The following is a 72089-nucleotide window of genomic DNA, read 5'->3' on the forward strand; positions in this document are numbered from 1 at the left end:
GTTAACACACACAGAGGTGTAACTCTGCTTTCCTACCCAGTGCTGCTTGTCTCTCGTTCCAAAGTTCTCCAAATGCTTAAAGCTATATTCAACAAAAGTAGCTGGCTCAAACATGATTTGAATACTGGCGAGGGAGAAGAATCTAAATCGAATTATTGTCAGGCAGGATTTGCTTTATCAGATTCAGCCATCGCACTGACAAAGTTTAGATCCAGGAGCTGAGATGGAGGGTTTTTTTTTTCACTGGGCGTTCGGACTCCATCCCATGCCCGTGCCCTCGCAGCCCTGCATTCCTCCGCGGCAGCTGGACCGAGCAGCTGGGAATGCAGGCGAATACTTTACCGGGGCCAAATCCTGCCCGCATGGCAGTCAAGGGGATTGACTGCCACAGACTTCAAGTAAATTCCGGATTTGGCATAAATAGATCATCTCTGAGAATTAGATTGCACGCAACTTTTGCAGTCCCGTCTCCTTTTTGTTTTGAAGCTGTTCTCTGTGCTGTGTTGTTCTCTGTCTTCATTTAACAGCCAGGACAGCGGGCCAAAAGAGAACAGCATAGGTATTTTGTTGTCTGCCATGTTACCTGATTTGTTTTTGGGTGATCACGTGAGATTATCGATAGAGATAAGCAGAGTGATACATTCTCCTAAACAGCGCATTACTTAATCTGTTTAGTAAATACCTAATGCCACCTTTCCTTTTTCCCTTCCAGTAGAAGACTATTTAATTGAGCAACGCTAAGCGTTAGTGAGTCCGTGAGACGCTTGTTTTCTTAAACCTGTAGGATGCTCACATGTATCCATGGGAACTTACTCCTATAAAACTCTTAAAAAATAGTTTGCTGCCTGAAGTCGTTTTGCAGCAGAGCAAAGCCTGTTCTCAGAGCAAGAGGCACTTCTCCCCTCCCATGCTCTGCTCTTGCGACGCACCGAGTCTCTTCTGCACCCCCGCAAGAATTGACATAGCACTCGATGCCCGATGGCGTTGGGTCTGGAGCATATGACAACCGTGATCAATCAGAATTAGAAAGGGGATGGTGCAGGAGTCCGGAATACAGATGTTTCCCATTTGTCTGTGTACACAAGATCCACGTTTTTCAGCAGTGTGGGTGACAAGCTACCAGAAGAAGTGGTGAATTTTCCATTTCTCCAGATGTCTAAGTAAGGACTGCAAGTGCCTTTTTGGAAGACGTATTTTAATCAAATAGAAATATGGAGCTCAGTGCAGAATTACTGTCAGAGTAAGTCCTCAGGGACATACTGCACACAAAACCAAGTCATCAAGGATCAAATTGTCTTTACAGACCTCAAAATCTGTTAATCCCCGTGTGTTTTTTCTTGTAATACCCTAAAAAGTATTGATATGAAAATGATTAATAATGTACTTCATGTGCAAAATTTCCCCTCTGGAGACATTTGTGCTAACGCACAAAAACATACCCAGCCATCTTAAAATATAGCTCCATTTGGCATTTTATTGTCTGTTTTGAATAGGGAATTTTTTCAGGTGCCCAGGGCCTAATTTCAGAATTTCCTAACTAAATTGTCTGCTTATTAGGAAGTAGGTAATAGCAGCCTAGATGATGAGGGCTGTTTGAGTAGCCAAGTTCAATGTCTTTTTCATAAACCCTGTGGTTTACTCGGTGAATAGCTGGTATTCCTTTGGCTGTGAAGGTCAGAGCATATCTGGTGGGCAGCTGATAGCTGTAGTCCTGGCAAACTGGAAGCAGCTCTCATCGCTCCCTTCAGCTGTGACAGGCCTCAAAATGAAGTGCTGGCCGGGCGAAAGGAGGGCAGCGAGCGAGCGTTTGGCCGTTAGGGACTGTCCCTGTGAGCTGTTGTCCTCCTGAAGCGCCGTCCTGGTGGAATTTTGTTGTTGTGAGTCGATTTTGCAGTTCAGGGTAGGGAACATGTGAGATGTCACCTCCTCAGCATCCCTCAGCCGAGTGTAGCGATGCCGTGGTGCGCAGATCCAGCCTTTGGATGGGATTGCTTTTAGCTGTACTAATTCTGCCTGGCCAGGTGAGCACCACTGATGTTCTCGTGTCCTGTCACCGTGTGGCCCCTGCTCTTCATCGGATTCCTACCCGGCAAGAAGTGAAAAGACTTAACTGATCACTTGGCAAAGCATCGGGAAAGCATTTAGCTTTTGCCAAGTTCAGATAGGTCTTGATACAGCATCCGCGTGAGAAAGGCAGAGATTGAGATGGCTCTGGAGAAGCCCAAGGGTGAGACTTGTTAGATCCCAAACACGTGCTGTCAGATGAGATCCATACATTCCTTTCTTAATCCTAAACTTGGAGACTCGAGGTTATCATCTGTTAGTTTAGAGCCTGTAAATGGAATGTGATGTTGTAGTGGAAGTGGATGACAAAGAGGTATCGAAAGCAATTGCAGCGTAATATCCCACGGGATGCCCAGAGACTGATTTGGCCGCGTTGCTTAACTCAGTAGCGTACGCCGTACAGAACCTTTTCTCGAGCTACTAACACGCTAATACATAATCTTTGCAGCTTGGCAATTGCATCTCATTGGAACAACGTTTACACTCTGCAGTAATATGCCTATGTCTTCATCTGTCTTTGAAATTGTTTCTGAACCGGAATCGCCACTCAGGTGCAAAGGGTTATTGAAAACCGTGGACCGTGCACAGCACAACCCGCTGATCGTATTGGGGCCGCTCCTGATCTGCAAAGCTGATCCACCGCTTCTGAAAGCTTGTCATTAATACTTACGCTTACATCTGTCTTATATGGCTGAACGTGCCCTTATATTTAAATTTAAATTTACAGGTATGCTTTCATTTAAAGTTAGAGCTCGCTTTCTCCACTCAGATGTTTAAGAAGCAAATGTCCTAGCATTGAAGGAATCACTGGGGAGAATCTGAACGCTCTCTAAGATGTCTAAAGAAGACTGTGTAACAGGTTTCTGGCAGCATTATTCCAGGAATGTAATTGAGTGGGTTTTTAAAATCCCTCCCAGATATAAAGAACATAGGAGGGACTTGCTTTTGTACCTCTTAATCACAGTGCTCACGAGCAAGTGCATTGCTCTCTCGTTCCTGCTGCCACGTGTGAAGAGCAGAGTCACCGGCAGCGTGAGGTCTGAGACGCCGCGTGGATTTGCACCCGTGGAGAACCTGCCCGGTGATGCTTGCTACCTTTGGAGGCACGCTGCAGGCTTTCTGTAGGAAATAGCACCTATCGGGGTTGCCGAGTCCAAGTCCGTATAGTCGCAAGCAACCACGTAATAGATTTGAGTCCGGAAAATCTGCTCCGCACCTCTTGTCCATCCAAAGCCATCAAAGCTTCAGAGTGCTGCAATAAGCCTGACACCTTCAGTACTGAAGATTATAGCTGGCAGAGCCTGCAGCGGGCCGTGAGAAAAGATGGGAGATCAAAGGCTTTGCCCTTGGTTTTTGCAGTAGAGTGTAAATTGTGTGCTATTATAGTGACTTGGAGCGGGATTTTTAGGATCTTCTCCTTGTGTTAGAGCATTTGAGAAGAGATCATTTTGGAAAAAATACATGTTAATAACCCCAAGTCCTTTCCTGTGGAAACTCCAACCACTGTTACCCTTCGATTTGAACTCTTTCTCCCCCACCTAAAAGACGCTGAAAATCATCCTCCTTCACCACGCACACGAATAGGAGGAGGCAGTACTGGTTCCCGCAGAGGTTCGCTGTTACTGTACGACACAGTGTCTGCGCGGCCCCATGCGCTGCGGTGATGGTGCCCAAGAGCTGGCAGAGATCTGGTATTGCCGGGGACCGCAGCAGGTCTGGTTTGGCAATCTGAGTTACCTTCCGTGTCACTGAAGAAGCTCTGGAAGTCACTTGCTCAGTGCAGTGTTGCTTTTGGTACTTGATTTGGTTTTGTTCAAGGTAGGAAGGCTTTTAGTCCTATTAAATGCCCCTTTCTACTGAGATGGAAAAATTATAGCGTTTCTGTCTGTGGATTTCTCCCCCCAAGAAGGACTGGCTCTTTTTACAGTCTAAACTCCGCTCAAAGGAGCATGGAAAAGCTACGGCAAGCTGTCATCACCACAACTCAACCTCTTGTTAATGAAAGGCTTCAGATACTGGAAATTCTCTTTTATTTCTTGGTTTCTGTAACATTTCTCTGTCCACACAGAGAAGTTGCCTTCAGGTGGATGGTCCGCATTTCAGCAGGGCGACCGCAAGAGGAGCTGATGGGGAGCAGCCGGCTGCGGCCAGGACGGCGCAGCCGGCGCGGGGGAGAGGAACGGTTAATAGGAAAACGGATGTTTCTTCATCGTGTTTTTATAAGAATTACATAAAAACTCCTGACAGGTGGGAGAAAAGGGTGGAAGCCCGAGGAATCTCCTTTTGCCGAAGAAACAATTCCCAGTCGAGCCTCGTGCTTGGTGTCTGGGTCAGAGCTCACCTGAGTCAGCGGGAGCTTTTCCCTGGACTTCAGTGGGCTTTGGAAGAAGCCAGTGGTTAAAAACCAAACAAGAACCCGTATCCCTTCCTCTGAGCGAAGGCTCAGACCTGAGCTGGGTCCAGCTTTGGGGATGTTTGAACCGAGCGCCGATCCTGCCTTGGAGGTTGGCGGCGCAGGGTCCTTTTTAGGCTGGATTATTTAAACCTCTTCCGGCAGCAGCCGCGCTCGGAGCATTGCACAGCAGTGCCGAGAGCTCTCGGGTAGCGCTTTGACTCCTGGCACAGCTCTCGGGGTGAGGGTGATAGCTGTGTGTGTGACTCAAACCCACCCGCCTCCACTTAGCGATATCTCTCCTCGTTACCTACCTCCTCCTATAGATTTCCTCCTCCTAAACCCCTCAGAGGTGCAGCCGGTGCGGGTGCGTATGTTACGCAGAAAAGGAGACTACGCGGCAGCCTGGCAGCACCTGGCAGGGGCTCTTCTTGCTGCCTGTTTTATCCGTAAGCTGACTTTTGCCTCCTGATTTTCATGCCTCTGAGGAAGCTGAGAACCATTTATTGTATTTTTATTCTAATGTTTCTCTGGCTTCATTATTTGAGGGTGAGTGTCAGAGTCTATCACTGTCAGATGTTGCTGCTGAAAGGGGATCTCAGCCAGTGAAAACTCCAGCTGGGTGGGTACTTACGTCGGCTTTAGTGAGAGCAATGAAATCCTCTTCGTTCCAGTTTTTCCATTGCCTTGGGATCAGACTTTGTCTCTCTTTAGGTCTGTGTTAAACGTGATTTTAAAAGCCTTGACCAAACGAAGCAGAGGATTTACTCCGTGTGCTCTACTTCCAGTCCTGAAATTATCTTCAAAACAGCGTTGCCCCCCTCACTTGCCCACCCAGGGCTGCTGCAGCGACGTGCTGTCTGAGCCCCCGGCGGCTGCTAGCCGGGCTCCCGGGGCACAGGGGCTTGTGCAGACCATGCCTGGAGATGCTGCACAGTGCCGTGGCTGTGTGGCACCCGCTGCTGCCGGCTCCTCGGCCACGCCGGCCCGGAGAGGTTTGTTCCCCAGCGACCCTCTCCCGCGTGTCACCGTGCCGGCTGGTGGATGATGAGGATAAACAGAAGCACCGGAGAGGAACAGTGATAAAGGAACCACGGGGAGTTGTTTGTTTCTTTATTGGAGGGGGGTTTGGACCCATTTTTTACTTTCATGGCAACTTGTAGACAATCAGAAAATGAGTGTTCAGAAACTCAAAGACTTAAGAACTAAGCACTAGGAGCATAGCTTTTTCCCTGCGGGCTGCAGATAGCCAGGTACATTGACAATTCTTTACTAATCAGCCTGGAACTAGACCAGCGTATTTATGTAAAAACACTAATACTTTTATTACTGAAGACAGCCCAGAGCTCAGGCCCCTACATTTTGTCTAGAAAATGGAATATTTAATTTTCTCTCAGTAATAGTATGTTTTTCTTGTCTCCTGGCAGTTTGCACGAAAGCTCTGAAGTACGTGACATACGGCAAAGAGAACATCAAAATCTGCTGTGCCATATGACCAGCTCACATCGCAGTGGGCATGTTCCCAGCTCCACAAAGCTTCACAGCCATAAAGCTCTTCCTTGCTTCCTGATGGGAATTTGTGCCTTTGCTTTAACTGTCTGCAATCATTCATACGGATTTGCTCTCAAAATATGCAATGTTAATGCTTCCTTTACATATAAAATGCACCTAGGATTGGTAAAGGGGGGGTCGGTAGTCCTGGGCACTGCTGATGTCCAGGCATCGCCAGACGAGACGCTTTATTGACGCACGCGTCCCCAGGCAGCGGGTTTGATGCGAAGAACGTATCTCCGAGGGTAAGTCGGTATTTCCAGAGAAGTTACATTCGCGCAGCCATGCCAAAAGAGGGTGAAACCCCTTTTCTTCCCATTTGGGTGACTGGTACAGTACCAGTGTGGGACCCATGAAGAGCTCTCCTACCTTCTGTCATCCTTCCCTCGGTAAATTTGCTACTGCGTGTGATGGTCAGGCATCAGGCATTGATGTGGTAATGACTGTCAGGATGACTCCAGCAGTGACGATACGGAGATGTGTGTCTGCATTGAACAAGCACAATCAGGTGGTTCTTTTGAGCAATAACTGACAGAAGCCACTTCGGTAACCTCTACGAGATAAAGAGCAAGGCACGACAGAAAAAGAGACCAGATGATACACGCACAATTGTTTATAAACCAAAGGCTTTATTCTTCGCCGTGAGTGATCAGCAAATCTTTGACTAAAAACTACTTCCATTAAAATGTAATGTTTTAAAAAGAGGGGATTTATTTTCGGTAGGATTTTCCTGCACTGGCCTCAACGGGAGAAATGAGAGATAAACATCACTCTCAGAGGCAGAGTCCGGGGAGGGAAAGCCTGGTCAGTGCAGCTGAATAGCTTCGGGCTTTTTGTTCCCGTCGGTGGGAAGCGGAGAGATCTGGATACAGGGCTGCGGGAGCGATGCTCGGGGGAGAGGAAGCTCTGCACGGGGAGTCACTGAATTCAGAGAAAACGCCGCATCTCGGGGTTGTTTTTGTCAGACTGACAAAGGCAGCCTCCTCGCTGTAGGACGCGCTGGGGTGCGCTGAGGCCTGTGGCTCCGGTGCGCTTCTCTTCTCAGCGAGCTGCAAGCTCACGCTTCAGGGCGGGAGGTTGAAAGGAGGTTGTGTGTCTTTGGCCTAAGGTACAGAAATTTGTTTCTGTAGGCTTTTGATTAGAGACACAGAGAGCATATTCATCCTCTTAAGAGACGTACCTGGACTTGGAAGCAGGATTGTTGCTTAGTCCTAGAAAGTGTTGCAGGAGAGTTCCTGTACCCTGAGCTCAGGTAGAAGTAGAAATACTTCTACGTTGGGAAGAAGGGGGCCAGAAGCATGTGCATGTGAGGTGTGGAACTTCGGAAAGAAAGGATGGGAGGTGGTATCAGAGTAAAGGATTGGACCTGACGGTTTTTCTTCACAGCCACAAATTAGGGGGTGGATTTTTTTGCTGAAGTGCAGAAAAGGGGCTGGGATTTCTTTGCCTTCCTCAGTGCTCAGAGGGAGGATGTGGGGGGACACTAGCAGTTTTACCTGTCAGTGTGAGGGGAGGGTTAACTGCTGAAAAAGAGCCTTACGTTGTGCCCCAAATAGCTTGGACGAGAGATAGGTAGAAGACAGGTATTCTCTGCTAAGGGGAATAATCAACTTTTCTCTCTCAGGGTCCAGGCTGGTGAGCTGTGGGCTGGAGCATCTTCCCGAAGTGGGAGAAATAGCAGAAGATGTGTTGTTCTTCACTTCCCAAAGAGCTCTCTCTTCCCTCCCCACTACCCCTTCCTAACCCGTTCAGAAACATCTCCCTGCTGGTAGCATGGAGTTGAAAGAAGGTAGGAGAGGATTTTAGAGACCTTTCTTAGCTATTGGTAGAGGGATGAATGCAAGCATTGCGTGCTATTACTTGATTCGCCTAGTCTTTATGCTGCCGGTGGCCCCAGGGTTGTCTCTGCACTGTCACTTTGAGTCAGGACACCACCAAAGGGAAGGAGACTACAATGGTGTTTGTCTCCCAGAGAAGTGCTGAGACGTTGGCTCAAGTTTGGCAGTTGTCCTAGCACGTCTTCTGAAGGTGCCACCTCTGCTCAGTCCTTGAGGTGTCATAGGCAGTGCTACTCAGCTGAGATTCAAACACGCATCTCCAGAACCGCACGTATCGATGGAGCATTTGAAAGAAGCAGCTGCTTTACAAATAGTGTAACAAAGGCGTATCTTAGCGAAGGGAAGAGCCTTGTCCAACCCCTGCAACGGTCCTCAGATAGGCAATTGCATTACTCCTAAAAAGGGTGCCAACGTAAAGGTCTTTCCAAGGTGCCTAACGTGCTTTTAAAAGACTATATCTTATTTTTTGAAGGACTTAGAGACATAGGATCATACATTTGCTTGAAAATCACTGGGATTTAGGCACTGAAACTGTTTTGAGGGTCCAAGCTGTAAAACAAACATAGAACGCAACCCTCCAGCGTCTCTGTGCAGCTCCCAGCTCCTTGTTCGGTGCTCAGGCTCATCAGACAACCTCCATGTGGGTGGAGGTTTATGTATGTAATGGCAGAAAGCGGCTGGAAAAGGAGCTGCCGATGACAGGGAAGGAAAGGGGTTGAACATTATTGTAATGATCTTGTCAGTCAGAAGTCCTGACTTGTGGTAGTTCCTTCTGCTCAGGCTAGTCAGCTGTGAAACCCCTTGTTATGTGCTGTCAAAGCTAGATCTCTGTGGGGATCCCACGTCTTAGTCTCCCATTGCCACTATGAAGACCCAGAGGGGAGAGAACAGAATGGCAGACCGCCGAAGGAAGCGTTTGTGCCAGGTGGGATGGATGGTCTGACCTGCCCTGGGCTGATCCCACCTTGGATCCTCATGGAATCAGCTGGAGGTACGGCACCAACCCGTTGGCTGTCTGGTGGTCTTACGTGGCCTTGCACGTGCCGGCCAGCAGGAGCAAAAATGCTTGCGGGGTCGTATAGCAGGGTTTGAGAATGGCAGTGGCATGTACATTTTGCTCTTGAGCACTAGAAAGCCTAAGAAATCTTGATTTAGACCGAAGTCCATTTTGAAAAGAGGATCTAAGCATTTTTTGAATGTTACTCTGTATGAGGTACGTGCTGTTTTCCTCTGTGAAGGGAAGCTGGCTGCACTGCGTTATGTATTAGGCTCTTGAAAGCATAGCTAGTGCTGTAATCATTAGAATTATATTTGCATTCACAACTAGTATGTATATAACTAGTATGGTAATGCATGCTAATTAAATACCAATTAATCATTTAAAAAATTAGATTTGAATCTATACAGCTATCACAGATGTAGTAAATACTCATTGCTTATGAAGAATAAATCAGGTGTGTTTTAATACGCAACCCTAGTCCTATATAAACACATAGTGCCAATTATTTAGATGTAATGTGTTCCTTATTCATATTACACAGCGACTGCTGACTGAGCGACAGTCATTGTAATGTATTTCACTTTTTACATTATTGCACATTAACGCTTCCAGCTCTTCACTCTGGGTCTGCTCGTGTTTCAACCATCAGAAAATGTGGAAATTCATTAAGTTTTGCCCTGCAAGGTAGAGGGTTAATGCTCTCATGATTAATCCAGCCAGGCAATCCAGATCGGCTGCTGAAAACCAGTTGTCTGTATAGTTTGAAGCTTTACGGCTCTGGCAGGGTATCTTACATCGCTTTATCTGCAGGCTTCAGAAACTCCGCCGAAGAGAATCAAAGTCCACCCAGAGCTGAGAGCATTTGATGCTTCTGGTTTAAGAAACAGTGAAAGCTGCTGCTGCCAGGGAGGGAAACAAGCTTTTGTGCACGCCGTCTCTGGCGCAAGTTTCTGCTGCGAAGCTCGGAGTTGTGTCGTGGGCGCGGGGGGACGCGTCCAAGCTAAAGGAGCTGAACGTGCAGGTCGCTGCCCGCTGTGAACTGCTGATGAGCAAACCGAGGGGCTTGCGGTGTGCAGGCAGGCAGGGCACTGAAGTGAAGGTGTCACTGGTCACCCTTACGGCGGGCGGGCTGAGGACAGCACGCGTGTCCTCCCGTCCCTGCGGACATCGGGGGTAGCAGAAGGCAGCAGCACGACGAAGTTGTGGAAGTGGAAAGGCAGAGAGGAGTGTAGCCACAGGTGGAGGTGAGATGGCTGAGGTGGCTCAGCACTCCCCGTGAGAGCTGGGTTTTGGCTTGTGGAGGTCTTTTCCGGACTTTTGCCAGGCCGGATGTTTGCTTTTCATTGCGTTTTGCCTTGGAAGCCATTTCCTCCATGAAGGAACAGGCTAATTAAAGAGTTGCTTTGGCCGGGCAGGATTCGCCCAGGACACCCCGCGGTGCGGGAGGTCCATCCCTGTGCCTGCACCCGCGCGCGGCGCTCCGCTGTGCCGGGCACCCCTGTCGTACGCGCCGGCAAGGTTTTGCCTGCGTCGAGGCTGGGACAGGACTAGCGCTGAGACACCCGCCCGGGAATTTCCCCAAATCACCCCACCTCGCTCCCCAGGAGCATCCGTGGTGTCGGGCTCTGGGTGCTCCTCTGCCACCCCCGACAGAGAGGAGGGCGAAGCCGGCTGAGGAAGACCAGGGCACGCGGAGGAAGAGCGGGAGGAACGAGGGAGGAAGATAAGGTGCTGTGCAGTTCGGAATGGGGCAGCGAGGTCCGGGGTTGCATTAGTGCCTCACCCCAGCAGCTCCCAGAAGGTGTCCGGGGCTGCGGAGGCACGTTTGCCCCCAGCGCCTGGCTCCTAGTCCAGGGCTCCAGAATCCCTGCCTCTGGCACTTGGCCATAAACAGCTGCAAAACCCGCTGGAGAGGAGCCTCCCCCATCGCTCCCCTTGGCTGGCCGATGCGTGCGAGGAAGACAGCCGATCACCTTCTTCAGAGACGTGGTTAACCCCGGGCTCCAACCAGAGCTTCCCTGGCTGGGCAGGGCAGGGGCTGGAGGTCCCGCTGGGGGATTGCCTAGTTATTCTTTCTTCCATTTTTTCTTCTTTTTTTTTTTTTAAGTTAAGAAATAATGTAGCAAAAATCTGTTTTGCACGAATTCTGTGAGTTCCCAGGTCAAAAGTTAGGTAGTGACAGAATTAAGGGTTTTCCTGTTGTGTATATGGACATTTCTTTACTACTTCTTTCATGTAGTTTCAGTAGTTACTAAGCCCTGATGCATTTGCTCTCACCAGCCATGTTCCCAAACTCCATACAACCCAGAATAGGACTAAAACCTATTAGGAATATGTACCTTTGTGCTTTGCTAAACTATCACCTTTTTGAAGTGCCTGTAACTTTCTCTAGTTACTTGTTGCACCATGTAAGGGTTCCAGCATCAGGATAGTTTGTTCATCCTCACTTTTAGGAATCAGGCTCCCTGAATTTTTAGGATCTTTACCTTTAATTTTTGGAGCTAGCAATACCTTAAGTGAATGATTTCAGCTCATTTGGTTTTATTCAGAAAATGATCAACCCAAATAATCTTCAGTGAGAAGTAATGAAACTAAGTTCAAGCACTTCTCAAAATGTTTTCCTAAGGTGCTTGTCAGAGCTCAAGCCGTGCTGCATTTATAGGACAATTTAGATCTGAAGCTCACTTGAGACTTCATCAACAAGGTAAGAGACTGCTAGTAATTACTCTAATTTTTCAAGTCAAGACATTTGTTTGGAAGAATGGCTCCGTTTCCTTTAAAATTACCGCAGCTCTCCTTTTTTTTCCCTAATAACTAGGAATATGAAGGCTAGCTATTCAGTTTGGTGTTATTTGCTCTCCTGAGCATGTTATTTCTCGACAGAGAAATACAAATTTTCCACTCCTAACAGCAAGATTTATTGCTGCATATTAACAAGAAAAAATGCCGTCTTACTAAAAGTTCGATTTAGATAGCCCCGAACAAAACCCGGTCTGGATGGCAGCTGCAGCAGCTGCAGCAAGTGTGATGTTCACCTAAGTAATACAAATGTAAAACCGATGGGGGTATTAAAATAGTTGACTGCTGTAGAAGCCAAACATAATTCTGCATCCTCAGTAGGTTTTTGGCTTAGAAACCTTTGGCTGGCGGTTTGCATTCTGCCAGGCTCAGAAAACGTAGTGATTATGTAGTAAGCAAGTTATATTTTTATAGGTATCAAACAGGCAGGTCTCCTCCTGCCAGCAGCGTCCTTCTCCCTCCCATCGAAGCGCAATTCCGGCGAGCGCCCGCGTCGGGTTCTGCCAGCTCGTAACGCGCATTAATCGCTGCAGATTATTTGAAGGCAGCCTCCGCGTGGGTATGTGAGGAGGACTGACGTGGAACCTTTAACCTTTGTGAAGCCAGCCGATGTTAACCCTGAGTTAATTACTGTCCCGTGGCGCTCGGCTGCAAACCGACTCCCAGGGAACAGCCAAGCACAATATAAACCCACCGAAGTCGAAGCTGGTGGAGCTGCCCTGGGATTGAATTCGTCACATCACAACTTGAAGCAAATTTGTAAGGGAGGATAGGGAATGTACTTACGCTGCTTCTTTTCAAAAGTTAAATGGATGATTTTAAGGGTCATCACAGATTCTCTCATTAGGCTGAATTCACTTGAGGGTGGTTTTTCTATTCGGAAGAACATCATGTGGAATAGAAAGCGCTCAGCCACAAAACAAGCTATAAAAGGTTAATGATTTTAAGGCAAAGTGAGATATAAGCACTGATAATGTTACAAGCCGTGTTATTCCATTTTCTGTGGCAACTCACATCTGTTTCCTTCATTTCAGTGCAAGCTTGTGTCTCGTAAAAGAGCTCTGAGTTGGGGAATGGAGCACTTGACTGTACTTTTCTGCCGGACATTTTAAAGGGCTGCAACCTGGTACTAGCATTTAGGTATTTAAGCTTTTGCCTTCTAGCTTTGTTTTAGGAATGATGAACAACTTCACTGATTCCTAGGTGGAATTAATGGGTACTTCTCATAAATGAAACAAAAGCCCCACAACAAAATCCTGATTCTGTCAGGTCTGATTTCAGAGGTCTGGGTTCAAAACACCTCCCGCTGCCTTTTAAGTCATTGTGTCTCAATGGAGGTGATGATAGCCTGGACAAGGAGAAGAGTAGGTTGTTACAGCACTCTCCAGGCCTGATGAGCTGAGGGAGGGGAAAAAAAAAGAAAAGAAGAAACCGCATTAATTCTGCCCAGCGGTGCCTTTCACGGGGATTTTTATTATGTGCGGTTTGCATTGAGGGAACCGAGGCAGAAGAAAGACCCAAGTTTGGGATGGTGAATGCAGCTCCTGTCACTCCATATGAAACGAGTCCTGTGCTGAGCATTTCTCGTGCTGCCCGCTGAGGTGAGTTATTTCGGGATAGGTGGTTCCGTCAAGAGGACTCTGACGCTTGTCCAAGGCTCCCCACAAAAGATGGTGCGGTGGAGCTGCGGGGTTGGACCACGGATGAGCCAGGGACCGGGGCTGGGGCTGCTCTGGTGTCGGTGGCTTTTTCCGAAGCAGGGAGCACCGTGAGCAGGAAGGAAGAGTTTGCTGAGAAAAAATTTGACACAGTGGAACAAAGTGTTCCCCTTAGATGTGTTCTACAGCCAGAATAGCAGCGGTGTTTCTGCCAAGTAAGGGGCCTGCCGCAGGAACAGTCTGGCAAGGGGAAAAGATATAGCCAAATTTGTGCTAAGCAGCCTGATAGTGGGTGGTTGGATTATGCAATCTCACTGATATGAAAAATGCATTATCTCTTGCGGAGTGCTCTGAATGAAATGGAATGGTAAAGCAGAAAACTCTTTTTTACACCCCCCCCCCCCTCAAGTTTGTACTTTTAAACACCTCCATTCAAATTCTTGAAACTTGAGAAGAAAGACCGGGAGGACAGAGCTTGTAATGAAACCCTCATCAGGAACCTGAGGGCAGGGCTGGAAAATGAGCTATTGCAATGTCAGAAATTCTTGGATTTGTTGAAACTTGGTCCTGGAAGGGATGAGCCAGAAAGAAATCCTAAGAAAAAGAGGAAAAATACGATATCCTTTCACTTCAGCGTGCTCTTTTGTAAGTGTAGTCATTTCTGGGAGAAGTATCAAGATTTACAGCTATTCTCAATGCTGCCATGTGGGATGAATGAGCTCCCATGAATGGAAGAATCATCATCATGTAGAAATCAATGTGTGGTTTTGCCTTGGAAAGAGTGATGATAGTTCAACAGTTGTGCTCGACTGCTTCTGCTGTTTTGCTGTGTACAAACAAGAATTGCCTTGCTTGCAGATAAGGAAATCTGGCTGATTTATTCTCACCGAGAGCAACTTTAACCTCACAAGGTTGAATTTTAATGTTAGTTAAGGTGTTTTTAGGAACACATCTGTCTTGTCCCTCTTGTCATCTTATTCTAGGAACATGGGAGGACTGAGCTTGGATTACGGATGCCACAAAGGTGTCAGAGCTGAAAGAAAAAGGCTGTGCCTGTAACGCTCCCTTGGTGACTTAGCCAGTATGCTCTGGAGCCCATGAGAGGTGATAAACAAAGGCAGCCCATGGAGACGCTTTGCATGCTGGTGCTTTTCGAAGTACAGCCCTACTTTGAAGCAGACTGTTCCCATGAACAATCTTAGAAATGCAGTCTAGCATGGAGCCAAAGGCTTGACTCGTCATGAACCAAGCTCAACAATGACATCCAGCATAAACAAACCCGCAAAGACATGAGTAAGAAGAGCAGCCCAGGTCTGAATATTTTCGGTGTTGCTGCCTTGGAGCTTTAAGGAGTCTGTGGACTAAAGGCTGGTATCGTTGCACGTTTGCCCCCTTGCCTTTCATTTTGGGGTTTAAAACCATCTTGAAATGACTCTCCCAGCTTGCACAAGTGAGTGAGTGTTTACAGGTGGGGGAATGTGTGTTATACCACTATGACAGAGTCCGTGACGACAAGTTTTGATGTGAAACAATCTTGCACAGGGTAAAAGAAACCACTTTTGGCTCCAGTCCTTTGCTGTTCCAAAGCTGGTTCCTTCTGGTAGCTGTTGCCAGAGAAAGGGATCTATAAATGGTCGGGGCTGAGCCTTCCTGGGTTTTGATCCTCTGACTTGCTCTGTAAACTTGGACCAACCGCTTCCACCTTCTGCGCTTCCCAGAGCAGTTCCTAAATGAAAGCACACTGGCTATAAATTCCCAGTGCCACTTTGGCAATGCAAGTATTGAGTTTTTCATTTTCCTTCCCTGGATTTTGTTTCCTTTCACCTTTTAAGTTACTTCCCTTTCCCCCAAAGGAGTACTTATGTTCTCAGATTAAAACCAGAAGTTTGTTCAGTTTTCCGTGAAGGTTAATTTATTAAAAATATAGTTTTAGTATCCTTTCAAATGGTATTTTCCATATAAAAATATTTATTTTACTAAAACCACATCTTTCTGATGGAAAAATGTCTGGGCATTTTAAAAAAAAGTCAACCACCGTCTAGTAGCTTCAGTATATAAATGTTTCTACGGTACGACAATGATTTAACAGAGTAAAGCAATTAGAGATAACTGGTTAAGTTCTTAATTTCAACTAAAGTTAATTTATTATAGATTACCTTTAGCTAAGGTATGAAAGCTTCATGCACTACAGCCTTACTGTGACCTTCTGAAACTTAGAAATGTTAGTGTTTAAACTTTAAAACATGTCTGTCTTCAATTTTTTTATCAATGCAGTAAAGGAGCAAGCTAGGTAATGGCTTGCTAAGGTTTTGCGGCACACTGCCCCTAGACAGCTAAGCTGTCGTTTGTGATTCCTTGGTATTTGATAATGCAGCTCTGTGGTGGTCTGAATTGGAGAATTTTGGGACCTTGGGTCTCGGGAGCCAATGTCTCCGTCACTGCAGGTTTCCCGAATGCTGGCTGCAAATGGGCATAAAAAGCCTCTGAAAACTCTCTCATAAAAACCTCTGAAACCAACCCGTTGGGTTGTGATGTCCTTTGACACTCAAAATGCTTTGAGAAAGAATTTTGTTTCAGAAGGAAAGAAAAAATATTATTTTGAAATTACTTTTTATTGTTTTGTGTTGAAGACAAGAGTGGGAGATGTGTAGTTAAGGGGGTGCAAAGTCTCACCTCTCTTGCAGTCCATGCTGAAAACCAAATCCAACGTGAGCTTATAGCAAGTTGTTTTTATTACAGGGCTAGCAGCGCTTTAACCTCCCTCTCCTGGAAGAGCATTTGGAAATTGCCCCTTGTGTATTAAATTAGGCTATTAAATCCCATAGTTTTCTCCAACAAGGCTCCTTGTTTTAGGGATCTGTTAGCAAGAACCAGATGACTCAGTAACAGCCAAAATGTTGGGAGAGAAGGATCAGAAAGTAAAAGAAATGATAACCATAAGTCTTAAGGAAGCACCTCTTCTCTCTTGGTGTTCTGGATATAGCTTGCTTCCTCCAGCACTCCCCATGTCTTCCTCTTCCTCCGTGGAATGACTGTCACCCCTTCTGGGGCACACAATACTTCTCCAAACTGCAGGAGTCTTGGTCTCTCACATGCCTGTCTCCTTACAGCACTGCTTTGAAAGGTCTGCAAGCTGTGGGGTTGCACTGGTTTTGCTGGGATTGCAAAGCTGCCAGCGACGGGCCATTGCTCCTCAGACACAACATGGATGATGCCTGCTCACTTATATTGAATAATCAGATTTTGAGTTATCAGATAATCAGATTCTGTCCCTGTGCACCGTGTTAAGTAACTGAGGGAGAAAGTAGTTTTAATTAGACTGCATACAGTTCTCCAGTGAAATAGATTTTAACTTCTGAGAATCAATAGGTAGAATCAATCTACAGTAAAGATAAAGCCTTTTACTGATTAAATATCACTTCATCCTTCTTTGAGGACAAAATGTTTACCTCTTTTAACTGCTTGAACTCTTAGAGAGACTTTGGGGGGGGGGAAAGAAAAAAGGTGAAGAACATCTCATTTCCTTGGTGTTCGAAGGGGTAATACTATCTCTTGGCTTTCCAGTGTATATTCTGATTAAAAAGCTCAACCTTCCAGATCTTTCCAGATCTGTATAGACCATTAGGAAGGACATTAACGGGCGCTTTTTTCCATGCTTTTTGCGTTGCTGGGGTGATGTTTCCAAGCAGCTGCAGGAACAGAGGAGTTGCGGGTTGCAAGGCAATGTGAAAAGTCCTTCACCTCAGTGATGGTAGATGAGCATGAATATTTCCTCTTCTGCACTGATGTTATTAGTTTTGCAGAAAACAACACCGAGGGAGAGAAGGTAAGAGGTTTTCTCCCAGGGCCGCGCCGCCAAGGGCCAGGCTAGAGCTTGAAGCGTGGTTACAAAGGAATCGGCCTGTCTTTCACCTCTTGTCCCCGGCCCACCATGCAATTCGGAGACCTTGTCACAAACAAGGGCTGCAAAGTGTTGCGCGATGTACGGAGCGAGAACTAAGGAGCCTCTTCTGCACAGGTCCTGCGCTCCCTCCCGCATCCCGTGCCTGGCAGCGTAGAGGCAAGAAGAGCCTTCCAGCAGCACCAAGAGGGCAATGCCTGCCTTGGCCCAGCTGGGAGCTTTCCCGGGCGACCGGTTACAAACTTCGAAGTGGTGCAAAAAGCTTCATGGCAACACGTTTTTAATGGTAGCCCATGAGGAGTATCCCGAAAGTCAAGGTGGATCTACCTGGGATGCCATCCTGCCGGCTGGCGTTGCGCTGGCGACGCTGGAGAAGGGACAGCAGAGGAAGGACAACTTCCCAGCTGAGGCAGCCCGCCAAGCAGCAGCCGCCGGTGAGCGAAGGCTGTTCTGAACCCCTCTCCTTGCAGAGGGCACCCCGATGTCCTGGGAAGCACAGCAGATAATATCTGGAAGCGTAAAAGCAACTTGAGCATCTCACTGATGCAGAAACCAGGTCCCTCCTTTCTTTTCAGCAGGAGGGGATCCTGCCCACCCTGACCTTCTCCCTGCTCGCTGGCACTAATTAGGCCAGGCTTTGAGGTACCAGGCCTTTGCCTTGGTGATGTTAGCATATGATTTCCAGTAATTTAGCCAATTCTTTTAGAAATGAACCTTCGGCACTGTGAGCTCCTCTTGGGGAGAAATGGTGTCCATTCCTGACTAGCGCAGCGAAACGCTGCTGGCAGCCGTTGCCGCAGGTCAGTCCTACCGGGCTGATGAATTTAGGGCATTTTTTCCTGTTGTGATTAAAATCCAGTGCAATACCGTTGCACCAGTGGTAGCAGCATGTAAATAAATGTGTTGATGCAGCGGTTTTGCAAGCATCCCCAACGTCTTCTGGCTTCACATTTCTTCTGCCTGTCAAACAGCTTAAAAAGAGAGCGATAAAATGGAATTTGGAAAATCACCATTTTGGATCTCACCTTTCAGGGCGATAAAACTAAGAACTTAGCTCAGGGATGTTTGTGGCTCTTGAAAGCAGAGAATCCGGACTATTTATTGAATTGAAATGTAGGCTTCTGACACTTCATGTGTTATGTTGGTAGACGAGTTGTGTGCTTGGAACAAGGCTGTGTGTTTGCACTAGCAGGAAATTAAAACTGCTGACTACAGGCTGATACTGCGTGCCGGTGAGTCAAAATGTGATGACAATAGAAGCCGTGTTTCAGAAACAAAATCTTAGCGCTGATTATGTTTTTCCCTGTCAGCAAAAGAGGGTGCCAGTTGCTGAGAAACGTGATCCTTTTTAGGTTATAGCTCCTTATGAGTTTTGTGAAGAAGTATGATGCACATTTTCATGGATAAGAGCCCATGTTAATTATTTTGAAGGTCTGCAGAGAGCTCTGCACTATCGTTGCGCAGGGGTGCATGTAGATAGATGAACTAGTGCCCTACGTAGTCACCACCACTGATGCATCTGAAAGTGTCATGATCTTTAATTTGCTTAGAATTTTTTGGGGTTTTAATTCTCTGTACTTTACGTCTGTGTGGAACTCTGTGTGTGCTGTGCTTGGAATTTAAACAGGTATTTTGGAAGGGTATATTGGGTGTTATGTTTCTAGACATCAGTGTCAAGAACTGTTACGTAATCATCAAAGTGGGGATTTTGGGTGGGGAGGGGGATGTATTGTGATGGAACAGGAATACTTGTTTTTAATTTTTCCACTCTAGCTGTTATCGCAGTAATTGGGGAAAAACAACGAAGAATTGCTTAATTTCTCATCGTCCCTTCTTCTCTTTTTGTCATTGGGGGTTAATGAGAGAATCTGCCCGCGAAAGTCAGCAGTGCATCTATAGCACCCTGCAAAGATGGGATTCTCTCTGGCTTTATTTATAGAAGGCAAGAAAGGTTCAAGATGGATACGCTGATGATGGGGTTGCTCTGGTAGGAAATCTTGAAGGGGGAAAAAACGTCATGCCAAGAGCACGCTGACTTTACTAGGGCTAAGGTTTGTTGGTGTAAGTGTGTCTGTTAAGAGCAGAGGATCTCGGTACCAGCTGAAGGGCAGCAAACCCTCCCTGTGCCCATGGCTGCAGTGGCAACAATAATTTTATGAGCCTGGCATATTTTATTTGGCACCTTGGTATAAGTCATCACTTACTGCTATGTGCTGCCTCTGCAGGAGGAGAGAGTGCTGTATATTTAAACCAGGAGTAGGAAAGCTTCTCTGTTGCAGATGAGGCCAAGAACTAAATTTCAGGCTTTGGGCTGGATTGGGCCAAGTCCTGGGGTCTCCTGAGGACATAACGTGGGCTTGAGGCAAGGCGGTACTCCTATAGAGACCGTGGTTGTTTATGCTCAGTAGTCCTTCACCAGGATGTGCTATAGAGCAACTTTCTTCATTTTCATGAATCAATTTCATGAAATTCACTGTAGGAATAATTGAAATGACACTTTAGTTATTTTTATATATATCACTATTAATTTATTTAAAGCACATTGTAGTGGGAAAAACCACAAGCATAATATATCAGTACGCTCATAATCTCTTAAATCCAATTCTCCCTCTGACTTAATGGACCATTTTTGATGAACATGTTCTTTAGCAGCTGAAAGAATCAAAATGACTTCTTGTGTTCTCATTCCAGGCAGTGGGATTTCTGGGAAATGTGTTAAATTGTCTCTTTACTGATCAGATAAAGAGGGTGAATGGAGACAGAAATTATACTGCAACATCATTGTTCTAAATCTAATTTTTAATAAGTGGAGGAGTAGATTTAACAATTTCGCTCTTGTGAAAAATCTTACTTGGTTTACATTTAATTCACACTTCAGACATGCCTGGATTATTCTTTTCACTGTACAGCAGCTTTTAATATAGTGACAGGATCAATAAGGGAAGAAATTATGGTATATGCCACTGCTTGTCTCTGTCTAGAGATTTTGCACTCTTGTTTTTAGGTGGTCAATCTGAAAGATCTTGAAAATCTGAAAATTGTCTGAAGAGCCTGTTTCTTTCAGGAAATGCTTGCTCCGAAAGATTCAAGTATTCTGCAGGAACACAGGTTTCTGTCAGAGCTTTCTGTGGGAATTTCTCAGACTAACTAGTTTAGGCAACTTCATTTTGATCTGATGTGCTAGCGGAAAATTTCAAAGTAAATCTCTCTTTAGGAAAGTTAAAATATTGCAAGAAATTGTAGCTTTATTTTGTCTTTTTTTTTTTTTCTCTTTTCTTTTTTTTTTTTTTTTCCTTTCCTCCAGTTCAGGAGAATTAATAGAAGTTGACTAAGCCTGAGAGTTTGCATTTTGGCTAGTCCAAATTTAAAGGATTGTCATCAGAAGATGTGCAGTGCAGACATTTAGAAATTCCTCATTTTAATAGGCATTTCAGAGAAGTCATCAAAAACATAAGGCGTATAGTGAGGATTGTGAAACGGTGGAAGCCAGCTGTTTTCATTAGCTACATCACTAGATTACCACTTAAATGTTTGTGGGTGTCCGTGTTGCAGTTTGAGGAGCCTCAACAGGCAACCATTAAAGCAAGATTCTCTATCTGGCCAGAGAAAGGAACTATAAATACCAAAGCCAATAAGCACATATTTTGCTGAAACTGCTTTTTTGAATGCTTTGAGAATTGTGTGAGGAGCCTGTGGAATTTGCACTGGGCCAGCTTTGCTCCTCATGCCTGAAGACACTGTGGTTGCCTTCATCATTCTGTGGTTCCCTTATCCCTTCGTTCCCGTGGAGAGTAGGATCTGTGCCTTAGGTTCTTTTTTTTTAATTTCTTTTATTTTGTTTTAAATTCATCTGGTTTTCTCTCTTCTACTAGATTGGGACTCCTGTTTGGGGAACAAAACATGTTTGAAAAATTACTCCATTCTGGAGGGGTCTTGCAGGGAAGCCAGCAGGAGTTACCCAGCTCAGTGCTTCACTCCTGCATTAATAATTCACTCTGGAACTGGAGGAAAAGTTCTCCATCCCTTTTTCTGTGCAAAAAGCCCAGAATCCCAGTGTGCCACTGTGGTGCCAGTGCTTTACCCTGGGAAACTTCAGTACAGGCTCTGGGTAAAGACTAACTCAGCCTGGTTTAGGGTAGGAGAAAACCAAGCAGGAACACTGGGATGTGGGAATAACACCTGCCCAAGCATGTAAAGTGCCCTGCAACCCCTTTGCATATTCCTCATCTAAAAGACATTCGTTTTTGCAGAAAATGCTGATTCCCCTTAACTCCCCCGTTGCTACGGACAGATGTGTATCACGGATGCTATATAAATGTTCATCTACTCATAATAATTGAGGCAACAAGCTCCCACTTTTCCCAGGCACTTGAGTTGCTTTTAGTATAATTTTTGTTCTTATGATGTTTTAGTATAAAAATATCTTACTAGAGGGTATGAGGAGGTATCAGGGTTTTTTTTTTTGGTTCTTTGAAGATGGTCCATCTCAGCCTGTGTTTCACTATTGCTGACAGTCCCATTGTAACGACAACCTTAAATTTACAGCTGGAATAGAGGGACGGGGGGAAGACTTTTCAGTGAGAAGCGGTGCAAAATAGAGATTTGTGTATTCTGGAAGAAGTTTAGGGATTCTGATTTAAAAAAAAAAAAAAAATTATTAAAAAAATCCCTGTGGCAGCAGATGCTCCCAGGCTGCTGGCACAGGCAGGAGGCAGCACACCCAGGGCAGACCACTTGTTATCAGTCTTCGCTTTCTCTGTCTGAAGCCATCCAGACTTGCAGCCCAGAAGGAAAAGAACCAGAATGCAGAATATTGAAGCGTTCTGATCATTAATTGTGCGTCTCCTCCTTGAAATGACTCATCCTCGCAACCGCCAGAAAAATGGCACATTTTAGCCCGTTTTCATAAGAAAATGAACCTCATAGGATCATATGCTCTGCACACATCAGCCCTTGTGACAGTTACCCCTGTAAATTTTCAGTGCCTTGGCTTTTGGCTAAAGAGAAGAAAAATTTCAGAAATGTAAGGTTTGTAAAAATAGACAGGAGTTGAGGAAAACCGAATTAGAGGACCCATGGAGGCGAAGAAGGTGTGAGTCCAGGATTTTACTAGGCTTGCGGGAATCTACAAAGGATGGTGGTCTTATAAATCCCTCAGCTGCAGAAAAATGTCAGTAGGAGTTTATTGCAGCAGAAGGCACAAAACACCATCCGGCACAAGGTAGGGACTCACTCCTCTTTGGATTCTCTGGTGTGTAGTAAGGAGGGCCCTGACACAGCAGCTGCAGCGTAATTCTGTATAAATGCTCTCAGATATGACTCACAGGTCCATTGCAAATGAAGATTTATAACTTTTTGCAATATTGGAAATACTTGTTTACCCTGACAGTACAATAATTTATTCTCCAAACAATACTTCCCCCCCCCGCTTAGTCTTTTCTCCTGATTTTAGGACTGGATTGCTTCCTTAGCCCTTCGCTCAGGCTGCTCCCACTGCCTGTCCAGCTCACTAATTGCATTGCTTGCTGTGCTATAGCTTGGATCTTCTGTGTCACCCTGAATCCAAACTCCCGTAGTCTGAAATAAGAGAATTGTGTGCACGTACATGTGATTAAAGTCTTGGTCTAGCTCCTGTCGATATTCAAAACCGTTTGCCCACTTGCATTCCTACAACTCACAGGACGTGCATCACAGCTATGCACAGGACAGCTGGACAGCTTTTTCTCTGTCTGTGATTACGTGAGCTGATTTCGGCCATGTTATCTCTAGCTGTAGTCTTCAATTTTTGCCCTGACTCTTGTGTGAGAGGGAAGAAAAATCACTAACATGAAACAAATCATGAAGAATGAAAACTGGGAGATCTCGTATTAATAAAGTTCATGCTCTTCCTGGCTTTACTGCTGTAGGATCTTGAGGAAATCACGTCTAGCGGATAACGATCTCCTTGTATACATCTTCAAGAGTAAGACAAAAAAGAATCGCTGCGTACAGTGATCATCAGAAAGGGGGAGATGTGGACATGGGCAGTGTTGGCTCCTTACTGGCTTTTGGCCACATCATGCCAGGGTTGACCGTTCCCCAGTTTAATTACACAATTGTGGGTAGAAACTATTTCCACGTCTTTGTTTAAAACCTGCTGCCTCGTAGGTTCACTTGATGTTCTCTAGTTCATGAATTGCAGGAAACCATAAATAGTTGGGCAAGGTAGTGGTTTGTAGAAAACCACTTATCCCATTGGCGTGAAGTTATCCTATTTATATCCTCACCCATCAGCTCTAAAATGCGAGAGCACACAGTCCTTAATGGAAGAAGTTCTATGTAGCATGTTTTTAGCTCAGAAATGAATGCAAGGTTCAGCTGATACTGGATATCTGACCACCAGCCTGTTCTCTGACAGTCACTTTCAGATTTGGGTGGCTTTAGCCTGCTGTCAGAAAAGATTTGTCTCTCCTGTCACCTACACAGCAACTTCTTCTCTGCAGGTGCTGGGTGGGATGCGAGAGCAGCAGCAGCAGCTTGTGGCTTCCTGGCACTTCTATATAATGAGATTTTCACAATCCGTTTCCTTTGTGTGCTGCTCTTTAGGGAATATTCTGCCTGTGTGCGGGTTTGTGAGATGTGGCAAGGGAGTCTCTCTTCTCAGATGCTGCGTCTGCATTCTAGTATTCTCTTACTGCATTTGCAAAACACCCTCAAGTCATAAGAAATGTGAATTTTATGCTAAATAGAACAGAGGTGATTAATAAAGTTCATGCTGGTGCTCGTTCACAAGCAAGGAGCTCAATTTGCTCAGCTTCTGAAGTCCAGTGAAGTTTCTGTGGTCGTCTTCACTGGAAAAAAGTGGGACATCGAAGTGTTGTGGTGACCTCAATAAGTCATTGGTTTTCTAATTGAGACCTTAATCAAAGAAAAATGAGGAAGCTTCAATTCACTTCTTACCCTCACAACAAATAACGATGCTAACTGCCAGAAAAATGTTCTAATGATTGTATCGTGTTGGTCCTCTTAAGAGGCAAGTGCTTTAAATGGAATTATGATAATGATGTGATCATTGTCAGGGCTGGCTTAATGAGTTTAGCGGCTGTTGCAATATTAAATACTTTGCACTTAAGAAAAATACCTGCTGTTCCATTCCAAAAAGATCAGAAAAAGCTGATAGAGCTTTTGCTATTGTGCTGGATACATCACATGTAGTCTATATGCTGCCAAAATAATTGCTAGTTTGGACACTGCAGTCCTCTGTGGATTTGGCAGCTTTGGTGCTTCAACATAAACACAAGAATAGGCTTTTGGAAGCTGTACTCTGAACTGATTAATAAATTATACGAAAGTTTGACATATTGCAGAGGGTGGGGAAGTGGTTGGAGCGTGCGTTATATGCATATGTGTGTATTAAAAAAAAGTGAGTTGAGAGTGTCAGGAAAGAGAGGGTTCTGTGTCAGTCTTGAATAATTAATCTGGGCATTGGAGGGTGTTGCAAGGAGGAAAAACACGGCGCAGTGTGTAGGGAGGAAGCAAGGAGGCTCCACATGAGACCTTGTCCCTGGTCTGGTTCTGTTAAGCCACCTCCGGTTGCTCTCTTAGATGGCAGAGATGGCCCCAAGGACACTTCCATCAGTGGTGCTAGTTTGCTTCCTCTTGGCAGTGCTGCCCTGGGGATTGAGAGCTCTGGGGATAACTTTCTGTGTCTCGGCTGGTGTCCTGCATAGGTCAGGGAGGGGCACGTGGCAGGTGGTGATGGAGAAAGCTTGCATGGCATTGCTGGAGAGCTCCTCTTGACCAGCTCCAGTCCAACTGAGCATCGCAGGGTCTGCTGAAAATGCCAGGCAAGGGTCAGAAAACTTGTATGTGCAAGGAAGTCCAATTTCAGTGGAGTTCTTGTTTGAAAAGAAAATAGTTATGTAAGTCAGACTGTGGAAAGTCTCCTTTTTGCCTTGAATAGTTTCAAACTGAAATTGAGGTGGCTCTAAGTTATGTGAATCGTTACTAGCTCTGGGGCTCTAATATGTGATATCCTGCAGAATGAGGTATCTGCTGTTGTTGTACCCTGCTGTGAAGGGGGGTGTTCTGTGCATGTGCCTGACTGCTTCTCTTCAGCACTAATTTTTGCTTTAAAAGTCCATAATGTAAATGCTCCCCCCGCCCCGTTTCAGTGTAAAGGAGCCAGGTCAGGTTGGAGAATGGCATCTTTGGGAATTAACATTTTTTGTACTGGAAATCTGAAATGATTTTCCAGGCTGTTGAAATTTAAATAGTTTTAATGCTTAATAATGATGCTTTGTATCTTCTGTTAATCCCTAACAAAAATTAATTTAAACACCCGTGACTTCTGCTGGGAGACGTGAGTAAATAAGAGCCACTTACAATTTTTGAGTATGGCGACAGAAGCCATCATTTTGCTCTCATCATTGGAAACTCATTCACAGTCTCTGAAAATTTTCAATTAAAGAAAATTTTAAGAGACTTGCCTAGAGCATTAAAGATATTTGGAGTATTAATACAGCAATATGCTTCATGCTGTGGTTTGCAGAAAAAGATATTAAGGGGTTAAGGAGTATGCAAGAAGTCACCAGAATATGCAATAGATTGTAACTCAGTTTGGAGAGTCCCAGGAGTCAAGTGACATTGGTCTGATTCACAGCATGTGTCTGTCTAGACACGCACTCTTTTCTTCATGCCAGAAAAAATGTCAGGTTTCATCGGTACCTGGGTAGAGATCCAGGCATGAAAACTGTAACTACTTTGCAGGGTTTTGGCACACGGGATTTATTGATGTGCTCAGGTATTTATTCTTATCCTAACGTATATGCTTGGAAATGTGGCAGAAGAAATAGAAAATGCATACTTATTTGTTATGTGGAGCAAATGTTCTGCTTTTTTAATTTAGTCAATTAAGACGTTGTTTGTAAGTACAAAACGTTTGTTCTAGACAAACTGATATATGAAGGCGAGCTGGGGCTGCATTTTCCAGGAACAAACAGTCCCGTGGAATGCGTACTCGCCGTTTGGAGCCGGGAGAAATGTCAAATGCAAGTAGATTTTGTAAAATCTCTCTGGTTTCTCAGTGTGAATATCAATGATGGTGGTTTGTTTTTTCACGATAAACTCGTTCAGCTATTAAATTACTGGAAAGAAATCCACCACTTCAACAAAGATGCCCAAATGAGTCATGTGCATTTATAAATATAAAGGATGTAATTATGATTGGTTTCTGACCCTAAATAAGCCACTTCACGATTTCCCTGTGGTTTTCATTTAGAAACACACACCACTTTTTTTAACATTATAAATAAATAGCACTGGTATTAAAATTTTGTGCATGCAACTGTGATCCTCTGTTGCTTGTCTTAATATTAAACTCTAACTTTTCTGTGGCCCTTTTAGCACATAGAGATATTGGGGGTGTGTGTGTGTATAGTCCTATTGTGTTCAGCTATATGTATACAAGGTAACTGTATATACTTATATGTATATGCTGTAACTGTGTATATATATATAACTGTATATCCTTATATGTTAGGTGCTTATACTATGTAGGGCAATATCATACACAGTACCTTTTCACCTGTAGTAGCTAACCACTATGTAGCTATTATTTCAAGGCTTAATAGGAATACACTTAAAACTATCTTATTTGGAAGACATCGTGGAAGGAAAAAAAATGGGATGGCTTTTGCAGTTCTGGTATATAAACCCCTGAGGCTGGGAGAGAAATCTTGTCTGTTTGCCGGGTTCTTCTCCAGTGGCTGGAAGTGGAGTGTCCCTTCACATGATGGGTTGAAGGAAGGAGGTCCACCCTGGCTTCTTCCTGGTCTGTTCCTGCTTCCCCCGACAGACTGCCGGCTGCCGTCTTCAGACGTACAACTCCAATTAAAATCCTCCAACCTCCAACTGCAGAGGCTTACCCTAAAGGCGCAGGTGCTCCAGTAGCTCATTTTTGGTCTCTCTAGCCAGGACATGATTGAAAATGCTCCTGACTTTTTCTCCTTGCTCCCATCTCAGCTTTTTGAAAATCAGTTTTAAATGCTGCTTTTTGAAACTCTCTGGAGGGATGCAAAAAAGAACGCTTAATCAGTATGAATAAAAAAACCATTTCCAAAGGAAAGCAGCTTGGAAGAATGTGCTTTTCAGAGTAGCAAAGGGATGATTCCTGACAATTTCAACCTAGAGTGACTCCCGGTGAGCTCCCTGGCTTGGGTAACACGGGAGGCCAAAGCAGATGAGCACAATAGCCCCTTGTCCCTTATAATCGGTGAAGGCAGAAGCAGTTTTGGCCCTATTTTGTGACATTTATAAAGCATGACACTGTGTCATCTGCTGCTGATCTTGCCTGGAGGGAATTCAAGGGTGAGGTGTCCTGGCTTGAGTGAGACTGATTTGTTTTGCTTTTGAATGAATATCAAATAATTTTTCATCATGACATTTAGCCCTTGGAGATCTTTCCCCAAATGACTGACGTAGGTTTGTAAACACAGAGCTGATCTGGGCTTGCTGCTGCCACGCAGGTGCTGCTGAACCTGGCCCTTGGACAGTCAAGTGCAGGGGAGACGCATGAGGCGGAGCGGGAGCCCCGTGCTCATCCCTCGCTGGCTGATGGTCAAGACAAGGGCTGAAGATCTGTGTTATTTTGGTAACTTATCTCTGTATAGCATGAGAGTTGTGGGACGTAGAGAAAAAACTGGCTGGAGAGAAGTCAAAGACTGAACAGTTGCAGAGACCAAATACCCTAAACGTTGACCCCATCGATGTTGAAACTGAGGTTCTTGGCCAGTTATGCAGCTACAACTGCCCTAATCATGTAAGTCAGTTTTACTGGGGTACGTTCCATAAGCTGTGAATTCATTTGAAAGCATGTTGTTTCCAAATTCAGACCATCATTAACCACAGAAAGACTTTATGGGATGTTTTAGTAGATGTTCTGGGAGGGAGCACTGAGGTACCGGCAGCCCGAGAGGTACTGCAGCAGCTACACCTTGTACTTTCTGCTTGTCTGAGTAAATGAAATGACAAAACATCCCAGGGTGGTGAGAGGACATCACGTGGCTGCATGGCTGGCCCTGCAGCAGGTGCCGGATTGCTGCTGATTTCAGCTCTTAGTAGTATTTAACAAAATAAACTTCATACATATGACAAAGGTGATGAACAGGAACGTAACACTTTATTTCTTTTTAATTTTGACAAAGCAGTGAAGTCACAACACGGCATGAAATTACATTTAGATTTTTTTTTAAAGAAAATGCAGCAGCGCTATGATAAAATCCCAGGAAACCTTGAATATAATGAAGGGGGGAGGGTAAATATGAAGTGCCCTATAGCCTGGAAGTTTGAGGCATTAAAGCAGCGCCTGGAGCCCTTCGGTGCCGTATAAACTCTTCTGTTACATAAGCATGTCTTCCGTGACTTAAGTCATGGGTATAAATTCCCTCCAGGCTGATAACAGGATGATGCCTCAGCCTAGAAAGGTCTGCTATTTATTTACGTTACAGGTTTGGCGGCAGCAAGAAGGCTTAGCTGTGTTTAACTCTTCCTGTGCTTAACGGTCGCCCCATAGCAAAAGTTGCCGTTGTGTTGGCCATAAAGCTGTGTTGGTGTTTGCTTCCCTACTGAGCCTTTACTCAAATTGCATTTATAGCCTCAAATTGTCGCAATCCCACTAAGGATTTTTGTACGAATTGTAAAAAATCTGGCACAATGTTCGTACGATACAGGGAGAGTGTCCAGCAATGATCAGCCTAAGTCTGGACCTGACAAAATTGTGGGGATGCTGCCAGTGTCTCCGGAGGAAGCAGGGCTGGGAAGGGTTTGTGGCAGCTGGCCGTGCTGCTGAATTTGGGTCAGCCTGGACTGCATCTTCAGCGTCCGGTCGGCCTCGCTGCCCGAGTGAAAATAATCATCTGAGCAGTTGCTACAGCTGGAACCATTTGTGTGAACAGCTTTTTGCCTTGAATGGGCTTAAAACAGTCAAATCAACGTGATCCCAAGGAAAAAGTAAAGTGATACTTTACGGAACTTCCTCTGCGCTTCTAGTACAGGCATGAAAGCAGCCTTGGGTGGTTGAGAAATGTCTTGAAATAATCTTCGTATCAATGCAGTTCACATATTCTGGCATGCTCTCTAGTGATGATGTTGGAGCAACTGAAGCTCAGTGGTGCCCAAGAGATGAGTCACTTGTTTATCAGTCTCAGTGTTTCTGACTCCTCAGTGACACGGGCTGGCAGGACATCACCGATGTGCCTCAGGGTGCTTTGGGCAACTCGTGTTTTGGGTTGGCGTAAGCTCACAGCACACTGTGCAGCGTTGTGTTTATGCTGCAAAACAAAGAACTTTTAATACTTGGAGGGTCTTGTGTATGTGTATATAATTGTTAAATAAATAATGATGCCCACGTTGCTGCATATTTGCACTGAATAAGAAAGACTGAAGAACAGATGGCTGCCGGTGGAGAAGTTGGTGAAGTTTCTTTGTACCCGTGGGCAAGCTCTGGACCTCAGACAACTGCATGTCCCGCCTAGATGTGGTGTGACCTGAATTAGGGCTGTTGACACTTTCTGATGGAATGCTGGATTTTTTAATTTAAAAAAATAATCCATATCCCCAAACCCTTCTAGCTGCTTCTCGGACAACTGGGAGCAACCCGTTCTTGGTCAAACATGAACTTATGTAGAGTTTGGCTGCAAAATGCCTATTTTCAATGCTTTATTTCCAAAAGTAACTTTGGCTGATAGGAACCAGAGAAATAAGATTTTTTCATCTATAGCGATCCCTCTTTTTGCTTTTGAAATTCTTCATATGAAAAGGATACCTGCTGGATCCAGTAGGAACGTTCAGGAGTTAGAGCTTGGATAAATACTTGCCCAGTTCTCTTTCTCAACAGGGATGACTTTGAGAAGTGTATTCATTGTCTTGGTATTATTATTGCACCGGGAAATATAGAGAGCTCTGGCACAAAACTCTCACCCAGTGAAGTTTAAATGCTTGCAGTGTCAATGCCTGCATCAGTGTGACTGTTCCAATAACTTGCATTGAAAATGAGGGCAGAAAAAAAGCACTTCTTGGACTTGATTCATCTCCTTCTGAATAGGACTGATGAAGATGTACATACTGCAGTTATTTAAAGCTAGCAGAATTGAATGTCATGCAGGGTAACAGAACAATACAAATCTCTGTTTTATTCCTTTTCCTTCCCCGTGTGTTAATTTTCCCAGTCACCTGTCAGTTATTTGATGTCCTTGGATGATGCAGGGTTGGGCATGGAACACTAAAGCGGCTGCAGCAAGGTTGGTGCAGTTCCTGATGCTGTTACTGGTTTGCTGGATTTTTGATAAATTCTTTGCTATGCCTCAGTCTTTCTGCTGTAAAAAGATTATAATATTTACCACTATTGTGAAGTGCTTTGATTTCTACAGGTAAAATGCTAGGAATAAATTCTTTTTACTATGCTGTTACACAGCATGCCTGCCTTACCTTTTTAGCCCCTGTAGTTCCTATTTGGATGATCTCTTTATTTTCTGCTTGTCTTTTATTTTCACTTTGATGCAATGCAAGATCCCAAGGTGCAATTTTCAAACAGAATTCAGGAGGAAGGGAGATAAATTGATATGTTTTCAGGAAATAAATTTGGCCTCTGAGAGATGGGGTGGGAAAGGAGAGAATTTCCATCTGCGTCCTGGTTGCACGACGCCATTGGGGTGCCTGGGCTTTGGGCAAAAGCTCTGTTGTGCATCAGGGCTGGCAGGGGAAGAGATCAGGAGGTTTGGGAGCATTCCTGCTTCTCTTGTTCAGAAAGCAACTCTTTTTTTGGTTGTAATCACCTGGCCAAGGCGTAGGACACCTGAGATCTGGCGCTATGGGTCTATCAACCAGCCGGGCGCTATTATTGCAAGCCACCTGCCCTGGCAGCCTTCAGGCATGGGCTGCAACGTGGGTTGTGCTTCAGCACTGCCGGAACTCCTTGCTATTGTGGATATTTTGACTTTTTTTTTAAAGAAACCTTATGGTACACCTGCACAAGAGCCTTCTGAGCTTGAGCCAGCCATTTCCTGGATTATCTAAGCTAAGCAAGGCGTGAGTAACAAGTTTAACCTCTGACTGACCTTCATTTGCTTTCCAACAACCTCCCAGGTCTTAATAAGTAAATACCATATGCACTAATTTTCCCAGCAATATGCACACGTAGTTCCAATTAATATTAATAGCAGCTATTATTTGATAAATAGACTTCTTGGTTAACTGTGTATTTCTTGTAGGTTGTTTGAATAAAGTCAGAGTGTGATCACTGTTCTGTAGCAGCTGCAGGCTTGAGGATGGGGGAAAGAGAAGAAATAATTAGTTGGCAGGTAGCCTATAATTACCTGGATAGCATGGTCTTGCTATGCAATTAAATGCTCAGCACTTGCCATGTAAATAAAGTGACCTGCTTGGCTAATATGTCCTATGTAACTGAGGCAGTAGGCTTACGTGCAGGGCATTTCCATCAGCAAATCTTTGTATTAATTCCTGATAGGTGTAAAACCTGCATCAGCCTTACTAGGGAAGCCGAGCACCATGGGCAAAACTCACACTTTGGGTCACTTTGCTGGCTTTCCTAGCTGATTAATCTGGCAGGGATTTACGTTAATGTGTTGGAGCTTTGCAAAATCGAGTTCTCTTATTTCGGCAGCTGGAGCCATCCTGAGTTGTAATTTAAATGTCTGTTTAATAATCAGATCTTTTTTTTTGTCAGTGAATCTGATTAATGTTTTATGGGAGGTAGAATCCCCTATTTCTCTCATGCTTCTTTACACTGGAGCATTTTAATTTACTTTTCCATCATTAGAATGGTAAATGGGGATGAAGGGTGAGAATTAAGGATGCTATTTTCTAGGCTGCTATTCATCTTAAAGAGGTGGAGCTAATTATTAAATGCCTTTAGCTCCAAGAAAAGGCCTTTCTGCTTGTCAGTGCTGAACTGTGTTGGTTTATTCTGAGTATGTGCAACCTAGATGATACTTTTTCAACCTCAGAAATTAATGCCTCTAAAATTCTGTCCTTAAGTGTATTTGAGTGTTTTGTGGCTCTTATCATGGGCTAGATGGCCATCCCTGCAGGGTGACTTGAGGGTGCTTCATTGCTGGGAACCCCTGTGCTGGTTCAGTTCCCCTCCAAATTATATTGACTTCTCATGTGATGCTGGAGAAGTTGCTTAACTGGTGGCTTTCCCAAATGGTATTCACTGATATGTTCGTTATTTGGAGTACTCTGGGTGGTCTGGTGTCTTACTTGCTGATGTTCCTTTAGCAGTAGCCCGTGGTGGACATTCACAAATACTCAGTGAATACTTTGCTGCACATTGCTCAGTGCAGTCAAGTTAGTCCCCGAACCTGCTTGTAGGCAATGGAGAGACGTGGGCATCACCAGGGGCGCGTTCAGGGTGCCTGAATTATTCTCAGTGTGCGCAGTTCTGAGCATAAAAAATTCAGAGCACTCAAAGGCAGATCTTATTATAAAGTTAGTAGCATAATGTATACATGCTGGGAGCCAAACTTGAATTTTGCATTTCCTGTCTTTTGAGTGCTTGACTTGATAGCTGTAATAATGTTTAATAATAAGATATATCTTCTTGATGCTCTCACTGGAATGATGGAGAAAACAGTTATGCCACAATGATAAGAGAAAAAACAAAACCTTGTGTAACATTTATATGAATTCCCTTTGCAAATAAATAGGATGGAAATGCTTTTCCTTTGTGGTGCATTAATGTGCTGGTCCAAAGAGAAGCGAGCGGTCTTAAATGAGCAGAATTATTGTCGTTAGAAAGAGTAAAATACATGGTTTAAGATTCTGTCAACATATGCGTGCACTTAAAAATATGCGTGCTTTACATTGTAAAATAATTTGAAAGAATAATTCCTGCTTTTTGTGCATCTGCCTAAGATACAGTCCAGAATTGATATATTAAAAAAAAAAAAGTGTCAAACTATTTCCTGAAAAATAATAAGCACAGCACTTTAGGGAAGAGGAGAATGACTATGAGAAACAGATTCTAGGAAATACCTAATGTTGCAATGGCTGAAGCACGATATCTAATTACTTGTTTTTCTTTTAGCACAGGAATGCTATAAATCAAATGTTTAATTAATTGGAAGATTAGTATTGTGTCTAGGTCAAAACTGAAAGGCCTTGTACCAGTATGATTTGTATCACTGTAGAGATGTATAGGAATCCATCAAACCTTCTGATTAAATGCTGTTTGGGAATGGACTCAAATTATTCATCACTTATTTGTCCATACGCACTAGCATTTTCTTTTGATCCTCTTTCGGCTATCCATCATGCCCCAACTTATCACAACAGAAGCACAGATAAAAATGCTGTTGTGTCAAGAAAGCACCAGGACAAAGCTCCAGAGGCAGAATTTCAAGCTGTACTTTATGCCGTTGTTTTGCATCCATCCTTGGAGGTGGGAGAGGATAACAGAACAAAAGTTTTACATTATAAATACCTAACTCTTCAGCTTGCGGTTTGGATTTGTGTGTTAGCAGTGTGATTTGCTTTGACTACATGTTCTCTGAATGTGCCTGTTTAATAATTTGATCTAGATATGCCTTTCCCTCCCCTGGTTTGCTTTTTTTATAGCCTGGATGTGGATTGATGGAAAATATTTCCCAGGTCACTGCACAAATTGGAAAAAAAGATTATGGCTTTCTTTTGCTTTTTTCTTAAGCCTTTCCTTCCGTAATCTTTCCGTATAATTTGAGCCTCATCTTAGGATCCTGAAACTCATGGAAGACATTTGCTGTGTGTAATATATATAATGAATATTAACTGTTGGATGCTGTAGCACGAGTATAGACTGCAGGGAATCCTCCTGGCCACTGAGTGTCATTGTTAACTCAGGAGAAATGGGGTGATGAGAAAATTATTTAATTGAGGAAGAGGGGGACATGAATCTGTGTGGGGAGCTTTGGATGGTGTCACGATCACTGAAATGGTTTGCTGAACCTCAAGGTTAGTCTTCCTAAAAAGTGCTGTGTGTTTGCAAGCATGCTGGATGGTAGACATGGTACAAACTTGCACAATATGCTACCATGTTTCTGTGGGAGAATGGACTCCTTGTTGAGTTGAGTTTAATACTATGAGTTTCTGGGATCTGAACATCTAAGGTTTCAGTGCTTATCTCCCACTCAACCCAGGCCATAGGCCACTGAATTTTCTCCAAAACTGCTGGCACTTCTGACATCTCTCTGGACCTTCTTCCTTGGGACTTGTGCCTACTGAAGTCCTCTCTGTTGTGCGGGGTGAAAAAACAACCCTTTTCTACCCTGGTTTGTTATGTGCCTGGGTAGGGCTCTAGCTGGTGCAATGGGTGAGGGAGCAGGGCTGGTGCGTCTTTAGGCTCGCAAAGCCTTGAAATGCAATAGTCTAGAAGAGAGCCATCACCATCAGAGGCAAAATTATTTCCATAGAAGGAAAAATACTTTAAGAGAAATAGTTCAAATAGTGGTTTGTGCAGCTGTTTTCAAATAGCGAGTGAGTTTTATTACCTGTAAGTATTGCCACTTTTCTTTATGGCCACGTGTGTTATATGAGCAGAGCAATTTCCCAATATCTGAACTTATGAATTAATACTCTTACTGAATGTATTATTCATAGGGTTGATTGGGAGCTTTGAAATTCCCATGCCTTACTATGGACTATTTGCTATGCAGGGTAAACTCACCTTCATCATCATCAGCAGCACTGGAACCAAGACAGGGACTTTGTTTTCAGGGCTTAAACTGTGCCCTGCATTAGCCTTCATGTTAATAACATTGACTTCAGTGATGGCAGGAGGAAAGGATGTGGCTGGAAGGAACGAGCATGGGGTTGGCAGAAGGAAACTCACAGGTAGGAAGGAATGTGATTGCTGGGGTTGCCAAATGAGTAAGTGTTACTTTAACTCTTCTTCTGAAAACCATCTTGTTCTTACATCTTTGTGCTACCTCTCAAAGAGCAGTTGCTCTGCAGGTTTTCCTTCAACTCTGGAAGAAATAGGGTCTCTTTGCAGAATGGTGAATCTGTCTTAAAGCCCCTGTGTTATTGGAAATAAGATACTGGTGTTTTACTGACAAAGCAGGAGAGGAAACCCTCTCCAACTGCCTTCACTTCTCTAGGATTTAACAGCAAGATTGCTATTGCCTGGTAGTTATGTTGCCATGAAAACACCACCTTTCTGGCCTTAAAACCAACTTAAACTGAGCGGCTTAGGGTGGAGTGGGGCAGCCAGGAGGAATTCCACAGTCTGCCTGAGTCTCACTGTCTTGGTGAGTGGAGACTACCGGTGTGGAGAGCGAGGCTGGTGGTTTGCCAGAAACCACCTCCTTCCTTTGCTCTTTTCCTTCTGTAGCCCCATAGCTGTGGTTTAGCTCCTTGCAATCCCAAAGTTGTGGTGGTTCTCTCCCGTTAGCATTAAATCACTTTCCTTCTGGCGGGTGTTGGTTCAAGCAGTGGAAGAGCTTTCTGCATTGAGTTTGAGGCCGCTGTTTTCATTCCTGTGCTGTGGAGCTTCTGTGATTTCTGGGGGTCTCTGGTGCATTTGGGCAGAGCCTTAAGTGCCTTCAAGTGCTGGAGGAGCAGCTGAGTTTTTCTGCCCAAATGGCCTGGCTATAAATGTGTTGGTGGGTTTTTTTTTGGTTTTGATTTTGGTCAAAGTCACTTTTCCACTGTGGGTGAAGATGTAATTTAACTCTGCTTTGATTTGTGACCATTCAGAGCCCTCTGGGAATTCGGGCATATTTTTGCTCCGCTCTCTGAATAGTTCCCTGCCCACTCGATTCAGAACCGCTTATCGCCGACGTCTCTTGTGCAGCTTTAGTCAATACAAGCTGCAAAGAGACCTTATCTGTTCTGGGCAAGGGGTAGTGTTAGCATCACACCAGCATGTCCACACAGCTGCGGGGGGAAGCACCACAAGGAGACTAAGTGGAACGGGCATTAGGACAGGAAAGGAAGATAATGTTGGAAAAAATATAGAAGCAATGTATTTTCTCTTTCTTGTCAATGCTTGTTTTTATGCATAGCCAATTAAAGTCCTTAAGTGCTACCTCCATCTCTGTCAACACCAGCTATTGATACCATGCTGCTGGTGTCTTCTGACCTGTAAGGTGACTGCTTGAACTCAGAAAAAAAAATCAGATAGAGCTACTTGGAAAGAGTAAATGTAAATGACATAAAATGACATCATCTGACCCCAAATCAGCATCACTTCCAGGTGTGGATGTCTTGTTTCCTATGAAAATAACTCTAAAATGTCTTTAAATGTCCATCTTTCCTAGAAACTTCTGTTCTGAAACAAAACCCACTTGCTCTGTAGCAGCCGTATGGTGGAGTGCTTTCAAACGTTCTTTGGTCCTTTGCGTTTTCCCTGAATTTTGGGGGTGGTGAGGGAGGATGGTGTTACTTACTTTTAAAAGGCTTCCCTGTCTTTCACCGCTGCTTTGGTGTAGTGCATCTGTCAAATGCAACAGCAGTCCTATAATAAGAATGATCCTCTTTATGCTATGCCTGCTTTTGGACAGGTGCTTTATTAAGATGGACATGAGCAGTGGAGAGACTTTATGTTCAGAGTCCTCAGTTAGGTGAGGCGTGATCGAGCCTTTCCTCAGACTCTCGGCTCACAAACCGCAGTGATATAATGCGAATGTTTCTGGAAGATTGGCCACAGCGGGTACCCTCCCATTTTTACCTTTGCAGCAGCGCCAGCTTCCTCCCCAGGTGTCCTCATGGGGCTGGAAGCTCCTGGAAGGTGAAAGGTTTCTTGCACGCTGCTTTGCTTCTCATTCAATTTGTTTCCTGATTGATGGTTAGCACGGAGCTTTTCAAACGGAGTTTGTTTCAACGTGCAAAACTGGAAAGTGTCACAACTCATCTGACGTAAGGCAGCTGGGACAGTTTATGACTTAGCTGCACTTTGAAACAAACTGCTGGTTCCTTTCTGAAATTCTTCTTGCATTAGAGAAGCCTGAAAAGGTGGCTGTTAAACGTGCTTCGGGGTGAGGAGACGTCGTCTGCTGATCATTTCTATTGCGTATCTCTCACTAATCTTTAACTTTTCTCATTCTCTTCCCCAAATACTCCAAATGGCCTGATATCAGTGTGTCTAGTCTGGGGGACAATTATTTGGTCCACTGCTTTACTCCCTGCCCCAGGAGGGATCAGGGAGGGTTTCCATGGGATCTTCCATTCCTCGTCAGACATGTGTATGGGCAGGGCCAGCCTCAAAACCGAGACAGCAAGAATCGGGGGTCATGTTTGCAGCCACTGAAATCAGGCATGCTTGATTCTAGGAAAGGTGCCCGTGGACCAGGTGTAAAAGGTGACTTATGCTGGGTAAGACTGAATTTGTCGTCTCCCCATGCCTTCCAGGGCTGCCTCTGGTTAGTAAGGCTGTCTCCCACACACAGTCACCAACGCACTGGATAGTAAAGGTTAGACAAAGGCTGTCACTCAGCTGTTACTTCTAAATAGAAGTGCATTTCTTAGTGGTAAAAAAAAAAAAGGCATTAAATGAGAATACTGAAATTACTATACTTAATTACAATGACTCATTCTATAGAAAGGCCCCCTTTTAGGCTGATGCATAACATTTTGAGGTGATCGCATTAGTGAATTAACTTTAAAGGAGTGCTTGGTGCATCTTCTTTGTTTTTGTTTGGATTCAATTCTGTTCTGATTCACAACAAAACCCACAAAAAAACCATTCCACCTAATGGAATGAAATATGTCACAGCTTTGGACTTGGCACTTTACTCTTTCTTTATGAAATAGTGTTGGGGTGACCTTTGTGTTCATGAGGCTGAAGGGGGCTCGCAGCAGTGACTAAGACTTGGCAAAGCAAGGATCTGCTCTGCCAACTTTTTCCCCGGCAGTTCTGCCAGAGACCTGTGGAGAAGCTGTTTTTGCAGACTGCTCTCCTTGGACTGTGCAGACAATTATTTGTGGGCTGCGAGTGACCACCTGAGCCGCAGGGCGTTCCCTTGGACCAAAACCCTTGATTTTTCTCTGCTTGTTTCTAAAAGCCTTGGGGTTAACGCTTCCAGCATGAAGGTTTACGTGGCAACATGTTATATTTACGTATGTTTCCATCTTTCACAAGCCTTTCTGCAAACAAAAATTGCGATGTGTATGCATGTTTACAAAGGCCAGCAGATGACGAGTGTGACCGAACAGAGTGCTTGCAGAGCCTGCCGAAGCAAAGGCGAACTGCTGTGCGCCGGGGCGGTGTTTTTGGGAGGTACGCTGGCATCACCCCAAGCCATGAAGACAACTAAAATAGTGGCATACAGGAGTTCTTTTCTTTTCACACTAATATTTCTGAAATCCCATTTCAGTCTAAAAAAATATGCCTTTTAAAAATGATTACATGCTTCCAAACTGTGTCATATTCAGCCTCAGAACAATTGTTGCATTTTTCCTGATGGTCTTCCTGTGCAAGAAGGCAGCGTTGTTTTCTTTTTCTCTATTTTACATTTGGGGACCAAAGAGGTGAAACGACTTAGCCAAAGCCTGAGCAGAAGTCACCAGGTACCAAAACCACGCCTGCGTTCCCAGCTTGCGCCGTTTCCCTCGCAGCATCAGCCGTCTCCAGCAGCCACGCGTGCGCTCACGCTCTCTTCGGTGCGTCTATTCTTGCACGTACATCTGGCCACAGCTCACGTCTATTGTTGTTTCACATCCAGGTGCTGTTTTGGGCGTCTTGACCTGGGTCTCCCCAAAACAAATCTCCCATAGGAGAGGATAGCCCCAAGCAGGAGAGGCTTGACGCAGGAGGTGCTAATTTGGCGTTAGGGCTCAGTCCTTGACCCTCTCGTATTTAGCGCTACAGGTCTGAAGGCTGAGCTCCCTTTGACCCACTGGAGCCTTTGGGAGGTCTCGCTGCCACGGCGTTTTCGGAGGGGGCAGCCTGTGGAAGGGGCAGGGGAGCAGGGCTGGGAAGCGGGGGGCCCTCGCACACGTATTCCTTGGCTCTGGCGATGTCCCGTCTGTCAGCCTCACACCAGCACACAGCCCTCCGGATGGGGGCTGCAACGCACCCCAAAATAAGCAAATGACACAATCGGAGAGAGCAACCCACAGTTTGCGTGAGGACGGCCGCCCCGGCTGTGGAAGGAACGGGCACGCCAGGCCCGTCGGCTGCTTTCCTGTCTTGATTTTAAAGCAGGTGAAACAACGTGGTGAAAATTGTATTTTTCTGTGTTTTTTCACAGCAAAAACTAAATGCGTGCCTGCTAGCAGTTCCCACCCCTGCCGTCCACCCCGTGTTCATACTGTTGTCTGCTGGTCCCATGTCAAAGTATTTATATTTTGTGAGATAAAGGCATCTTTAGTTGTAACACAGTGCTTAAGTACTCTTCGTTTCGACTCAGAAAGATCCTCTATTGCTGGTGAAGCTTTGTTTCTGTGCCGCGCTCCCGGGGAGCAGGCAGGTAACCGAACAGCGCGTGCAGCGGGATGCAGCCCCCCGTGCCAGTACGGCGGGGTGGCTGCTCTCCGCTCGTGTCCCTCTGGCTCAGCCCTCCAGCGGAACTGTAACCACCGCTAGTCACTCCCGGGGCGGAGGGGCTTATCCGCTCCCCCTCTCGTCTGCTTTTACGCAGCGTCCCCTCGGCAGGACCTTCGGCTCTCCAGCCCCAGGCCTGTGGCCGGGCCCCCAGCGCGTGGTGCGGTATAACCCAGGTCCCCGATACCGAAGGGAGGGTGGTAACACGCTCCTTACCGCGTGTGTGACCTGGGAAAGCGCTTGTGAGACCAACGCCAATGATCAGCCTGTGTGACCTGCCAACTGTTTGCTGCCTCAAACAGCGTAAGGCTGTACCTCATTAGTAGTGTCGCTTGCCCTGGTCAGGAAGAGAACAGTATTTGATTATTTTATAGCCTTTCATTCTGAACCAGTCGTACTTCTTTAATGAACAGAAAATGAAGACAAGTTGAAGAGAAGTGTGGTGTTTTTTGTTTGTTTTGGTGTTAGTGTTTCCTTGGCTGGCTATTTCTCCTTTCCCCTGGAAGGGCTTTCGCCGTCACGGCTTTGAGCTGTCCTCTACACTCCCCTTTGCCTTTGATCAGCTGGGAGGTTTTTGGTTAAGTCAGACCCTTTCCCTGGGCAAGACTCTGCTCTTGAACTCAAAAGTGACATAAAACTTGGCCAGGGTTGAACTCGGCAGGAGAGCTAAAAATTCCAGCGTGCTGCAATAATGCTGGCACCTGTATGCCCGAATAACTTGATAACCTGCTAAAAACATGAATTGTTTTCACCAGTCCCCTTCCTTAGTCGGGACTTCCCAGGTGCAGAACAATAAAGCCCACGGGTGACAGTGGGGCAATTGCCACATGGCTGAAAACCGGTCACGCTGGCTTGAAAATGGACCATTAGTGTTGTGGGAAGGCATTAAGGGTGAGGCGAAGGGCTCCGGAGCGGGGGGTCGCGCCGGGGGACCCTTCCTAAAGCGGCAGAGCCGCGAAGGCGGCAGCGCGGGGAGAGAGCGGGGCCCCCAGCTGCGGCCCCCCCCCCCCCGGGCCGGCAGCGCGCGCTCCTGGCGCGCGGCAGCGCTGACTCCGCGCGGGCGGGGACAGGAGCGGCGGCGGCCAAAGCCCCTCACGTGCCGGAGCAGCCCCCGGGAGCGCGAGCGACCCGCGGCGCGGCAGCAGGGCGTGGCGCGGCGGTTGGCGCGGCAGTGCGTGGCAGGGGAGGCGCGCGGGCGGGGCGCAGCACCACTCCCCCGTCACTAGAGGCTCTCTCGAGGAGCGGCCGTCGCCCGCCCAGCAGAGGCCCCGCCACGGTCTCCGCTCGGCCGAGGGCCGTGGCCGGAAGGGATGTGGCGGCCCAGACCGAGCTTCCGCTCAAGCAGGCGGGCCCAAGCCTGTCACTCGTGCCGGAGGCAGCGCAGACAACACCTGCGTGCGGTGCGGGCAGGTGAGCGACCTGCTCAGCCTGGGGGCAGAGCTGGCAGAGGCCGTGGAGAGGCTGAGGAGCATCCAGGAGTGTGAGGGGGAGATGGGTCGGTGGAGCCACACCCGGCCGTCCCTGAGGCAGAGGGAGCCGGTGGAGGCTCCACAAGCAGCAGGGGATCCCCTGCCCTCCTGCTGCTGGGCAGAAGGAGGGAACCCGAGAGATGAGGGAGAATGGAAACGGGTGCCTGCTCAGGTCAGCAGGCGAATCCCCTCCCGGCCTCCCTCACCGTCCCAGCTGCCCTCAAGCAACAGACGTGGGGGTCTGGAACTTGAGGGCCAGGAACATGAGGACCTTGATGAAAGTCCATCCAGGGGGTTGCCTAAGGCAAGTCAGCCAGCCCCACGCATCAAGATGCCCTCTGTTAGGAGAAAAAGGAGGGCAGTTGTCATAGGTGACTCCCTTCTGAGTGGTACCGAGGGCCCAATAGGCCGACCAGACCCAACCCACAGGGAAGGCTGCTGCCTCCCTGGGGCCCGGGTGAGAGATGTCACCAGGAAACGCCCTGGTCTGGTTCGACCCACTAATTACTACCCGCTGTTGGTCATGCAGGTTGGCAATGACGAGGTTGCGCTAAGAAGCCCAAAAGCAATTAAAAGGGACTTCAGAGCGCTGGGGTGACTGATCGATGGAGCGGGAGCAGAGGCAGTGTTTTCATCAATCCCTGCAGTGGCAGGGGGCAATACTGAAAGGAATAGGAAAGTACACCTGGTTAACGCGTGGCTCAGGGGCTGGTGCTGTCAGAAGAATTTTGGGTTTTTTGACCATGGGGTGGTTTACATGGCACCGGGCCTGCTGGCAGCAGATGGAATGCAACTTTCTCCAAGGGGAAAAAGGATTCTAGCTTACAAGTTGGCAGGCTTCATCGAGAGGGCTTTAAACTAGGTTCAAAGGGGGAAGGGGATAAAACCAGGCTCACTAGAGATGAGCCTAGGGGTGGCATGCTGGTGTTGGAGGTGAAATTGATAGCCCAGCTCAAGTGCATCTACATCAATGCACGCGGCATGGGCAGCAAACAGGAGGAGCTGGAAACCATTGTGCAGTGGGATGGCTATGACTTAGTTGCCATCACAGAAACATGGTGGGATGACTCTTATGACTGGAGTGCTGCAATAGATGGCTATAAGCTCTTCCAAAGGGATAGGCATGGAAGGAGAGGCAGTGGGGTGGCTCTGTATGTTAGGGAGTGTTTTGATTGTATAGAAATCAAGGATTGTGATGACCCAGTCGAGTGCTTATGGGTAAGGATGAGGGGGAAGGCCAACTAGGTAGATATCCTGCTGGGAGTCTGTTATAGACCACCCAACCAGGATGAAGAGGCAGATGAAGCATACTATAAGCGACTGGCAGAAGTCTCGCAGTCGCTAGCCCTTGTTCTTGTAGGGGACTTCGGTTTACCAGACATCTGCTGGAAGTGTAACACAGCAGACAGGAAACAATCTAGGAGGTTCCTGGAGTGTGTGGCAGATAACTTCCTGACACAGCTGGCAAGTGAGCCTACCAGGGGAGGTGCCTTTCTTGACCTACTGTTTACAGAGAAGGACTGGTGGGAGATGTGGTTGTCGGAGGCTGTCTTGGGCTTAGCAAACACATGATAGAATTCTTGATTCTTGATGAAGTAAGGAGGGGGTCAGCCAAACTACTACCATGGACTTCCGGAGGGCAGACTTTGGCCTGTTCAGGTCATTGGTTGAGAGAGTCCTTTGGGAGACAGTCCTGAAGGGCAAAAGGGTCCAGGAAGGCTGGACAGTCTTCAAGAAGGAAGCCTTAAAGGTGCATGAGCAGGCAGTTCCCATGTGCTGTAAGACGAGCTGGCAGGGAAGACAACCAGCCTGGCTGAACAGGGAGCTTTTGCTGGGACTCAAGGAAAAGAGGAGAGTTTATCACCTTTGGAAGAAGAGGAAGGCAACTCAAGAAGAGTACAAGGATCTTGTTAGGTCAAGCAGAGACAAAATTAGAAAGGTAAAAGCCCAGCTAGAACTCAATCTGGCCACGGTCATAAAGGATAACAAAAAAATGTTTTTACAAATGTATTAACAACAAAGAGAGCCAAGGAGAGTCTCCATCTCTTATTGGATATGGGGAGGAACATTGTCACCAAGGATGAGGACAAGGCTGAGGTACTTAATGCCTCCTTTGCCTCAGTCTTTAATAGCCAGACCAGGTATCCTCAGGGTATTCAGCCCCCTGAGCTTGAAGACAGGGATGGAGAGCAGAATAAACTCCCCATAATTCAGCAGGAAACCGTTAAGGACCTGTTAAGCCACCTGGATACCCAGGAGTCTATGGAGCCTGATGGGATCTGCCCAAGAGTACTGAGGGAGCTGGCGGAAGAGCTTGCCAAGCCACGCTCCATCATTTATTATCAGTCCTGGTTAACTGGGCAGATCCCAGATGACTGGAGGCTTGCCAATGTGATGCCCATCTACAAGAAGGGCTGGAAGGAGGATCCCAGAACTACAGGCCTGTCAGCCTGACCTCAGTACTGGAGAAGATTGTGGAGTGGTTCATCTTGAGGGTGCTCACAGGGCATGTGCAGGACAACCAAGGGATCAGGCCCAGCCAGCACGGGTTCATGAAAGGCAGGTCCTGCTTGACGAACCTGATCTCCTCCTATGGCCAGGTGACCTGCCTAGTGGATGAGAGAAAGGCTGTGCATGTTGTCTACCTGGGCTTTAGTAAAGCGTTTGACAGCATCTCCCACAGCATTCTCCTGGAGAAACTGGCGGCTCGTGGCTTAGACAGGTGGACTCTTTGCTGGGTGAAGAACTGGCTGGATGGCCGAGCCCAGAGAGTCATGGTGAATGGAGTCAAATCCAGTTGGTGGCTGGTCACAGGTGGTGTTCCCCAGGGCTCAGTTCTGGGGCCGGTCTTGTTCAATATCTTTACTGATGATCTGGATGAGGGGATCGAGTGCTCCCTCAGTTAAGTTTGCAGACAACACCAAGTTGGGTGGGAATGTTGATCTGCTGGAGGACTCTGCAGAGGCATCTGGACAGGCTGGATTGATGGGCTGAGGTCAACTGTATGAGATTTAATAAGGCCAAGTGCTGGGTCTTGCACTTGGGTTCCCATGCAATGCTACAGGCTTGGGGAACAGTGGCTGGAGAGCTGCCTGGTGGAAAAGGACCTGGGGGTGCTGGTTGACAGCCGGGTAAATATGAGCTGGCAGTGTGCCCAGGTGGCCAAGAAGGCCAATGGCATCCTGGCCTGTATCAGCAATAGTGTGGCCAGCAGGAGTAGGGAAGTGATTGTGCCCCTGTACTCGGCACTGGTGAGGCCACACCTCAAATCCTGTGTTCACTTTTGGGCCCCTCACTACAGGAAGGACATGGAGGTGCTGGAATGTGTCCAAAGAAGGGCAGCGAAGCTGGTGAGGGGTCTGGAGCACAAGTCTTATGAGGAGCGGCTGAGGAAACTGGGGGTGTTCAGTCTGGAGAAGAGGAGGTTGAGGGGAGACCTTACCGCTCTCTACAACTACCTGAAAGGGGGTTGTGGCGAGGTGGGTGTTGGTCTCTTCTCCCAAGTAACTAGTGATAGGGCAAGAGGAGATGGCCTCAAGTTGTACCAGGGGAAGTTTAGACTAGTTATTAGGAAAAATGTCTTCGCTGCCCAGGGAGGTGGTAGAGTGATGAACCCACCGTCACTGGAAGGGTTCGAAAAACGTGTAGACATGGCACTTCAGGATATAGTTTAATGGGCTTGGTTGTGTTGGGTTGATGGTTGGACTTGATTTTGAATGTCTTTTCCAACCTTAATGATTCTGTGATTCTGTAATCCCATTGGCTTAATCTCTTCTTGAGTTGCTGATGAATGTTGTTAACGACAACATGACATGCACATACGTGACATCATGGTGGGACCAGGAACCCTGCCCCACTTGGCTTCTCTTTCCTGTCAGAGTAGTTAAATCCATTTCCCGCCTGATGCTTATGATTGCTTTGCAACATAAACTACTGATGGTCTCTACTTATAATGGCTCCAAGTTCATAGCTGGCCGGTAGAGACGGGGAGCATTCCTCATAGCATATTGCCATGGTGCTGCTTGCTAAGAATTTCGTTATGTTTCTCAGAAAAAAGGCATCCTATTTCCATGCGGAACTCACAAGCTGTCAGGGCATGAATAGCCTGGGGCCTCCAATTTGCTTAGAAGAGATAGTTATTAAAACATACAATAGTAATTGCAAGAGGAAGTAGGAAGGTTTTTGACAACCTGTTGGAGAGAGTCATTAGTCTAAGTTTGGGGACAGTAAAGGATGAAAACATGAATTGGACAAAACAATGAGCCAGATTTTAGTTTCCTGTAAATTGGCTTTGAAGTCAAAGGAGCTATTCTGTGTAGAGAATTTGCTTTGCTATACTTAATTTTTGATTGAAAAAAAAAATTATTTTAAAAAACAGACCACTCCTAAGGACTGGATGTCGTTGAGTGACAGTCTAGTTCGTTAGTTGTGCTGTGTTCCAGGCCTGAAGTCAGTCTGTGCAGGACTTCAGATGCTGGGGCCTCCAACTGTTCTTCAAATAGTGAACCAAAAAGAAAAAGCAACTGCGATAGTTCAGATTGGCTTCCTTTTTTCTCTTGTTACAGGCTTAAATTTGCATGATTTAAACTCCTTTAAGGGACTAGTGTGACCTTATTAATTGAGCGGCTTAGAGGTCATAAAAAGCTCAAGAGTCTAAAATGGCACATCTTCTTATAAAGTGCCTTAATGTGTTTTTAAAAAGCTTTGCAAAATTCTGGTTATGAACTTACTAGTGGCAAGCAGTCAGAATGGTAAAGGGCAACCAGATGTCTTCCAAATTTGGGCTGCTCCCTGTCCATGAGTGTTTTGCAGCGCAGCTTTAAAGGGGCTGGAAAAAAGAGCAGGAGCATCCACCACGATCTCATACCACATCAGGCATCTCCATATGGAAATGGATCTAGGTGCAGCTTCTGGGCACAGACCAAGTAAAACTGTGGACCTTTCACTTATATCAGTAGCAGAAATAAGAGCAGGTTAACAGGGAGCTGCTGCATGAGTCTGATGTGGTGGGGAAGAATAAGCAAATGCAAGTTTGGGAGCGGTGCCTGTCAATGCGAGACAGGAACAAGGAAGGAGAGGTCAAGTGCTCCAGGTGACCCCAAGAGACTTTAAACAGAGTAGAACAGTAAAAGAAAGTGAATAAATTCAAAAGTATACTGAAGCCCCATACCTCTAGTCAGAGAATAGGAATAGACAGAGGAGACACAGAAAATATTGTTTTCTTGCACAGAAAAATAAGAGATGTGGCAGAACAGAAGAGCTTGACTTGTTAGAGGGTGTCTTATCTAGTTAGGGAGAGACAAGTTTTGTAAGAGTAGGAAATGGCTTCAAATACTCTGCAAAAAATACCAGAGACAAACTTGAGGAGAGATAATATCCCCTTAAGCTTAAGGCCTCTACTCTCATGGGTATCAGAAAACTTTCTAAATGCAGAAAATTATATTTAACTTTGTTTTAGAAGTGAAGGAAACTGAAACATAGAGGCTCTGTACTCAAATTTCCAGGTGCTACAGGACACAAGGTCTTCTGGCTGCATCTCTGCTTGGTTGCAAACAGGCAGCCTCATGGCTTTCCCTACTGGTCATGTTCCTGTGGAGGCATCCATCATGCAAAACCCTTCTTTTCCTCTCCCCTGCTCCTGTGCGGAAGTAATCAGGTCCCCAAAAGCTTCTGTTGCAGCCCCTCAGGAAAAACCTTTACTTTATGACCCTGAATCCCTGTGTATTTATTTCTAGGAAGCCTTTTGGGGAAGGAGTTAATGATCTCTGTGAATTGCACAGCTTTGTCAGAAAGGCCACCTCAGAGATGTGTCTGAGGAACATTTAGATATTCCTTAAATAATCCTGGGAATTTTTTTTTCCTCCTGGCCTCTGTAAAGAGCACAGCTTGCATCTATGTAACTAATGAAATTTTCCTGCTGATTGGACCTGGTTTTGGCTGGGATAGAGTTAATTTTCTTCACAGTGGCTAGTATGGGACTGTATTTTAGATTTGTGCTGAAAACAGTGTTGATAATTCAGGGGTGTTTTCATTATTGCTGAGCCATGCTTACACAGAGCCAAGGCTTTTCTGCTTCTCACCCCACCCCACCAGCGAGCAGGCTGGGGGTGCACAAGACGTTGGGAGGGGACACAGCCAGGACAGCTGACCAAAGGGATGTCCCAGACCATATGACGTCATGCTCAGTGTATAAAGCTGGGGGAAGAAGAAGGAAGCGGGGGACATTTGTAATGATGATGTTTGTCTTCCCCAAATTTGTCACTTTTACTTGGCCAATTCCTCTCCCCCATCCCACGGTGGGGTAGGGGGAGTGAGCAAGTGGCTGTGTGTGGCTTAGTTGCTGACTGGGGTTAAACCATGACAGACCCTAAACAATTACTGCATCTTCTGATTCTGAATAGCTGGGCTGTTAAGAATAGACAGGGACCCAACTGAGAGCGTCACAGGTGATGTCAGCTAATGCCCTCTCAAGTGTGCACCAGGAGTTCAACCCACATATGCCTAATTAATCACAATGTGAGGCGCCTGCAGCATTGCGTTGGCGTTAATCAGACCAAGCTGGGGACCAGCATGCTGCCCTGGCTTGCACATGTTGATGGGAAGGATTTCTCAGCTGCTGAGAGGCAGATGCTCATCTATTTATTAGCAGCAAGTTCATCACTCTACCCTCCCTTCTCCATTTCCTGGTGCAGATTAACTAAGAGTCAAAAGGTTGCTTCTGACAGCTTTCTGGGCAGCTACTGTGGCTAAAAAAAGTCTCTGTGACAGTGTTTTGTTCTTCCAGAATAAATGATATGGTGCTTTCTCGTCTTGTAACAACAAAATGAAGTTCTGCCAGCAGCTTCTGAGGAGCCCTGCAATAATGAATGGGAAAATGAAGGCCAGCTCTTGCAAGCAAATTTCTGCATTAAATAACCAGCACAGCAAGATGTTGAGACTGTTAGGATGAGCACATGGTTCTCATTGGTAAGAGGATTTGGAATAAAAATAGAGAACTGTTACTTTTGCTACGTTTACATACTGATCAGCAACCACCACCACCTCCCCAGGCCTGAAAATGGACCATGTTTGAATCCCCAGCTCAGCTGGCTTTAAGGAAGGAGACTGAAGAAGAGAAGCTCAGCTCAATTCACAGGGCTGTTGCTTACCCCAGGGCTCTGCTGAGTGGCTCGCCCACGGGCACCTCTCATCCTTGCACTGGTTCTTGCCTCTCCCCAGGTACTGTTCCTTCTGCTGGGTCTCTGGTTCTCTTTGGTTTCATTCCTGTAGCAACAAAATATGATGTGAAGGGCATGAAGAACTGAGTAAAAAGAATAGAGGCTGTTAGTTGTGTATTTGCCTTTGGTCCATAGTAGCCCAAGTTTGTTAGCATTTGAGATATGCTTTGAAGTTCCTATTTTCTCCATATTCTGCAGGGAGAATGATAAATATGTGGAACTTGGGTGATATTTCTTATGAGGTTTATAGTGCAATGTTGATTAAGTCACTTTGTCTATCATAATTTTGTTTAATAAATATATATCTTTCTGGTGACACAGATATAGTCGTGTGCCACTAGATGTTGGAATAAGAGTGATGGGAGCCATTTTAAGTATATTAGAAAGGAAGTCTGGGCATGACTTGATATGAATCTGCTGCTGTTGGTTGTATTCCATGGGGTCTGTAAACTGCTTTGAATTTGGGGACTTCCAATGAATGGAATAGCTCATTAATCCTAGAAGAGGTTGCAAATCTTTACAAAGCTTGTTAATACTGGGGTTTCTGGCATTGTTGATGTATTCCTTCATGTGCATTGATGCTTAATCTGCAATGGAGCTTTTTTCAGAGTCTCTTTTTCACATATGTTGTAATATTTTCCTAAACCTTTCACTCTTAAATTAACATTAGGGTGTGGAGAACACTTTTTGGTTTTTCTTTTTATTCCATTCTGTTGCATGGCTCTCTTCTGCATATTTCATTTAAAAAAACCAAAACCCACTTAACCACTTTCTCCCAGCTGAGATTCATCACTGCAGAATTGATCCTGTTTACTCCCAGAATCAAGTTGCCTTATTCCCCTGATGATGGTAGTTTACAGATATATCAAGTCCCAGCCTGTGCATTGAGGCTTTGCCACAATACGGGTGTCTCTGAGCTTTATTTCAGAGATCCACAAAGCTGAGTGCCCAAAGGATCTTGTCAACTTGAATGGGATGAGGAGTTTCCTCCAGAGATGCTCTGGAAAGAAAATCAACTGGGACTGGAAAACAAATGGGGATTTCTTGTAGTTTGTTACTTTATTGGTTTCCTGTTGTCAAATACTTTGATTTCCTTTATTCCTCTAAAGGCTCAGTTCTGGCTGTGATGAAGCTGTGGGTAAGGTGTGTTATCTCATCAGGCTGAAGCTCATGTTCCCAGAAGGACCATCTAAGCCATTAAGCCTCTCTGCCATCTAAACACTTCACTTTCCTTTTCAAACCTCCTCTTTACCCCTGCCAGGTATTTTTTTTTTTTTTTGTTATCCTGTCAGGTTAGATCTTCAGTCTCTTTTCCTTCTCTTTTCTGGATCTCCTCCAATTTGTCATTGCATAATTTTTCCCTCTTTATCTTCAAATGTGACTTTAATCTACAATCCCTGGAGGCTCCTTGTGGGGAGAACAAGAAGAAAGTATTTGAAGTGTTATATTGTTCGTTACTGAGGGTGAGTTATCTGCTAATTAGAGAACAGGATTATCATATGGCTACTGGGGAATAACCATAAAGGTGGTGGGTTTTTCTTTCCCCCCTTATTTTGCAGCTCTACAGTAGCAACTGCTTTAATTGCCATATGGCTTTTCCTCTTAAGTCCCACAAAGTGCAGATCCCTGTGCTCCCATTCAGTGCTGGAGGGCATCTCTTGGCCAAAGAACTTCTGTAATAACATGAGGAATATTTAAACATAATCATATTGCAGTTGTGCAGTTCCTTATGCTGAAGTATAATCCATCTTCTCTGGCTGGAATGCACACGCTTTTTGTCTGGCTTCAGCTGCTCAAATGCTTTTGTGCTCCACGATAAAATGTTAACGGGACAAAATAACGGGAAATGCAAATCACATGGAAAAGGCAGTAGGCATGAGATGATGATGAAAGGCTACTCTGATTTTGGGTGCATGTTCAAATAAATTGTGACTCCAACTTCTATGGAACAGGACTGGGTGTGTATTTGAAGATGTCTGACAGAGAGTACCTTTAGGATATATTACAGAAAGATGTTGGTAGTAATTTATTTACCTTACATAAGTAGCTCTTTTCTTTGCTAAGCACTGGTGCCAGCAGTAGCCTGTGGTTGTCTCTCCAAATTTGTATAGGGGAGGAGGGAAAGCAGGGAGAAGGACTGATTTGAAAAGAAAGTACTTTGGTTTTATTGATAGGGAACCAAGATCCATCTGACAGCGAAGGCCTGTGAAGACTTTGAGAATGTGCTATGTATTTTTAACATCATCAGCTTCTCCTGCATAAGTAGGGAACTTTTTTGCTATCATTATTCCTTACAGGATGAGATGGGAGAGTGCAATTACAACTGGGAATCTTTGTAGCAAAGAGCTGTTAAGAAGAAAAGGTCTGTGGCTTTGAGTGTCAGGAAAATTGATGGCCGCATCTTGTCCAAAGTATATGGCTGTCCTCCACAGTGCTTGTTTATCTCGCCAGACACTGGGAGAAGGTCCTTGTAAGAGCTAGCTCTTCTTATCTCCCTCTGATGTTTTATCCTGCCTGTTCTCAGCAAGTTTTGGGGTGGGAGGTCTCTGACAGCTTTAAGAGTGAGGCTTTTTCAGAACTGCTGTTAAAAATAGTTCCTCAGCTCCAGCAACTCTTGCAGGGCTGTTAATCTTCCGTATATACTTCAGACGGTCATAAATACATTTCTTGTTAATGTTATGGGCTAATTACCACCAATCAAATTAAATGTACAGGTCTAATACTCAGCCTCGAAATTTCCAGAGGAAATATATATACACACACATATATGTATGTCCACAGATGTGAATATGGTCACATATGTCTATAATTTCTACTTTTATATTGCTGGAACACCCTGAATGTATTTGAGTAGTTTCGGTAACCAAATCTAAGGCATAAGGATTATCAGTTACGCTGTGAGAGAAGCAGTAGTTTTCCAGATTGAAGGTCCCTCTGTGATTATGAATGCTTCTCTTGCACCTGCTTTCCACTGATAAGGGGTAGGAGTAATAAATTCTTCTAAGACTGCTTTTCCCTGGCCTGGTAGTCATGTAGATGAAAGATGAAGCTTCGATCTGTAATGCCACCTGTTGGGACATATATAGTGAGCAGCAATAAGGAAGAGGGAAGAGGAAAACTGGAGTGGAATGATGATTTTAAAAAAACACCAATTTTTCTGCAGAATCAGTCAGATAAATTAGAGAAATGTGTTCCTTTCAGCAGTATAAGGTTCAAAAGCTATGTAACTCTGGCTCAGAGAGAATCCAGACTTGTAGACTGTTTTCCCCTTGCTGCTGGTGAAGACCAGATGGTGTGTGATCATCAGCACTGCTCTGAACACATTTGGAAATGGATGTGTTTTTCTGGTGAGGGTGTGGATTATGCCCCATGCCGCTCTCCAGCGTTTCCCCTAACTTCTGGGTCTGATGGGAAATGGCGGGTAAGCCACCTCCAAAGGTGGAAAATTACCTTTTGGTTTTACAAATGTTTAATTTGTGTAGGCATTTGTGCAAATCTTCCTGGGTAAACGTATGTCTGAATATGTCTATTCATTTGGTTTTTTGGGTTCCTGGGATGACTTTAAGAGTGGCTGCTTTACCATAGCATTCTTGTGGTCTGTGTCTGACCTCTCTATCCTCCTTTCTCTTATTCCATGGAAATGGCAATAAAAAGGGCAGGTTAATGCTGTGTTCCTTCTACAGGTTTTTATAACAGTTGTCTTATACAGAAAGCCTATAATCATGAATGGATAGTTATTGATGACTACAATAGGATAATTAATCTGGCCAAGCTTTAAAGGAATTTTTACTTGAGAATAAGCTAGTCACAGACCCGTTTTCTTTGTCCTTTGTATTTTATTCATCTGTCAGTTTGTTTTCCCTGACTTTTGTCTGCGAGATACTTTTGGTAAAAGATCAGACTTGCAAAGATGAAAACATTTTCATTCTTCAAAATCTGAAAGTGCAAAGTATTATTGCAGAACACTGAAATGAATTTCTACCGAATCGCAAGACCTGTTGAAAAAAAAAGTTCATAAGGCAGCAAAAGATACTGGCAACTGAACTGATATAAGACCAGTTCTGTGAATGTAATACTTACTCATGGTATAGCATCAAACCATGTCTTTATGGAGCACCATAGCTGCGTTGCATGAAACTTTGATTAGGACAATGGCCCTGATAAGTGATGAAAGAATAATGTTTTTGAAAAGCAAAATGATCTTGTTAGTAATTCAGCAAAAATATTTGCTTAGGAGACTTCTGGTCAGTTGCTTGGATGACATAGGCTGCAATTTTCTGCTGCCAGTAAGTACCACTGGGTTGATAGAGAATAGGGAGTACCAGCTTCAGAGCAGCTACTGCCCTTAAACACTGCATGCAGTGGGTGTGAGGTGGAGTTGAGTAAGTTGCCTCTCCAAAGAGGAGTTGGAGAATGATGCGGAGTCAGCAGCTAGAGAGGCTTTGAGTAGGGCTGTCTCTGGGGATAAGACTCTGGTATCTGCCCTTCTCTTTCTGCATCCCTTGAGCACTTGTGACCCAACCAGGAGTGGTTACGGAGCAGCTTTAATAGTACCAGGCACAGGAATATCATGGGAGAACTTAAGAGGTATAAATTATGGAATATGTTGGTTACTGGGTTATACAGAGACTGATCACACCTCTGCAATGTGGCCTCGAGTATCTTAGGAGTTTTGGACCTGGCTGTAACAGGATGAGAAGCCTGTGGAGTTATAAAAGTGCTCTGGACCTCATTATAGCTTCTTTTGCCTCTTGTGTGTGCTGCACAATCACACTTATCCAGGAGAGCAGATGGTTTGGGGGAGTCTAGACCTTTACTAGCTTGTCACTATGGCTTACCCCTAACAGAAGAGCAGGTGAGATTGTAGGACTCATTGATTGCAGCACAACACTCACTTTTCCTGGGCCCAGCCTGATATTACAGATAAATGCCCAGTCTGTAACATCTCAGCAGTGTGCTACCCATGATCTGGAAACACCACAAGTGCCCCAATGGCATTATGCATCCATTGCGTCCTGTTTGCAGTATTGTTCCAGGTGTGCTCTCAGTCCACACGTCAAGCCGTTCCCGCTCATTCTGCCGAGCGTGTGAAAGAGGCGTCTGCCCGTGGCTGGTGGCTCATGAGCACCACGGCTGGTGCAAGCCAAGGAAACTTGTCTTGTAAGAGGCTTTTTGAGTAACTTTTCACCACCATTTGTCAAATGTTCCTGAGGATGACACAATGAAAACTAGGCTGATTAAACCATAAGATGAAGAGAAATGCCTAATTATTAATTTTCTGTCTGTTCACTTACAGCCTTTTGTTTTCCTGCTTTATTGCTGGTTGGAAAACGATCTTTTATTTTATCTTTTTCTCCCTCCTCACCCTTTTCCTGGCAGGAAGTGTTGACTTCTTCCAAAAACCACAATGAGAAACCACAGTTTTTCAACCGAGTGCAGGCATCTGTGTGCGTGTGTGAAAAATAAAAAATTGACTGGATTCAAATCCAACTTCCTAGCAAAAGGCTTAAAAATGTGGGTAGCATTATTTTCATTGAGATAGATTAAAGCTCTTGTATTGAAGTAAAGCCTGGTGTCTAAGTATGGACAAAACTCTCTGAATGTGATAGAAATTTTGTCTAAATAAGGGCAGTGATGTTTGGACTGTGTAAGGCTCCTTGTTCTGAATCTGCTTTTCAGCATGTAGTTCTAACATTAGCTATCACCTGCCAAAATTTTTCAGATAAAGAATTCTTTTTTTCCCCTTGAAATTCTGAAAAGACACCTGCTTCTTCTCACTTAACACTGATTTCGGTGTGTTCTGTTTACAGCTAGGTTTAGGCAGAATGAAAGTTTCTGTCTAGTTTTGCTGCTTTTTATCCTGGCTCCTGTTTCTAACTTGCAACTTGTCCCCTTGCCCCAATGGCCAGTCTGTGTGTCCACTGATGGAAGGTGATGTTTCTCTCCATTTTAAAGTCCATGTATCTAGCATGCATGAGACCTCATGTTCTTCCCCAAGACCTTGTGCATCTTGGGAAAACATAGAAGCATGAGAGCTTGCAAAGCTTCTAGGTTGTTCTTGTCCTGCTACTGATTAGCTATGATGGAGAGACAAAATCTGTCTTCAGGTCAGTGGTTTCAATGGGAGCGGAAGCAATAGAAATGCAGCAGAAATCACAATTAATGAGTGTTTAATAACTGAAAGGCAGGGCTTGATTTCTGCTTTTGTGTTATGTGAAATAATGAGGAATGTATCAGTGTGAAAGTTGCCCTAGGGCCTGGGAGGCTTTGATCCTGGGTGGGCAATGGGAGCATTTGCCTGTGTACAAATACCCTTGGAAAATCCACAGGACAAATGCAGCCTTTTCGTGCACTGTTTCCCCATTATTATGCTTTTCTCATTTCTGCTTGATTAAGGTTTTCTACAAAATGTGAAAATTGCTGTTGATTTTTTCCAATTGGAGCTGATAAATCACTTAGTTGAAGCTGGACTGTGTTGCAAAATGTTTGCCTATTTGAGCGGTTTATCTTTCAATGAGTTGCTATGATCCTTACCTTGTTTCAGTCACCCTGGCTCAATGCCATGTCCACCTTGTTATTGGGAGTCTAGGAATTACCTGTTCATCTCTGCTACAGCTTTTTGTGATTGCTCCTGAAAATGAATGTGTCCTTCAAGATGTTTTTTTGAGAGATCAGCCCTGAAGCTTTCAATGCCAACTGAGGGTTTGGATTCCTTTCAGTGTCACCTGATCACGGTATCACCTCTTATGGGCCAGGATGACTTTGTACCAAGTAACTTGGATTAGAAAGAAGGGAATGAGAGTCTAACAGGACCCAGTTCTCAGCTTAATAGGTGTGCAAGTTCTTTAGATGTCTCTGCAATGTCATTCTGAGGTTTCAGCGGCATTAATGTAGTACATATTGGAGCAGGCAGGGTAGAACCACAGTATTCAGATGGTTACACTTCTGGGGTTTGCACATGCTGGACAGCTTTGCTCCTGAAGCAGAGGTGGCTCCTGCCACCAGGAGCACAGGCTATTGGATTCCCTTCTTTTGTCATAAAACTGAGCAGGCAGGAGGTGTGGGGTTTCCTGAGCTTATCCTTGCTTGTGGCAATTACTGCTTCCCACTTGTGGTTGGTTAGGATGAACTGTCTGCCCTTCCTCCCCATCCTGCAATTCAGAAAGATAACAATACAAGCCAGCTCCTCTTCAGTGTGACTTTCAATGCCACAAGCTCTTTGGAGGACCAGAACAGTGCAGTTACTCCCTGGAATCTTTCTTAAATGCTCTGGAGTCTGGAAATGATGCCACCATGCTGCCATGGTGTCAGATGGCCTCGGCTGGCCTCTCCTGTATGTCTCTCTTATCATAGCTTCCAGCAATGCATTTGGTTCACTACATCTTTCAGATAGCATTGATTTCAGATGAACGTTTCTTACTTCAGATCTTTGCTCCATTTCTATGTGATAAGGAAACCCTTTTTTTTTTTTTACTTATGAGATTGTGTAGCATACATTCATTGAAGGGTAATTTCAGTAATTCTCATTGGGTACACTGACGGCACAATTATCGTCTCACTTGACAGCTGTTCTCTTGAGTTTTAAACATCCAAAACACATGCAAGGGAACTGGAGGAATTTGGTGGCTTTACTGTCTGTTGCTAAGAAGTGTTTAGCTTTTTGGAAGGAGAGACTGTATTTCTGCAATACGGGAGAAGACATACCAAAACATGCAGATGCTACCTATCGGACGAGAAGGGATTTGGGAAACATTATTAGATTTAAGAATGAAAATTACAACCAGCAAATTACCAGAGGCAGCAATTATGATCAAACATTTGAGAAAAGGAGATAAAACAGAAAAGTAAGAAATACTCACTTGGTAAAATGTGGCAGCCTTTGACCAAGTTTCCTATAGAGTGAACGGGAGATGCAGCTGCCTGCGATATTTGCTTTGACTTTCCTTCACAGCGCAAGCTGGTTCTGCCATGTGTTGTTCATTTCAAGTATGATGTGAGAGAAGGACCTGAAGTGTAATCGGGTCCTGCTGGCGATCATGCAAGTATTCCCAGTGACCTTGAGACATTTTGGACTTGGGCCCTTGGAGCAAATCTTTCGCATACAAACAGCAACGTGAATGATGAAAATTTCAGTTGGAGATTCTTCATCAGTAAATGAAACCTGATTTTTTGACAACCCAAACTCGTTTGAGTATGGTATCTTGGAGATATGAGTGTTTGGCCATGTGCATTCATGGGATGGGGCTGAAACCCTGACAGCAGGCAGATGACAAGAGGTGAGACTTCAGCGTCTCCAAAGAGTTATTTCTCTGTCATTCATCAGTTCTTTCCTCCTCCCTCTTGCTAGGATCCTGATTAGTTTGTTCACCTGAAAAGGGGAAAAAGATGGTCAAAACTTTCAGAAGGAGCCACAGATAAAAATGTCATTGAGTTTTACTCATTTGGGTGTCCCTGAGATAAGACACATTGAGAACCCTGAACCTGTGATAGTTTTTACAAGTCAAACTAAAGTAGACCATGTGAGTATTTAAAAATAAAAAGTTCTGAGAATTATTGAACAGGTATGAAAATCTTGATGCCTTATGGTGAATTAAAATGCAGAAAGCATTAACCTCTCCTCATTGCAGGCCAAGATGCTGTGCCAAAGCTTCAGGAAAGAAAAGTTTGGGACCTCTTCTTCACTGCTTGACATGATTCCTCATTCAGATGGACCAAAGGATCTTTTTTTCCGGTGGCTGTAGCATCTTCTGTATTAACTGGTGAAACAGTAAACCAGGAAACAAATGTTAATGAGAATTTCATTTAACACACTGCTGAGGTCTGCTGCCTCTGTTGCCTTGGAGACAACACGACTATTATCTGGCAGGGAAGTGAACGGGCTGTATAGGATTTGCCTGAAAAGCGCACTTGAGTTTCTGTTCTGCACCTTTCAAGCAGCTTGTATAGCTTCTGTTTTAGGAACAGAGCGGTGGTTCTCTGTGTCCTTCCTGCATCAGAAACAGAGATATGTTTGTCAATAAATAGGTTTTCTTTTCTGTTTATATTTGACTAAAAGCTGAGGTCAGAAAGCTGGATTTTGTGGTATCCTCATAGTAGAAGAGATGGTTTAAGAAGGTGAAGCCTTTGTAATTGCACTAGTTTCAGATGGGTGCTTAGGGCAGAGCTCACCTCGATGCACAGCACCTGTACTTAAAACTACACAGTGACCTTGAACAGACTGGTGGGATCCTGCAGTCCTCCCTGGGAGGTGGTCAGCAGCTGCAGTAATTAACATTTGTACAGTGGAAATTCTGGTTATTCTCTGTGTTGCTGTGTGAAGGATCACTCTGTAAAATTACAGGCTTTGCCTTTTTATGCATTCTGTTGAGCAATTCTGCAGAAAGCGCTGCCGGACAGCCTAAGTATTCAAGGACTAGACAGGATTAATTCCTGTGAGCTTTCTAACCAGTATTCACCAAATTTGGCAAGAGTTTCCCATCATTACCTAAAATTAATGAGATTTGTTCCTCAATCCTATTGCCAAAGAGTAAGTCAATGTCCTCATCGGCCCTTTCCGATTGCCAGGTGCTTATTTGTTTTTCCCTCATTCCTGATAAAGTGAAACTGCTAAGATCCATCATCTTCCTTCTTGGCTGATTTAATGACATTACTTTTGCTCTTGAATCTTTGCCTTAGCTTCACCTTTTGCTTCCCAGTACATCTGCAAAGTTTTCCCAGGTCTCCTCCTGTGGACATTTTTGTCCTCATCTCCTGTAGATGTTTCCATTTCCCCTCTGCTCCATCTTCCTCCCAGCAGCCTCTGTTGCTTACTCGAAGTCTGCTGCTGCCTCCACAGCACTAGGTAAGAATAGTTTCCTAATGGATGCACACTAATATCTTTCCCTTTAGAACACAGTCTTTTTTGCAATGTTATCAACTACGGTCATTGTTCAGGCCTGCGTTTGCCGTTGTACCTCTTGTACTTATTGTGCTTTCAGTCTGTGCAATCAGCAGGATATGGAAGGGATTCTCTGGCACCTTCATTTAGTGATTAGTATTTGTATAGCACTTTGAAAGCTTAAAATACTGTAGGAGGGCTAAGTAGTAGTGTTAATAATGACATGTGCTACTATACAGAATGGAGCTTATGTGTATTTGTGGTGATAATCCCCAGTCTCCTCTTTTCGAAACACCGTTGTCTTTGTGATCTGCCTCTAGCTTATCTTCCTCACACCTGCCAGAGCGCTTTTCAAACAGCTTTTCTTCCTCTTCTGATTAAAGGCACACAGGAGGGGGAAAAAAAAGAATTTCCTCTTAACACGTGGAATTCAGCCTTCAGGTTTCAGTGACCATGCCCAGAGGTGGTGGTCACTAAACCATGTTTCGGGACTTTGATCTAATCAGTTTTCTACTAATCTCTGATTATCTATTGCTGGCCTAAGATCTGCCATTCATTAAAACCCATTTGGTTTTCAGCAGTATCTGGGGTTTGATATTCCTGGAAGAGTGCTTTCACATGTCCAAGGAATGTTTCATCTCTGCTTTTTACGAATTAATTTATTTTTATGTCACTCCCTGAAGCTTCTCCTTGGAAGATCAGCTTTGTGGCCGAGGAAGAAATGATAGAGACATGGAGGACATCTGAATCTTTTGTTCTCTTAATGGCTGAAGCAGAGTTAGTGCAAGCTTTCCCCCCTCCTTTTTCAAGTTGAAAAAGCTGGGTGACTTTTGTGTATTTACTCCTCAGCTGTACATTTCTAAAGCGGTGGGTCACTGCTGTGGCTTGGTGCAGGGAGAGCTGCAAAGTTCTTATAGGAACTTGTGTGCCTGGGATTGCCCGGGTTGATTGCCCAGGTTGACCTGACCAGGCCTTTCTGGCCAGGATGCTCTGTGTTTTGACATCCTGTTTTTGCACTGGTAAAGCTCTTCCTGATGGTTTCTCACACCCTGGAGCTCCAGCCCTGAGGGTAGCCTTCTGCCAAGCATCCCGACCTGCCTCTTTGCTTGGGGCTTCTATGAACAGTGCTTAACCCCTCTGTGGGCACTTCAGAGCTCTGGTTTTGTGGGTGCTCTGCCACAGAAACCTTCAGGACGAGGCAAGAGGTTATTTTAAGTACATTCCAAGAGCCCTCTTTTTTACTGCTTTTAATCCCATCATAAGGTGGTGATACCAGCCTTGCAGATCTAAATCCAGATCATCTCTGGATTTAGTTAAAACTGCCTTTGAAACTTTTGGTTTGAGTGGCAGCAGTGAGGCTGTCATCAGCAATTCTCTCTCTTCCAAGCTGAATAGTATCCGTTGCAGTGTGCCTTTCTTGTGTACTTCTGAGCTTGAATTTTGAGGAGGTTAAAGCAGGATGTCCAAGGGATACGAGTTTTGATGGAGTCAGAGGAGTCCTACATTTGCGAAGTGACCGTTGTTTTCTTTCGTCAGGACCCCTTTCAGCACAAAAATAGGTGTGTGCTCCGTAGCACATTGGCATCATCAGCCTTCAAAGAGCATGCTTTAAAACTTAGGAGAGTCAGCAGCTCTGTTCATTGCCAGACAACTGATTTTGGATATTTCTGCAGGACCCGCTCAGATTTCCAGTGCTGGTGGCAAAATTTTGGTGTAATTGTAACCTTTCTGCCGCTTTACTAGGATACAAGAAAGATAATAGTATTTCTTTGGGAAAGGGAGGCACAAAACAAATAATCTGGGTAGCGTGGCATCTATATAGAGCTTATCAACATGAATTAGAGGAAGGGTTAATTCAGAGACAGCTGTGCTCCTGAGGAGCTGTTGAAGGAGTTTATTTGCTGAACTCTTAAGTGCGTTCTCTGGGGATAATGGGAGGAAAGGAGCTGAAGATAGAAAACAGCAAGCCAAGACTGAATCCCCAGAGAAGACATACGTAAGTGCTCTCAAGCAATGCTTTGCAAGTATTCCGCACCGCGCCCCCCCCGCCATGTGACTAGAACAGATTTTGAAGTTGTGAGTCAAAACTTGAAAAGTGTACTTCAGTTTTGTCGGCTTTTAAAAACGATAGCTAGGGCAGTTAGGCTGTGGAGGTGTCTTTAAAACAATTTTAACTCTATTTCTCACCTCATGTGCTGGGAGAACCAAGGCACATCAGTCTTAATGCAGAACAGAAATGAAATGACTGGTGCTCCCTCCTCCAACCCGGGTACCCTGTGAACCAGACTACCAATTTCCATAGGGCGGAGAATCCTGAACACATATCCTGGTAAGCAGAAGGGAAGTGGGGGGCCGGTTTCAGGGGTAGATCAGAAACCAGACTGACCAGTCCCCATTGTGGGATGGACATTCTTGTTGCCTACTTTTAGGCAAATCTTGCTTTGCTAAGTGTCCATGATAAATATTTTACCTCGATGGCTAGAGCTGCCAAGTACTTCTTGTTCTTCCATGCTTAAATGGAAACTGAGGATATTCAGGACTTGCAAAAGTTGATTGCCTCCAGTTGATAGTCCGAAGTGGGAGCACAACAAATGAGGACTCTGTTCTGGTAGAGGTCTGCTTGGCTACACACCATATCTCCAAAGAACCCCCAGAAAGAAAAGGCAAATATTATCAGGAAAATGTTATTTTTACTAAAAGTCAGATATATCTTCTGCTAGGTTACAGATTAAGAGGGGAAAAGGGGCTTGTACTTGGGAATGGCAGCCTTTAAAGGAGGCTGAAGTCCCAGGTGTACAGTGGAGACACAGAACTTGCTTGTGCCCATCAGACAGGAAGATGCAGAAGAACAGGGGTGCACTGCAGCTTTTCTTCTGTCTGGAAGATGGTCGTAAATTATTCCAACCATGGAGTTTTTCAAGTGGGTCTGTGAAACTGCACAAGTGAGAGACACAAATCTGCCAAATTCTGTGCCTCCCTCCCATTCTGGCTGACATCCTGGGGTGCATGTCCCTTGCCTAGGTACCTGCTGCCAGTGGTCTGAAAAGCAGAAAGGCCTTTTCCCCCCTATACATGTGAATTTTTTTGGTATGTTGTCTCCTTTTTGACCTGAGTCTCTTAGAACTTCCAAGCATCAGTACAGTAAGGGCCACAGAAAAATGAAAATAACTTAGTGGAGTGTGCCGAAGGGGAGAATTAGGCCTTCAGAGGAAATTCATTTTTTATTTTTAGAAATATGTGATGATCAAAATCAAATTATCAAACCCTTGCCAATAAAAATCAACAATATTGGGTTGATGTTTCTCTTTCAATTACCTGCAGCATGTACAGAGACTTGAGTGTAAACAGCAATTCGAAGCTGCCTACTGCATAGAGGCTTTAATTAACTCTAATGATAATTGCAGAGCATGCATTGCCATTTTGGGCAACAATTACCCAGCTTATGTGGGGAATCTTGTGTGGGTGAAAAGTGATGGGGGGAAAAAACCTAGTATCTGAATATATATACACACTCATTGCTAACTCTTAGACTTTGTAAGATAGAGGGATATGTTTTCAGCCCTGAGAACACTAAAAAAGACATGATCCTTGCTGCATGCACTCCTCCTGCCATGCAAACTCAGGAGAAATGGAGCCTGGTTTAGCATTTGGTTTTACTCTGAAAAAGCACAACGGATCTCTTTGTTTACCTTTCAGCATTTCAAGAACCTTTCTGAATGGGGACAAAAAGGTTCAGTTTTTCTTCCCTAGAAGTATACATGCTTTGAAAACACCTGAGACTAGAACGGTTATATGTTGTTGTAAGAAATCTAGGCTATTTCAAAGGAGCCTATGTTAATAAGGTTGACACCCATGGGATTTAGGCTCCAAGCTTCCTTCAGCTGTCTTGAAAAGCCCAGCCTAAATGTAGCTGATTTTGAGAGCACAAACAGCCTCATTTTGTGAATGTGCTTAAATAGATGTTTTTATTAATTTTGGAAGTTTTCTTGGATATGTGGGACACATCCTTAGTGAACAAACATAATTCCACTGACAACCAACCTGAAGTGACTGTAGTAGCTTTCCTTAAATGTACCCTTGTTTTTCCTTCTTTTCTATGACTCCATCAGAATTAAAATTATTGAAGACTTGTGGTATGTTAATCTCACCCTAGAAATGGAATCCCAACTACCTGGGACTTTTGTGACTGTCTATTGTTGTAGGGAAGTTATCTCACAAGTCACCCGCTTGGAAGCACCACTTCTTAAAAAGTGAGCATTTAATTTTTATTTCAAGAAATTGGAAACTAACTCAATGGACAAACTTGCTCAGTGTTCATTTTTGTTTGTGTTTTTTTTCTTTCACTGAACATGTTTGATGGATTCTTTCAGAATGCTCTTATTTTTTTAATAAGGACTGTGAAATGATCTCTAAATGTTGAATTCCACATTTATTAACAATTTAAAGCATAAAAAAAGTGGATGAAAAGCCAGATTTTTTACTTTTGACTAGAAGAGATTGAAAAAGAACTAGTGCCATGAAGACACAAAAGAACCTCCCCTACAAAGACTGTTGTGAGTGTGAAGCTGTGTACACAGACATTTTGAAAACTAAGCTAATGACCTTATTTCAAAAGTCAAAACAACACAGCCAAAATATTTCTGTTTTTCTGCTTCCTGATGTTAGAAAACATATCAGATGGGCAAAATTTTTTAGAGAGAAAAATAAATTTTAGCAAATGCTTTGCTCCAAAAGATCAAATGGGATACTTGTGTTAATGGTTTATAAACCCTAAGCTGTGCTTATTGCTTGGAAAGGATGAAAAAGAAACAAAGAGAAGATAATCTTTGAAGAACATGTTAGAGATTCTTATTTCATAGAAATATTTCCTTAACCTGAAAAGACTATGAGGTGATTTAATAAATCTTTTCATATCTATGCTGTGTCATGGTCTTAGGTGGAATAAGCTTGATGCAAGGTAAGGGGAGGATTGTTTGTTTAACTCATACCTCCCGTATTAGTTTAGCCTTATTCTAAACCTTAGGGCTCTTCTAGAGGTGGCTTCTAGTTCAACTGGCGGCATCCACTGATAGCCTTTTGGGACTTCCCGATGGGCCAGTACTAATAATTTGGGTGTAAGATGAGGGAGAACCAATAGAGAAAAGTGTGAGCTAATTACTCTGCTACTATAGCGATAGTAATTTTTGTCATTTTGAGTTCAAAAGGAGATAAGGACCCTTTTGGATATAGATTGTAGTTGCTGGGTGTTGTTATAAATATATTTCTTGGTGACTATTTCATGTTGAGGCTCCCTGGAACATTCAAGCTGATAAAAGGTTGGTGAGTGCTGTTTTACATCAACTCCAGTCAGGCACCAGTTCTACAATAAAAGGCCTGGAAATGATTCTGAAAGCATTATACCACCACATCATATATGCTTGCTGAATATGTACGTGTGCTTGTGTGCGTTGTCCATTTGAAGGAAAAAAAAAAAAATTAAAGCAGTGCTTTGTCCTCACTCAATTACGAATTCTCCAACAGTGCTTATTTTCCTACAGTTTTGGGGCACCACTCTTGATGCTTACCGTGACATAAAACCATATCTAGTCATGAAAAAGAAGGTTAAACCTGGAAGATAAAACTTAACTTTTAAGTTCTCCTGGTAATGCTGACAGGAATGGTGCTCTAAGTAGGGCTCTTTAAAGTAGCACAGCAAGGTGAGTGTTTCCCAAGGTTATAATATATGTGGGAACTTTGCAATTATTCCTAGCTATTGTATGGTGATCAGAAGTGCAGACTTGCAAATGACTGTGCTACTGCTGTGCTACATCTATTTTTTTCTCTCTCCAGTTCTGCTAGGAAAAGACCATTAATTAAAGCTTCAATGCTCCAGCAACCCGCCACTCCAGTCTCAAAAGTTGTGTTTTCTTCCTCTTCTTTTCTCCTGTGTTAATATCCCCAAATTTATTCATTTCAAGATTGTGTGTTTTGCACCTTGGAGTAGTTCAGACACCAGTAAGAGTGTGAAGCTTGTAGGTCCCCATAGAATGGTCTATCAGGAACAATCCTTATTTGTGTGTCCTGTTGACCATTAGAGGTAAAATATTTTTGCTACAGTACTTCTCGCACTGTAAAATGACTGGGTGAAGCCTGTGTGCATCAGTGGAGCCATTACAATAATTGTTTTTGTCATGCTGGGCCTGGGAAATGATGCTGGATGTTGGAGGTGTGTTTTGGATCATGTTGCAATTGGAAGGATATGACTTTTGGGGGTTTTGCACATAAAAGCAGAAACAAGGAATCTATGGTTTTTTTTCTGGTTTGCGGGGTCAAGATGCTGGTCTTGGCAAAGAATCTGTAAAAATGATATGATGAAGTTTATCAGCAAATAAAAAAAAGGGGAGGGGAAGAGGAACTGTTGTATTTCTAGTCTTAAAGCAATTGATTCCATTACAGCTTTCTGTGCAATAATCACAGTATCTGTGTTTATCAGAATGGAATTTTGTAATGTAGCATGGGCAAAGAATGCAACGTCCATCAGAGTACTGCAGGTGTTACCTGTTTAGCAGTCCGATCTGCTTTTGCACACGAATAGGGTTCAGTGCTGATCCCTTTTGGGACTGGGTAACCCTAGGGGACTGCAGAAGTATGTCTAGGTCTAGTGCTACCCTGATCACCAATGCTGTGAACAGCCCTAAGTTTAACTTCGGATCCTGATTTTGAATCTATATTCTGGTACATATTAGCACTCCTTTCTTGTCATCCTAGCATGAGACTGAACACGATCAGACTGGAAAACCCCAGTGTGCTCCCCAGTCATCTGCTGTCCTGTTACCATCCAAGGGGCCTGGGATCCAGTCAGGGATGAAGCCCATTTCTCTTTCTTACTTTCTATCCATGTCTGCAGGTCTTTGTTTTAGTAACGTTTCCTTCTTGAAGGTCTAATTGATTCTGCCATTGCAATTTAAAAAAAAAAAAAAAAATTTAAAAAAACCTCCTGGGTTCAGACTCATTTCCGGATCATTCAGACTGGATCATTTCAGTGTTGCTACTATTGCAGTCTGTGTCCCACCTTTTTCAGGCTTTTTCCTTCTTTCTGAGCAGAGGAGCTTTTGCAGTCTTCGCTTGACTTCTCTGGCTTCATCTCTCTCCCCAGGTTTGTGTCTCCACAGCCCTAGGCATGTGCTTGAGTATCAGTGATATCTACTGATATGCAGGAGCCTCACATGGAGACAATTTCTTTGCCATGTCGGGTTGGTAGGCATTTGACTTGGAGACACAATGGTAGTGGCAGGAGGACTTTCCCTGCTAGTCTTATTTTCCATCTGGGCTTGTGCAACCACTGCTCTCAAATGATCCTGATGTTGACTTGTGTCTGTCTCCAATGACAGTAGCGATCCTATTCTGGAAGGGCATTCAGGAAGAACATATATTTCATTTCCTGTTGCTCAGTGTTTTTTGTTGGTGCAATAAGTCCTCTTTGGTTTATGAGAATCTCAGTGTCTTGCAATCTGTGGTGTGTCATACTCAGTTTGCCTCTTTGCCCTCATAGCAGGAAAAACTACCTGCAGCACGATAAATGTCCCAGAAGAAGGTTCTGTGTTTGTCCTAGAAAAAACATGTAGACTGTGAAAGAAATGAAGGGTAACGCACTGGGTGATAGTTGATCAGTGCCTTTATTGGTAGCTGTTGATGAGCATAGAGAAGGATGTTGTCAGACCTCTATATAAACTGTCATGAATTAGGCTGCTATGATATAACTTCTTACTTCTTGTGCTAATCATGAAGTATGGGGACAGTCAAAGCTAGAGATGACACTGGTATTTCGGACAATTTCATGAAGATATATGTGGAAAGAGGATCCTGAAGTCTGAAGCGAACAGAGGGTAGGTGCTGGAATATGGGCTGTTCTGCTGCGTTGCCCCTGCTAAGCCGTCGTTGCTCAGAGCTTTGCTGTACAGCATTTCCCAGCTTGTCCTTGCTCACAGGTCTTTGAGGGTGTTAAATTGATGCTTCTGCCAGAGCCTAGCAACCAGGTTAACCAAAGCCATCATATTACTCAGACTGGCTGTTACTTGAGCTTGTCTAAACTGCTGTTTATGGTGCACAGTGGGCTCCCAAGTGTAAGCTATTGGTTGCATTGACAGTAAGTGGCTTCTGAGAAGTCTCGCATCACTGCTCTGCAAGAAGGTTGTGTGATGCTAATTGCTCTGACTCAAGGGCGAAGCAAACTTTAATTTATAAATTCATTATTGCACTGTATCTATGGCCTTTATTGGCTTCTCACAGGTAATTATGTTGCTGGAAACTCTTCTGATCAGGAACAAAATTATTTGTAAGATTTAATAGCAACCAGTTTTAAAGAAATGGGGGTCATTGTCAAAACCAGTGGAGAAAAAATTCTGCACACAATGGTAAGTGGAATAATTCATGCAAACTCCAAAAATACCAATCTATTGGCACGGTATCCTGTAACAGCAAATAACAGATGTGGCTATGGGTCTAGAGAAACAGATCAGATGCACGCCTGGAAATAAGAAATAATGTCCTTTTTGGCAGAAGCTGCCTAGCCCAGTTGTGGAAGGAGACCCATCTCCATTTAGAGACCAATCTGCAGATGTTCCAGACATGCAAACTTCATCCCTCTTTGCTAAGTTCTCTGGTTGGAGTTTGGACCACTGAAACATTTTTGTATTGGAACATACGAAGACCTCAATAACTTGATGAGTGTGTTGGAACAGCTGGGCGGCCTGCATTGCCATTGCAAAGTGCAATCCCAGTTACACTTCCACAGGCACCCAGCCAAGCTCTTTGGAGTTTTAAATAGGATGCAGTTGAGCTACCTGGGCTACACCGACACAGAAATAACAATAGTGAAGAGTTTCTGGTTCAGAGAGAAAAATACAGAATTTTGTTTTCCTTTAAAGACTTCAGCTGCCCTTATTTGTCAGATTTTAGAAATGTTTGTTTAAGCACTTATGTTCCAGTTGTGCACAGCACCACAGCTCCTTTACAGATGACTTGAGGGGCATGAGGAACCAGAAGGACACAGTTTCCTTCTGAAAATTTTGTCTGACATGATTTCTGAAAGAACTGCACTTGCCAATGGAAAGCACTTTCATATCCTTTTGACTAGCACTAATTTTATGATTATATTGTGTGAAAGTCACATCTAGAGTCCCTGGTTAGGATTTAGGATGCCATTAGTCAAGCTGATATAATGACAATGAGACATCTGATAATGATGAGACAGTGGAGAGCAAGTATTTCATATTAAGTAGCTTGTTTGTTTCCCAAATGGTCAACAAACATTAATGCTTACATCCTCCCTGAGCCTCCTTTGAGGAAGATAATTATGGGTCAAGGGCTGTGTGTTATTATTTATGGCCTCAAGTTGTGCCAGGGGAGGTTTAGATGAGATATTAGGAAAAATTTCTTTACTGAGAGAGTGGTCAAGCATTGGAACAGGCTGCCCAGGGAGGTGGTGCAGTCACCACCGCTGGAAGCGTTCAAAAAACGTGTAGATGTGGTACTTCAGGACATGGTTTAGTGGGCGTGGTGGTGTTGGGTTGATTGTTGGACTTTATGATCTTAAAGGTCTTTTTCAACCTTAATGATTCTGTGATACTAGGCCATTTCTTTCTGTGAGCACCAGCACTAACAGGTTGGCATTACTACAGCTGCTGTTGTATGCAGTGCACAACACCTGGAACTTTTGCTGTGGTACTTGTGGAGAGGCTTTATGTGGAAATATTACAAGCAAAAAAATGCAGGAAGCCCATCATGATTAACAGCTTCTACATCCTGGAGACAGCCTTACTGGATAAAGGAAGTTCTTAGTTTTTTTGATAACACCTTGTGGGACATGCAGGGGGAGTAAGCTGAGGCTCTGGGGCTCTTCAGCGAGGGGAGGAGAGCACAGGTGGGAGTGTTTCCTTCTTGTTGGTTGGCTCAAAGAAAGGAGTCTTACAGAGAAGTGATGGGGAAATGGATTTGGGAGAAATGAGGTGTGCTGCTAGCCTCTGTCAAGTGTAATCTGCAGCAGGCAATCAGCAGTGAGCTCGCTAACCAAGTGCGAAATGGGGATGGATCTGGGCAAGGGATCTGAAATCACTGCTAATTCTTGTGCTCGTTATTCTCCTGGGGAAAGAGTGAGAGCTGAGCCTGTGCTCCGATGTCCGTGCTGGTCATGCCTCTTTCTGGCACAGTGATTTTATTTTTCTCTCTTATGAACATTCTTAAAACATACAACTTGAGGTGAGGGAGGAGCGTTTGTTTTCCCAGGAAGCTGCAGCCTGTCCTTTCTGCCAAAGGTCTGTTGTGGTACCTTGATGAATTGCTGCATCTTCTCCCAAGATGCACACCTGAAGCATCGCTTCATCATGGCTGGAGTGTGAGCAACAGGCCTGGCAAGAGAAGGTACCAGGTTGGTGCTGCCCTGAGAGACAAAGAGGACAGATCTGGGGAAAGTGCTAGAAATCAGAGGCTGAGAAATTGTGCTCTTCTTGTCCCAGGAATAACCAACTGTATGGCAATCATTAAAACCAGAAATTGCAGGGAAAGGGCACAGTTGTCCCAAGGGTCTGGAGGACAAGAACACCCAGCTGTGGATCAAATCTAATATCTCTTGGTATGTGGGAAACTGAGAATTGGTTTAAATGTTCCTCTCTTGGAGGAATTTAAAGCCATTCAGGATCTTTGGAAATTCACATCCAGAACTAGACTGAACTCCAACAATGACAGTTAGAGGATATTTTGATTAGAAAACAAACAAATCACAAGTGATGCAAACTTCCTTTAATAGTCCTGTAGTGGCCTGTGGCCCCTTTTGAAACAGAATTAGGACCAGCCTGAGTCTTGGCTCATCCCTTTCTTGCTTTGAACCATGAAGATTAACTCTTTGCCCTTTAAACTAAGATCTGACTTGGTCTGCAACAAATGTATTAGTTACCTGAGGAAATGCTGGCAATTCCTAATTTTTTCACAGCCATTAATCTGCCTTTCTGCCTTTCCAAACAAACGGAAGTAGATTTCCTTTCCTTTGCTAATGAATCTCTGGAGGGAAGTGTGGATTCTGCATGTAAATGTGTTTTGCTCAGATTGCCCGTTTATAAGTGGTGTTTTTTTCATCCTCTCGCTTACTGCTCGGTTCAGCAGCATAAACACTTTGCCTGCTTCCCAAGCCCAAACTCTTATGTAGTAAGTCTCTCTCTGAGTGAAATTACCAGCCAAGCACCAGATGCCCTCAGGCATTCAAAAGCTGAGCAAATAGCCCAGTTAAAAGCAGTTGGCAAGCGTCTGAGCAGAGATCAAGCCTGTGCCCTGCTTGTCTGAGGATCCCAGCTATCAAAAGTTTTGCTGTCGGCTTTCACTGCGGGAATGGGCATATCTGCTCCCACCAAAGTCACTAACCCATGTTCAGCTTTATTCAGGCCCCGTCGCATTCTTGTCTTGCTGGCATCCCTTGGGTGTAAGGTGGAAGCGAATCACATGGGGACTTTAGGCATCTCCTTGTCCCTTGTGGAAAGCAGCACAGGCTGGTGAGTCAGCTTGCTAAGGAAGAATGTGAGGAGTACCTTGTGTGGTGACTCAAGCCATTTCTGATCTAGTTGTGTTTGAGATATGGGAAGAGGTTTCTTCTGTCTGCCCGTTGCTCAGGTGGCCCTTGCGAGAGGTCCAGGTGTGATACTGTCCTTTCTCTGCCCACAACCCCTTACCTACAGTGAAATCCAGGGATGGAGAAGGGGTTGCAGAGAGGGTCTGCATGCTGGGGTCTGGGCAGTGTTGGCAAGATCTGGGGAAAATCACTGGGAAGCCATAGAAGATTTTTTTTGTGTTTTCAGAAATAACTGTGTGTCTTTAAGCTTGCTCATTTTGTGCTTATGTTCTGCTCTGTTTTTGTCAACTCTTGAGATCAGTGGAATGAGACTGGGAAAGGACTGATGATAGTACTCCGTAGGAGGAATATAGAGTTTGATCCTTACGTGTTTTTATATGTAATTCCTCTAATTTATGCCATAGCCCCACATTTCCATTTTAAAACCCATAGGATGCATGTTAAACTAAAATGGTGACATTTTAAAGGCAAGTTGTTCTAGGATTTTATGATAAAAATCACACATTCTGTCTAGGATCCAGAAATGATTTGCTATGCCTTTAAGGAGTAACTTCCCTCAAAGTAGGTAGCAGTTTTATCAGTCCTGTATGATTATATACGCCCTTATCAGACACTAGCATGACTGCATGTAAAATTACAAGTCAGAAATATTAGCCATGTTTGTTTTTTCTTGCTTGCAGTAGTTATTAAACACTTAATGAGAGAATTACAGCAGTGGCCAGGTATTTGTTGGGTACTTTACATTTGCACCCCCAGTGCACATCGATACGTGTTATCCACCCTAAGGAGCAAACTCAGTGGTAATATGTGCTATTAACTCTGGGACAATGGTTCAAGTCCACCCCCAGTTATGTGTTAAGGAATTGAGATCTGGATCTGGTGTTGGCATCAGGTTGGATGCGGCTCTGAGCAACCTGCTTTAGCTGAAGATGTCCCTGCTCATGGCAGGAGGTTGGACTAGATGGCCTTTGAAGGTCCCTTCCCACCCAAACTATTCTGTCATTCTATGATCTGCCCTCTTCAGTAATTTGAAAAGCTGCATCCTCAAACATATATTCACAAATATGTTTTAGGTTGTTGGATCCCAGGCACTGATCTCTTGTTATAGGAGTGAGTTATTTCTTTCACTTGTGTCCAGTGGAAGTGCTGAATCTTGTAGCTTTCATTTATGCCATTAATGAGGTACAATTTTTTACTAATAGGCACTAACAGGCACTTGATCACTCAAATTAAGATCTTTAAGGCCTAATACATATAATTGCCAAATCATTCAGTTCTTGACAGTGATGGAGGGAGAACAGCAGATAAACCACGTCCCATGCCAGTACCAAAGTGTTCCTCCAGAGGGAGAGCGCAGCAGCCTGGAAATGGTTGTGCTTGCCCTGCGCTGAGCCTCTGAGAGGTTTGAAACTGAACCTCATGTCTGACATAGTTTTGCAATAGGGGGGAAGCAAAACCCCAACTGTGGATAGTCCCAGACTCTGGAAGATGTCGGACTATAGCCAAGTCATGTTTCTTGACTAATCTTTCTGAAATGTGTCAATACCTTCTGGCTTCAGACTTTTTTTCATTATGTTTCTCTGCCTGAAGATAGAACCCCCTAAAGACCACTTGGTGACATCTTCATTTAGTTAAAGGTTGAAGAATCATTCCTTATTGTAAAAAAATTGATGATTATTGCCAAGGAGTCCCAGCAAATGTTGCACCGCATTATAAGAAACACCCCATTTTCTTGAGCTCAACAGCTTCTGTATGAGCAAGTCCTCACGGACGGCCCGCTACTTCATTAGCGCAGTATGAATCATTCCAGCAGCACCTTCCCCATGCCATATGGCTCCCTAATGCACTGGCCCTGATAACGTGCCGACAAACAGCAGGTGCCACTGGATGGAAAGTGAGAGATTTGCAAAAGCTTTCCTCCCACCAGCTGGACACATACACATTTGAGTCATTAAATGGATTTTGCAGGGTGGTTTTCTGAACTGCAAAATGGTTCAGATGGGAGTTTGTGGTACCATCTGGGGTAAGAGAAGACAGGTTTTGTTTTCTTTCATTTAAGTTTGAGTCCCTCCTAATCCTTTGCTTAGAAATAATTGGGGATTGCAGTGGCAGTTCAGACTATACAGACTACACTATGCAACTATTCTGTGTTCCCAGATGGTAGTAGTCCCTCACTGGGGGACTGCCGCTACTTGGGGTGAGTACTTGTTT

Source organism: Phaethon aethereus (assembly GCF_964289735.1).
Source record: "Phaethon aethereus genome assembly, chromosome: 18".
Taxonomy (NCBI): domain Eukaryota; kingdom Metazoa; phylum Chordata; class Aves; order Phaethontiformes; family Phaethontidae; genus Phaethon; species Phaethon aethereus.